Source organism: Glandiceps talaboti, chromosome 20 (assembly GCF_964340395.1).
Source record: "Glandiceps talaboti chromosome 20, keGlaTala1.1, whole genome shotgun sequence".
In the NCBI taxonomy this organism is placed as follows: domain Eukaryota; kingdom Metazoa; phylum Hemichordata; class Enteropneusta; family Spengelidae; genus Glandiceps; species Glandiceps talaboti.
The window spans coordinates 5,400,552-5,472,640 of NC_135568.1; the positions used below are offsets into that span (position 1 = coordinate 5,400,552).

Genomic DNA, 72,089 nt, shown 5'->3' on the forward strand with positions numbered 1-72,089 from the left:
GCCCCCTATGAACACATCGGAACCATACCCATTACCTCTAGGCTTATATCTTGCCCGTGGTGCGAACTGATTCCCGTAATTTTATGTTTCATCGCCTCATGAATAAAAAAAATCAGAATTCTTAAACCATTTAGAGAGCGATGCTTGAGGGCACCCTATTACGGCGTACCATACAGACCCAGGCCGGAATGGGTTGATTCTGGGATCACCTGTTGCTATTAGCAATACAAAGAAATGACATTTCTCACCTGTTAAGTGATAATTCGTTTTCACTGTGCCCATGGCCCAAGTATACGTATAAGAGAAGTTTTTAATGCAGAAACATAAAATTTAGGAGGGATTTTTGATAATTTAAGATAAATATGTATCTGCGATGGGAAATTATTCAATGAAATACAAATATGAATATAGAGTAGATGGCAGTATACATCATGAAAGCCCCGTTTCTTCACAGACGTAAAAAAAAATTGTCTTTACATATGGTTGGCCGTGATGAGGCGCCCTCATACATCGATCTCTTATCGCGTTGTGACAAGTCTGTTAAAGAATTCTGATTTTTTTTATTCATGAGGCGATGAAACAGAAAATTACGGGAATCAGTTGTCACCACAGGTAAGATAGAAGCCTAGAGGTAATGGGTATAGTTCCGATGTGTTCATAGGGGGCTTATAAGCACTGTAATCTTCTCTGGAAGTTTGCAAGGCTTTCTTTTGTTCTAACTTACGCCGAAAGTTACCGAGAAAACCGTGATTTGCTCTTCGGGAACTATCGGCCTTTGCTTTACACAGCGACGTCAAACAAAGAAGCAAAGACCGATGGTTCCCGAAGAGCAAATCACGGTTTTCTCGGTAACTTTCGGCGTATGTTTGAACAATAGAAACCTTTGCAAACTACCAGAGACGATTGCAGAGCTTATAAGCCCCCTATGAACACATCGGAACCATACCCATTACCTCTAGGCTTATATCTTGCCCGTGGTGCGAACTGATTCCCGTAATTTTATGTTTCATCGCCTCATGAATAAAAAAAATCAGAATTCTTAAACCATTTAAGAGAGCGATGCTTGAGGGCACCCTATTACGGCGTACCATACAGACCCAGGCCGGAATGGGTTGATTCTGGGATCACCTGTTGCTATTAGCAATACAAAGAAATGACATTTCTCACCTGTTAAGTGATAATTCGTTTTCACTGTGCCCATGGCCCAAGTATACGTATAAGAGAAGTTTTTAATGCAGAAACATAAAATTTAGGAGGGATTTTTGATAATTTAAGATAAATATGTATCTGCGATGGGAAATTATTCAATGAAATACAAATATGAATATAGAGTAGATGGCAGTATACATCATGAAAGCCCCGTTTCTTCACAGACGTAAAAAAAAAACTGTCTTGACATATGGTTGGCCGTGATGAGGCGCCCTCATACATCGATCTCTTATCGCGTTGTGACAAGTCTGTTAAAGAATTCTGATTTTTTTTATTCATGAGGCGATGAAACAGAAAATTACGGGAATCAGTTGTCACCACAGGTAAGATAGAAGCCTAGAGGTAATGGGTATAGTTCCGATGTGTTCATAGGGGGCTTATAAGCACTGTAATCGTCTCTGGAAGTTTGCAAGGCTTTCTTTTGTTCTAACTTACGCCGAAAGTTACCGAGAAAACCGTGATTTGCTCTTCGGGAACTATCGGCCTTTGCTTTATACAGCGACGTCAAACAAAGAAGCAAAGACCGATGGTTCCCGAAGAGCAAATCACGGTTTTCTCGGTAACTTTCGGCGTATGTTTGAACAATAGAAACCTTTGCAAACTACCAGAGACGATTGCAGAGCTTATAAGCCCCCTATGAACACATCGGAACCATACCCATTACCTCTAGGCTTATATCTTGCCCGTGGTGCGAACTGATTCCCGTAATTTTATGTTTCATCGCCTCATGAATAAAAAAAATCAGAATTCTTAAACCATTTAGAGAGCGATGCTTGAGGGCACCCTATTACGGCGTACCATACAGACCCAGGCCGGAATGGGTTGATTCTGGGATCACCTGTTGCTATTAGCAATACAAAGAAATGACATTTCTCACCTGTTAAGTGATAATTCGTTTTCACGGTGCCCATGGCCCAAGTATACGTATAAGAGAAGTTTTTAATGCAGAAACATAAAATTTAGGAGGGATTTTTGATAATTTAAGATAAATATGTATCTGCGATGGGAAATTATTCAATGAAATACAAATATGAATATAGAGTAGATGGCAGTATACATCATGAAAGCCCCGTTTCTTCACAGACGTAAAAAAAAATTGTCTTTACATATGGTTGGCCGTGATGAGGCGCCCTCATACATCGATCTCTTATCGCGTTGTGACAAGTCTGTTAAAGAATTCTGATTTTTTTTATTCATGAGGCGATGAAACAGAAAATTACGGGAATCAGTTATCACCACAGGTAAGATAGAAGCCTAGAGGTAATGGGTATAGTTCCGATGTGTTCATAGGGGGCTTATAAGCACTGTAATCGTCTCTGGAAGTTTGCAAGGCTTTCTTTTGTTCTAACTTACGCCGAAAGTTACCGAGAAAACCGTGATTTGCTCTTCGGGAACTATCGGCCTTTGCTTTATACAGCGACGTCAAACAAAGAAGCAAAGACCGATGGTTCCCGAAGAGCAAATCACGGTTTTCTCGGTAACTTTCGGCGTATGTTTGAACAATAGAAACCTTTGCAAACTACCAGAGACGATTGCAGAGCTTATAAGCCCCCTATGAACACATCGGAACCATACCCATTACCTCTAGGCTTATATCTTGCCCGTGGTGCGAACTGATTCCCGTAATTTTATGTTTCATCGCCTCATGAATAAAAAAAATCAGAATTCTTAAACCATTTAGAGAGCGATGCTTGAGGGCACCCTATTACGGCGTACCATACAGACCCAGGCCGGAATGGGTTGATTCTGGGATCACCTGTTGCTATTAGCAATACAAAGAAATGACATTTCTCACCTGTTAAGTGATAATTCGTTTTCACTGTGCCCATGGCCCAAGTATACGTATAAGAGAAGTTTTTAATGCAGAAACATAAAATTTAGGAGGGATTTTTGATAATTTAAGATAAATATGTATCTGCGATGGGAAATTATTCAATGAAATACAAATATGAATATAGAGTAGATGGCAGTATACATCATGAAAGCCCCGTTTCTTCACAGACGTAAAAAAAAATTGTCTTTACATATGGTTGGCCGTGATGAGGCGCCCTCATACATCGATCTCTTATCGCGTTGTGACAAGTCTGTTAAAGAATTCTGATTTTTTTTATTCATGAGGCGATGAAACAGAAAATTACGGGAATCAGTTATCACCACAGGTAAGATAGAAGCCTAGAGGTAATGGGTATAGTTCCGATGTGTTCATAGGGGGCTTATAAGCACTGTAATCGTCTCTGGAAGTTTGCAAGGCTTTCTTTTGTTCTAACTTACGCCGAAAGTTACCGAGAAAACCGTGATTTGCTCTTCGGGAACTATCGGCCTTTGCTTTATACAGCGACGTCAAACAAAGAAGCAAAGACCGATGGTTCCCGAAGAGCAAATCACGGTTTTCTCGGTAACTTTCGGCGTATGTTTGAACAATAGAAACCTTTGCAAACTACCAGAGACGATTGCAGAGCTTATAAGCCCCCTATGAACACATCGGAACCATACCCATTACCTCTAGGCTTATATCTTGCCCGTGGTGCGAACTGATTCCCGTAATTTTATGTTTCATCGCCTCATGAATAAAAAAAATCAGAATTCTTAAACCATTTAGAGAGCGATGCTTGAGGGCACCCTATTACGGCGTACCATACAGACCCAGGCCGGAATGGGTTGATTCTGGGATCACCTGTTGCTATTATTAGCAATACAAAGAAATGACATTTCTCACCTGTTAAGTGATAATTCGTTTTCACTGTGCCCATGGCCCAAGTATACGTATAAGAGAAGTTTTTAATGCAGAAACATAAAATTTAGGAGGGATTTTTGATAATTTAAGATAAATATGTATCTGCGATGGGAAATTATTCAATGAAATACAAATATGAATATAGAGTAGATGGCAGTATACATCATGAAAGCCCCGTTTCTTCACAGACGTAAAAAAAAATTGTCTTTACATATGGTTGGCCGTGATGAGGCGCCCTCATACATCGATCTCTTATCGCGTTGTGACAAGTCTGTTAAAGAATTCTGATTTTTTTTATTCATGAGGCGATGAAACAGAAAATTACGGGAATCAGTTATCACCACAGGTAAGATAGAAGCCTAGAGGTAATGGGTATAGTTCCGATGTGTTCATAGGGGGCTTATAAGCACTGTAATCGTCTCTGGAAGTTTGCAAGGCTTTCTTTTGTTCTAACTTACGCCGAAAGTTACCGAGAAAACCGTGATTTGCTCTTCGGGAACTATCGGCCTTTGCTTTATACAGCGACGTCAAACAAAGAAGCAAAGACCGATGGTTCCCGAAGAGCAAATCACGGTTTTCTCGGTAACTTTCGGCGTATGTTTGAACAATAGAAACCTTTGCAAACTACCAGAGACGATTGCAGAGCTTATAAGCCCCCTATGAACACATCGGAACCATACCCATTACCTCTAGGCTTATATCTTGCCCGTGGTGCGAACTGATTCCCGTAATTTTATGTTTCATCGCCTCATGAATAAAAAAAATCAGAATTCTTAAACCATTTAGAGAGCGATGCTTGAGGGCACCCTATTACGGCGTACCATACAGACCCAGGCCGGAATGGGTTGATTCTGGGATCACCTGTTGCTATTAGCAATACAAAGAAATGACATTTCTCACCTGTTAAGTGATAATTCGTTTTCACTGTGCCCATGGCCCAAGTATACGTATAAGAGAAGTTTTTAATGCAGAAACATAAAATTTAGGAGGGATTTTTGATAATTTAAGATAAATATGTATCTGCGATGGGAAATTATTCAATGAAATACAAATATGAATATAAAGTAGATGGCAGTATACATCATGAAAGCCCCGTTTCTTCACAGACGTAAAAAAAAAATTGTCTTTACATATGGTTGGCCGTGATGAGGCGCCCTCATACATCGATCTCTTATCGCGTTGTGAAAAGTCTGATAAAGAATTCTGATTTTTTTTATTCATGAGGCGATGAAACAGAAAATTACGGGAATCAGTTATCACCACAGGTAAGATAGAAGCCTAGAGGTAATGGGTATAGTTCCGATGTGTTCATAGGGGGCTTATAAGCACTGTAATCGTCTCTGGAAGTTTGCAAGGCTTTCTTTTGTTCTAACATACGCCGAAAGTTACCGAGAAAACCGTGATTTGCTCTTCGGGAACTATCGGCCTTTGCTTTACACAGCGACGTCAAACAAAGAAGCAAAGACCGATGGTTCCCGAAGAGCAAATCACGGTTTTCTCGGTAACTTTCGGCGTATGTTTGAACAATAGAAACCTTTGCAAACTACCAGAGACGATTGCAGAGCTTATAAGCCCCCTATGAACACACCGGAACCATACCCATTACCTCTAGGCTTATATCTTGCCCGTGGTGCGAACTGATTCCCGTAATTTTATGTTTCATCGCCTCATGAATAAAAAAAATCAGAATTCTTAAACCATTTAGAGAGCGATGCTTGAGGGCACCCTATTACGGCGTACCATACAGACCCAGGCCGGAATGGGTTGATTCTGGGATCACCTGTTGCTATTAGCAATACAAAGAAATGACATTTCTCACCTGTTAAGTGATAATTCGTTTTCACTGTGCCCATGGCCCAAGTATACGTATAAGAGAAGTTTTTAATGCAGAAACATAAAATTTAGGAGGGATTTTTGATAATTTAAGATAAATATGTATCTGCGATGGGAAATTATTCAATGAAATACAAATATGAATATAAAGTAGATGGCAGTATACATCATGAAAGCCCCGTTTCTTCACAGACGTAAAAAAAAAATTGTCTTTACATATGGTTGGCCGTGATGAGGCGCCCTCATACATCGATCTCTTATCGCGTTGTGACAAGTCTGATAAAGAATTCTGATTTTTTTTTATTCATGAGGCGATGAAACAGAAAATTACGGGAATCAGTTATCACCACAGGTAAGATAGAAGCCTAGAGATAATGGGTATAGTTCCGATGTGTTCATAGGGGGCTTATAAACACTGTAATCGTCTCTGGAAGTTTGCAAGGCTTTCTTTTGTTCTAACATACGCCGAAAGTTACCGAGAAAACCGTGATTTGCTCTTCGGGAACTATCGGCCTTTGCTTTACACAGCGACGCCAAACAAAGAAGCAAAGGCCGATGGTTCCCGAAGAGCAAATCACGGTTTTCTCGGTAACTTTCGACGTATGTTTGAACAATAGAAACCTTTGCAAACTACCAGAGACGATTGCAGAGCTTATAAGCCCCCTATGAACACATCGGAACCATACCCATTACCTCTAGGCTTATATCTTGCCCGTGGTGCGAACAGATTCCAGTAATTTTATGTTTCAAATCATTTAATCACTTCAGGGTTTCTGAAAAGTCAAACAAACACTGTTCACTAAGAAATATTGCTCAATTTGAAAATAAACTGTGTCATGGCCTCGTGTCAACTTGAACAAATTTCTCATCCTTTTATTCAACGTTTTAATGCATTCCCATTCTACTGATAACGTATGACACAATTCCAACTTGGAAATAATCTCCAAATGTTGGCAAAACGTATCATTTAATAAACAGAAACAACATTCGGAAAAGTGACATTTTCAAATTTTGGTCTTACCTGTTGATGTAACAGCAGTATGTGAGTTAAAGGTCAATTGTCCCGTTCCCTGGATTCACGGGTATGTGTTATGATAATAAATCTGTATGTTGTTCAACTGGTGGTTTGGTCGTTTATCATTTTATTTATTGGTGATTACATTCTTGAATGTCACATGTCAATGAGCTATAAAACTAATACATATCGAACACTAAAAAGTGACCTAGCACAAACCTAGAAAAAAATATTCTGTGTGAGCTATCCATTTCATGCCGTATATTACGCAAACTGTCTGTAAATATTGCTCCTGTGTAATCGGGAAAAAAACTTCTAACATCGAATTGCTCGTCTACTTTTTTCCCTTCTATGCTAAACTCAAACCTCTTCTCCCTCCTCCCAACCCTCCTTCTTCCCCTCTTTTCAACCTTCAGTCCAACGATATTGAAGATTATATGGGCGAGCCCCCGTCCTGGCTTGAACTATCCATATACCAAATATAGTGTTGAACACGACGCTGTTTCTGCGTTATTTCCAATCACTTCTCACATGGAATTACACTTACTAGTTTAGCTTAGAGGTATTCTCACTCACGAATCGATGCACATTAACTAACAGAATATTTGCTTGTAAATAAATTTATTTCACAGCCTAACCGTTACAGAAAGATCAGCTCAGACCTCAGCAGCGAGTATAGGGAGGTTGATAACATAAGATAAACTTTCGCAATTCAAGGTAGCCTTCATATACACTACCGAAATTTGACATATCTACTAAATATATGCAAATTTATTCATTCTACGCTTACAATTATTACATCTCTGACGTGGAACTTGTTAATATTAATATATCCTTCTATCGAGGTGCTGCATTAACCCTTATTTTGTTTTAAGTTTGTCAGCTCTTGAACTTGTATAGAGTTAATTACAAAGACGTAATTATACTACTGGAGATCACTCTTTCCTATTGTACTAAAACAAATTGTCTCAGGACATTTTCTGTTGTACCGTTTGTTACAGCTGGTACAGGTCAACTGAAACACTTCTGTGTTTCTGTAAGTCAGTTAGCTATCAGATCATAGTATGTAACAATAATCCATTCAATTTCTCAACACCAGCTTAAATGACCAAAACTCTACTGTCGTCCGTTAACAGTGACGATATCCTAAATCCTTAAACTGACATTATGACATAGTGTCAAACATGATATTTTGAAGAAGAAAAAACATCCATCATTTGAGGCCATAAATAAAGTTAGTGTACTGTAAACAATATAAACAGTGTAAACAACTGTAAACAATATATCAATTTCACGATAAGATTTCGACGTGTATACATTTGAATACCAAGCATAGTTTACTCAACCCCATATTTTTAGTCATGGCGGAGAGAAAGGACAGACGGAGACTCATTCTTCTCACGGGACTTGTCATTATTCTCGTTTTAACACTAATAATTGTCCTTAGTGTTACATTAACTCGTTCTCAAGGTATGTCTTTGATCGCACAATTCACAACTAGATATTAATTTATCGCTCGTTTACAAACTGCTGGAAAGTTCATTTATGATGTAGCAGTGACAACAAGACAACATGGCGTAACAATCTTACCTCAAATTTCTAATTTGCTGACTATTGAGAAATTATAGCATTTTAGGAAAAACTTGCACAAAGTTAATTTTGTCTAAATTTGCTCATCAAGTTTGTCTCGGACTGTAGTAATTTGCGCATCACAAAAGTTAACAGTTCACTGTATAAACTACTCTATTACTAGTAAAACTACTTTAAACTGTGAAGATTCCGAACAAAGTTTCAAAAGCAAACTTGTACACGAACTATTCAATATCGCATTGCAAAGTATTTACAGTCTTGAATCGAGTGACGAAAAAGAGGACAACTTTTCGAGTCTAAATGAAAACTTGCTGTCTATGTATGATCTGAAACTCATAACGTTGTCCTGGTTCGTGGCGATATAGGAACCAGCAGTATCAAATGGCCAATAAAGGGTAAACTTTAAAGTTCAAAAATTTTCCTTTTTTGAATTCGCATAATTATATGCCTATATTGATCGGGTGTAAACTTATCTGTGTAAATATGATTTTGGTGGATTTCTCCTTGACCCGTACCATTGAATTTTTATGTCAAGCATTTTGAGAGGTGAGGTACGGAGACATTTTAAAACGGTCATTCTGACGTTGTCCTGATCAAACTCGTTCAACTTTCAGAACGAGCTTTACCGTGTTCTAATTCTACAACAAGACAGCATTGTTCCCGGATGAAACGCTAAAATGTTCTGTCATCTAGTGGTCAAGTGTGTAATAGTTGTTTTCTTGCTTTCATGAGATGACTCCTAGCTGTAATTATTTCAGAGCGAGGTTAAACATCTAAATGTCTATTCTACTAGTTATACTCGTCCAATTTCTTTTAAGAAACGCCGGTTGAATTTGAGATTGTCAGTCGGGAAGATTGGGGAGCAAGGCCAGCCGCCAAGCATGACAACATGACTACGCCTGTACAGTATGTCATACTCCACCACACTGCCTGGGATAGGTGTTACACGAAGGACGATTGCTCCGCGGAGATGAGAAGAGTTCAGGTCAGCAGTATATCCATATTTTGTATTCAAATTGTATACATTCTCAATGACATCATGGGCCAGCAACTTTCGTCCATGACATAGGCGAGCAATGTACGTAACTAGTCCCAACTGCTTGTGGCTTTGAATCCGTCCGTCGATGTACCCGTGTTCTTTGTGGCTCGACTAAGAGTGAGAAAAACGATCCTAAAAAAGATAGAAAAAATAAACGTAAATAGCGTTAATGTTGGCATTATATATTACTAGGATTGTTCAGGAGAAAAGCATTCATACAATATGTTTGTGATTTTGTTCTGTGGTCAAATGTCACATGTACTGCATATTGTTTTGAGGAGCACCTGCCAGGTAAAATGTATACTGTGAATTTAAGTTGTATTCTGGTAGTTTTTGTGAATATCATGGCAATATGGATATATCAAATGTTGGGGTGTGGGACAAGTTGTAGCCCACGATCACGCATGACAGATTAGCAATATATTCAAATTTCCAGCATTTTCATATGGATGACTATGGTTGGTGGGATGGTGGATTCTCATTTTGTGTTGGTGACGATGGACGTGCATATGAAGGGCGTGGATGGGATACTGTGGGGGCGCACGCTCCTTGGTACAACTCACGATCATTAGGTAGGTGTGAATTTCATGAGATTGACACCAAGAATAATGACGGTCATGAAGGGCGCCTCAAGTAGCACAGATCTTTTGATCCTTTCGTTTATGGATGCACACCTTAGTGGGGGGGGGAGATAGGTTGGTCTATGACAGACACCTGTGACTTCAGAATTTTGGAAGAGTGAACGTAATGAGATATAAAATGTATCTGTCATGTACGTTCAAACTTAAGCTGGATGATATAAAAATGATTACAATGTCAATATGTTGAATATAAGTCAACAATAATACTAGTACGGTTCATTATATTTATACATGGTCACGTGACGTGAATGCATGAATAAACGTATCACCCTTTTCCAGCATTATGACCTTTGACCTTGCTTTTGGCAACGAATTGACCCATTGAAGGTCCTGAATTAATGTCGTTTTTCCTGAAATCTATAATAGTACATTTGAAGTTGCCACTGCGTTTGAAATGACGGGTAAATTACACATCCTATGTACGGAAAGAAAGTTTGTTTATAAAAAGTACTCAGGGCTATAGTCCGTGAGACTATTCTCCAAGTCAAGACATAATATTCCAGCTTATAAGGAGATATTGACCACCAAGCTATCAGCATACACAAACTAAGCCATAGATTGGTTCAAGGTAGTAAAATACCTGTCTGTCTCTCTCTCTGCTAAATATTAATATTGTATTTATTTTACAGGGATATGCATATTTGGCAATTTCATGAAGAATCTACCGACTGAAGGGGCAATAGTGGCTGTGGAAACATTGATATCGCGTGGTATTGAGAAGTAAGTTGATCAATCAATCAATCAATCAATCAATCAATCAATCAATCAATCAATCAATCAATCAATCAATCAATCAATCAATCAATCAATCAATCAGTAGTAACATATCACCAATTGTTTTCTCTTTGTACTGAATAAAATGGACGTTGTTCTCGACTAAGTGAATAAAAACGTTGCCTGGTGACACATTGTCTACGTCATTATGACATGTACGGGGATGTGGATGGTAGCCGGAACAACGAAAGTGCAAAAACTAAAAGATCTGATATGTAGGAACAATTGTGAATCTGTTCTCTAGAAGAGTTCCACATTTCTGCATATAATTATAAGTATCAACATGCAGTGCCTTATTATATGGACAAATTCCTATAACCGTCCTACTGTAATATTACCAGACACATGAACATGTGACCAACAACTTGCCTTATATGGTTATGTTCCTAATATTACCATTCCTACCGGATATGACCACAAACATAAACACGTGACCAACTTTACCTTATATGGTTATTTGCAGTAATATATTAATGCACAACTACACAATATACGCTCATCGACAAGTTCGAACTGATACGACTTGCCCTGGTGATAGACTGTTTGAATTTATGCAAAATTGGAGAGGCTGGGTGAGTTGAAATATTTTCGCCTATACTATTTCGATCCACATTCAATTTTAAAGTCTGAATTCTTACTGGTAAACATCGCAAGAATGAGATTTTTCATGTGCAATTGTGTGTGTGTGTGTGTGTGTGTGTGTGTGTGTGTGTGTGTGTGTGTGTGTGTGTGTGTGTGTGTGTGTGTGTGGTTGTGTGTGTCTGTGTGTTTGTGTATATGTGTGTCTACATGTATGTGTGTGTGTGTCTGTGTGTGTGAGTGTGTCTGTTTCCTTCTGACACATTCGGTTGCAAATAAGAGTGAGTTGTCATAGAACATTAATAAGGTGCACAATTAAGTAAAATTGAACAAGAAAAGTTAAAATCAACACAAAATGTTTGGCACTACTTTCAATCAATGAACTCAGTGCAATATGACACATTAATAGAAGTTTAGATCATGAACTGTGATGAACTACATTCCGCCCTCAAAGTTGCATAAACGGTAGGATCACATTCCCTCTTTCAAAATACACATTGTTGTTGTTGTTGTTGTTGTTGTTGTTGTTGTTGTTGTTGTTTTTGTGGTGGTGGTGGTGGTGGTGGTGGTGGTGGTGGTGGTGGTGGTGGTGGTGGTGGTGATAAATGTTTTAAAACAATAGGGTTCTTTGCGGCATTCTTTGTTCACTATGGTCATTGTATTATTATACCTTTTTACGGCATCGTAGTTGCGTCAGAACTACACCCGAGCCTGCGAGAATGATGTCGACAAAATGCTATTACTTACAATATGCTTTATTTGAAGATGAAAATTTTCACCCGATAAAAATTAATAAATGAAACAATTAGATGACCGCTTTTTATTCCAAAACTGTATATTTTAAGTATATGTATTCTAATTCTATATGTTCATTTGCACCAACAGAAACCTGGACAACACTATCCACCAACTTAGTTTCAACAACGCGAAATAGCGCCATCTATTGGTCAACTTGGCGTATGTATGCGAAAACTTTACAAGGTGGCGGACACAGCAAAACGGCCAATAACTACATCTGACTTGAGGGTGTGGTTCCTTTAAGTTGTATGAACGATTTTGTTATCCTGTACTGTAACAATATATAGAGAAAGTACATGTTTTAGCACTCCAGTTTCCTTTCTATCGGTGTAGAAAATGATAAGACTATATTATATGTGGATTTACCATCAATCTGAATTCTACTAGACTAGAGCAAATGACAAGAATGAATTTCATTACATGGTACCCTTGCATAACTGTGTACAATCAATACTGAAACACCATCTTTTGATGGTAGTCATGTTTTGCTTTTTGCTTTTTTTCTCTACCTCTTGTCCCCTTTTAATTGCTGTTGCGGTTGCTGTGTATGGTTGAAGTGTATTTCTTTTGAGGCTACACAATCAATAAAACATCTTAAAATAAAAACTTCTCAAAAAAGTCTCATCACTGAAAAAGTTGGATTGATTTTAAGATGCCATCGAGAAAGAGTTGCTGGTAGATACGGTACTGAAAGCAATTGAAATTACACTACTACCTAATCATATCGCATGTATGTATGTATGTATGTATGTATGTATGTATGTATGTATGTATGTATGTATGTATGTATGTATGTATGTATGTATGCATGCATGCGTGTGTGTGTGTGTGTGTGTGTGTGTGAAAGTGTGTGTGTGTGTGTGTGCGTGCGTGCGTGCGTGCGTGCGTGCGTGCATGCATGCATGCGTGCATGCATGCATGCATGCATGTATGCATGTATGCATGTATGTATGTATGTATGTATGTATGTATGTATGTATGTATGTATGTATGTATGTATGTCCCTGTAAACACCTAGCTTAGACTAGTCTTGCTGCTAGACGTTCGGGCTTTCTTTCGATACTATAAGCGAACGAAGTTCGCAGTGAGGGCTTGCCATCCTCGATAGCGATGTTCGGCGGTCGTGTGTCGTATTCTATCGGAAGAACATCCGAGGTCTAGCACTAGTAGCAGATAGACTAAGCTTAGACCTGCCTGATAGATATCGTCTATGTCCTCTCCACGTACACACACTTCGACATTTGGATCCTCAATATTTTAATTTAACGAACGTCGGCCAGAAAACTAGCGCAAATCTAACCGGCTTCTAAATCTACCGGTTGTGTTAGATGTTGTGTCAGATGACGTCACAGGCCTGCCCACGTGATCTGTGAGGTGAGAGGAGCTGCAGCTGTGCGACTTGAACATGCGCCGGTATCACATCTGTGTCAGTAGACAGACTCAGCCATACACAGATCGTGACATGATTTAGATGCATGTTTAATTTGGTTGATTAATTCCTATGTGAAATCGGACAAGGTTTAGCCGTCCTGCCTGTCACTCGTTGTCATAGGGACCAATTTCACCTTCACCTTTACTTTTCTGTAAATGTGCTCTCTGGCAGATTGCCATAGGACATTATTTGGTATCAGAGATGTCACTATTTTATATACATGGTCATACTCCACTCTGACTCATCCTCATTGTTTTAACATTATAGTGCTCTCAATTTCATTTAACGGACACTATTTCTATAAATGAATCTGTCCGCATTTCTTGTTAGCCCATTTCCATAGCACTGTCCTCACCTTGTCAACTGACACTGTTACACTGACACCAACATGAGCTGCTCTGCCTAAGACCGTGAACACTTGTACTACCATGCCTAATTCTGCACCTGTTATTTTGTAAAGTGTCGCTCTTACCTTGGCCAGGTCTCTAACACAGTACCGCTACTTCTGTACACATTCTGTTCTGTAAATGCCGACGTTCTCGGAGGATAGAAACAGAAAAAACTGCTCCAGTTGGGACTTATAGAACGAGTCCTTGCCAGGTTAATGGATTTCACACTGAACTTTTGTGGAAAACATCAGATTATTTGGCCGAGATTTGCGGGATGGAATTTCTATAGTGAATTTTGTCATTAACATGATAATGGGCAAGACTGCTCGATTACGTAACAGTACTATAGGTTCCACCAAAACGTGACACATAACTCATACGACAGATTTCAAGTGAACGTGGCAGTTTTATTCAGTATCGTAAAATAGTATATATACACAGATTACAAAACTCAGGCCTGTGTTCTCTTTTCCATGCACAAAATAACTTTAAACATTTGGAAATATTGGCAAGATATTCTATTAAAAGTTACACAGTGGTATTCTCCACAAAATGGAATACCATAACGTACTTGTGAATGACTCAGCCCGATTTCCATTTGTACACTACGACATAGGGCCCGGAACTAGTGGGATGTGGTACTGTTAGAAATGTGTCTTGTCATATTATACACCAGAATACACGAATTACATCTCAAAATGTATTACCCTGAACACTTACAATGGAATTAATTTTGCACCATCAGCAATGTTAAAGGGTAAACTGGTTTTGTTGATTGTTCGAATTGACTACCTATCTGTAAAACATATACAGAAAGTGCATTTGAATTAACTTTCAAAGTGGTTTGTTTTTCCACTTTCCTGTTGCATGACGTCATTGTATTATTCTCCATATTCAATAACGACCGTGACAACCCCGGCATTGGTTCAATGTTCTCATGTAAGATGGATTCGATGGTGTTATTATTTACTTAAAATAATCACGTCACTGAATCACGTGTACTGACAAAGTATTCTATGACATCATCTAACAATACGTCATCAAAACATGTAAAGACTGAAGATAATTAATTGGAAGGTACGTATGGTTATACTCCAAATGAAATTAATTATGCATATATAATAAAACGATATTAATATTAGCATATTTAATATATATTTTTATATAAATATAATGTGACTAACGAGGTAGTTCATTTAGATTATTAAATATTGGATGACTATCTGGTTTACTGGAGGGTACCATCTGTGGTAACCAGTGAAAATCACTCTTTACAAAAGAGCTGGGTGTCAGAACGATTTGAGATAGTCATCATAAATATATCAATACCGATAAAAAAATATGCTTAGGTCAAATAAAAAAATGTACGTTTCCGATAACATGACATCAGAAAATAAGGTAGGTAGGTCTGTATTTTGTTTTCTTTTTTCTTTTAAATTTTTAAAAATTACTTCAAGATACTCATCGGTCACACATCGTCGCAAACCACGGCCTGTTTTACGGCAACGTTCTTATGAGCCTCCCACTTATTTCGAAATGTAGTGGTAGAAATAATAACTCTGGTTTGCGAGAATGCGGTCACAATACTTCATTGAGACTTTGATGGGATGCAAAGACAGAAAATGAAGACAATTATAGTTGAGTAGACGAACACGTTATGCAGACTGCACTGTTAGTCTAAAAAGATCAGGCTTCTCTCTGGAATACGATTTTTTTAAATTAACCACAGATGAGGCAAAGGCATGAAGATGTACACGGAAATAGAAGTAAACTGTTGCCATTTTACCCTTTTTCATGAAAACAAAATATGTTAGGGGTTGAGGGCTTAAACTAGGACCAGCTGTGTTATCGGAAACACACTATGTTTTATTTGGCCTTATTGAAATTGTTAAAGCTAAAATGAATATTCTAAGTGCAATTTCTACTTAGCCCACATTATTCAATTACCAATTCGTTTTCTAATTTGTCCTTAAATAACCTACAGCCTGTCAAAAAACGCAGGCACCTATTTCACACTATTGTACAACATTAAACACTTTATCTTGATCAGAAAAAATTGCATTGTTATGAAAATGGTATGAATGGAAAGACCATACCATTTGTTTATTAAAAATGAATTGCTTGTTATACACATAAGCTGCAAAAGTCCACTGTTTATGCAAATATCAACACTTACTATGCAAATAAGCTGCAACACAAACAGGTTCTTTGAAATCAAGTACACACGTTATGCAAAATGTGCTGGAATTCCAACTTGTTATGCATTATTACGCTAAAATTCAATTTCGCAAATAAGTTATTTAACATGTCTGAAATCATATTTCCATATATTATATATGTCTAAAACGTTAAGGTGCAAAACATATATTTCAAAGATCTAACTTTACACTTTTGGTATTAGTGATGGATTATGAATAATCATATAAATTAGTCTTGGGAAAAATAACCAGTTATAAGTAATAAAATATTAAAAATAAACTTGTTAAATTGATTTATAAATTCTACCACTGGAGAAAGATTATTAATATTTTATTGATATCTGGAAATATAAAATAAGTCTTAAAACTCGGATATATAAGAATAATATGTACAAAGGTGTATGAAAGGAAATCTCAATTTGCATATCTAAAGAGCCTGTGTAAATTTCAGCTGCATGTTAATGTTCGAATGCCACCATATTGTACTGAGGTAATATTTAGTATAATAGTTTTGTTTTTAAATATCACTTTTTATCTCGTCATCTTATATATGCCTGAAAAGAAAAGAAAAAGATGAGAATTGTTACTTTTTGTTGTTATACACAGAAGAATGCACTACTGGGACTAATTTGCTAGAAAATAAGAAAGGGCTTAAATCACTCAACACTACCATCAGAAAGCTTATTCCTGGCCCTGGGGTTCACCATCTTATTTTTCAACTACAATTTCCTTTTTCAGATCGAGTGAACACAAACTTTGGCGGCCATTTCAGATCCTGTATTTGTTCAATATTTGTATCGATATCATTTTGACCTCTAAATCATAAATTTCCATGGTGATCCCTGATTATTTTCTTGGTTTGATTGGGAATAAAAAAGTTGCACAAAGTATATAAAACAATCTTGAGGCACATACAACCAATTTCTAAAATATGTACATTGAACAATCATCACACAAAACCTAACTGGTTTAATTTTTTGGGCTTTGTTAATCTAAAATTCAAAAGTTCTTTATAATATGCTCTAATTCCATTTTTATAACTAGATAAATTGTACATTTACTTGTGGCAGTTATATGATGTTATTCGTTTGCACTTTCAAGGGTATCTGTGGTGCGATGATGATTTAAAGAATGGACTATCTACTGGCATGATTAGTGACTCTTCATTGTCGTTTTAGCATAAACGCCTGTAGTAGTTAACTATTTCGTAAAACCCAAACAACATACAGTAAAAGAGAAACTGATTGGTTGAAATGAAATGGTGCTATATGACGTAAGATTACCTTATTGGTTGAAATGAAATGAGATTACATTAAGTCATAATATTTGAAAATACCAACTTAGGATGTGAATACTCTACATAAGCAAGGAAGTATGGTCATTTAAATGATAGCATATGAGAATAAACAGCTTTGTGAGATGTTGTCAAAGCAGTGGAATTTTCGAAATAGCCCTACAAACGTTGTGCTATAACTGGTATCAATGAAGGAAAACAGTTAGCAAGGAATATGGACATCTTACATGTTGAAATCTATCTATTCTGCCAGTGGACTTACTGATCTTTTATCACATATAGGCCCCGAGTGTCCTTGCCTACAGAGACAGGTGTTCGGTCTGATGCATCTCCCACCATACATGCACCTCTGTTTGCAAATTGCTGTAGGGGAAACGAGATAGTGGTATTTAGTTATAATCAGGGGCTAGTGAATGTTGACGAACTTGACAACACACTCAATATGGCCAAAGGAGTGTATAGGGGAGTATTGTAACACACGAATCATTTTTCTTTTTGTGTATCAACAAAGTTCCAAAATTCACAAAACAAAACAAACTGCGCAGTGAACGTATTTGCCAAAGAATACAATAACGGTTTTACATACACTTTCTTTTAATTGCATTTTGTACGTTGCTGCAATGCTGCTGGTGATGTCGTTTAGTGCAGCCACAACTGAAAGTATACATATCTTTTTGCTGCAGTTTGTGTACATTGTTAATATACAATACAAATATTCACTATGATATATATATATATATATATATATATATATATATATATATATATATATATATATATATATATATATATATATATATATATATATATATATATATATATATATATTTACAACCAAGAAAGAGTTCCAGTACTACCAAAACTATTACGCTCTGCCACTGCGGTATAGAGCACTGTCTTAGCAGATTGATACTCACCGAGTTATATATATATATATATCATACTAACCCCTTTTCGTGTATACATCAGATTTCAAATAAGAATGCAATGGCAATACCACTGACAACACAATGTATGCAATTCGAATAATAATTGAGGGTAATTACTAGACCTATAATATCTAGATTTGGCCTACAAGTTCTTCAACATTCGGTACAATCGGCGAATTGAACACCTCAAAGGTAAATATGTGACGTACGTGTTTGACAGTTGAAACCACCATATCCCTCTGGACATTCACAAACATTTGGTTGGATACAAACTCCTCCATTTCGACACCCAGACACACAAATCGCTGAAAGATATAATTATTATATAAATTATGTCTCCTGTTGAATCAGATAAACTTATAGGACAATGAAAAGCTTCGACGAATTATGTTTATTCAGAAAATATTAATTGCTATTTTAGCAAAATGTTACTGTATGATTATTACATTCCGAAGAGTAAGCTTTTATGTAATTTAGTTCCAAGAGTGATTGGAAAGAAAAAGTCTTTAGGAGAAACATAGTAGTATGTGATAGTCATGTAAAAATATCCATGTACCCTGAAAGCACATTAAAGTGCTCATATGGATGAGGATTGGGTATTTAGTTCAGATTTTTAGTTTATAAAACAATTTTATCATGGCTTCCTACTTCAAAAATCAATGTGAAACAACATATGTCAAGTCCTTGTTTGCCACTCAATAAATGGCATAAAATCAATAAATGTGTAAAATGTTTGTTATTGTACGTACAATAAAAAACATTTTACATATTTGTTAGCTTTATGCAATGTATTGAGTTACAAACACATAGTTTGTTAATGTTGTTTCACAATGATTTTTCAAATAGGCAGCCATAATAAAGTTATTTTATATTTATAAATTATAAATTAAAAATAAATACCAAATCCTCATCCATGTGGCTACATCAAAGCGTAATGCTGAGAACGTTATTGTACTTGTATAACATATTCTAGTTAAAAACATGCAAATCTCCCAATTTGCCATTATTCCCTTGAAATATTTTCTCAAAATAAGTCTTTGTGTCTTACCCCTATGACACTTAGATCCTCTGTAACCAGATGGGCAGGAACATAGATTAGGCTGGACGCATCGACCACCATTCTGACACATAGGTTCGCATCGTACTATGAAAGATAACATTGAAATAGTGATATAAACTTGTACAAGTTGAGTCGATTTTACATTGAGATATTATTCTCTTACAGTTTGTTATTCACTAGCCTGAGGTAAACACCTGTCAAATATGGCCCTTGAAAGACAAACGTGTTTGTCGTGAGTATGTTGTATTTTCCAGACAAATGAAGAAAACATAATTGGGAATAATGTAATTATCCATAATTTGAGTAAAAATAAAATAATTGCCAATACGACTACTTTGACCACTACAAGCACAATACAACAGAACTAATGACGTAGACACGCGTTGTAGTGACGTAGAACTGTCGGTTTAATACCTATGCAACTACGTCATCTATGTGTTCCCAAGTAGTTATTTGTCCTACTTGATATCTACAACAGGTTACCATTTGGCGTACCTCTTTCACAATGTCTCCCATAGTAACCATCTGGACAGGTACACATATTCAGCCTTGAGCATGTTCCACCATTTTGACAGGGAGGTGAACATATACCTATACATAGTAAATATCAGATTAATTCAAAATGTAAATGTTTGTCATATACATCACATTTTTCCTTTGTATGAACAATAAGATGGACAGGGGCGTCGAAGTACAATAAGCAAATGCAGAAAAATCGGTCCAATAGTAAGTGGTCCAGCATAAACACTGGTAACTGCAGAGTACTTTTATATTCAGTGTGTTTTTAGGATCTGTATTTTCTTAATAAACATGTCAACTTATCATTTAAATTAGCCAAAAAAAAACATACAAAAACGCAATACCAAAGAAACTTGACAATTGTTTTGAAAATCACGGTTTTGGACACGGAAAATCATGTTTAGTGTTGATTCTTACCCTTTTCACATCTTTGTCCGAAAAAGCCATGAAAACACATACACTCATTTGGTCGAATACACAGGCCACCATTTTGACAATACGGTGCACATATTGCTGATAAAAAAGGTAAAATAATGAGTTATAATTAAGTATGGAAAAAATTGTGTTCTATTAAATAGTCATTTGAGAAATTATAAACTCATATGCCCACACTTCCTATTCCATTGCCCACTAACGTTGTAGAATAATTAACTATACTTACCCGTAGAGCAAGTTGGTCCAGACCAGCCGGGCTGGCATCGGCATACGTCAGGTGAAGAACAGACGCCACCATTTTCGCAATATTTATTACAGGTCACTAAAACGACAAAAACAGTGACTCAGAGAATTTGTCATAAACTATTCAGTTCGTAAACGTACTTATTTAGTTATGTCTTCGTGTAAGTATACTATGAAACTCAAGACATCTTGTCCCATACAATGATCATATGTTGATGGTGCAACTTTGACAGACAGACAGACAGACAGACAGACAGACATACGGACGGACGGACGGACAGACAGACAGACAGACAGACAGACAGACAGACAGACAAACAAACAAACAAACAAACAGAGACATAACATGTACATACGCTGCTTAAAATGGAAGATATGATGAAATCTTCACATAATATCCATAAATACAGCATTAAACTACTGAGTACTCACTTGTCTCGCATCTTGGGCCAAGATAACCATATTTACAAGCACATGTGTTCCTCGCATAACATTCGCCGCTATTTTGACATGGTGGGTCACAGAGAGCTGCCGAAGAAAATAACAATTTTAATAACTTATAAAGATGACTGATATCGCCCAGTCACAAGTATATTTGTCCACTGAACAACTTTGTCATACATAGGGAAAATGTACCTATAAATTGTATCTCACCAGTTACAAAGCCATTAACGTTTAGTCTAAAATTCATTTTATACTCAGTCCTGATAACAAATGCATTGTGCAGTGCGCACTGACAGACATACCAAGTATTTTTCAATGGATAGGACAACATTTGTGTAGTTGCCTCTTGTGAGCACCATCTGGAAATATGTTACAGGCCTGCCAAAGGTAAACTACTGTCCAGATGAGAAGCAAATGGTTGCAAGTTTCTAATGAATTACTGAAATATAATGTTGGCATAAATTAGTTGGTAAATGTATTGGATTTCATACCTTTTGGTTTTGGTCAAAATCCTCTGACACCTGATCATTTGATATATGATTAGGTATTATTCCTCAAAGGTTTTCTTCGTTTTAGCCCAGAAAAATATGAGTGACATATGGGGCATTGCCACTACTAGTCGCTAGATGAGTAGTGACAAACCCAATTAGGTCACGAATATTTTCCGACTGAATGAGGAAAAATATTGGGGAACAATACGTATACCTCCTAAAGCGTTTATGGAAAGTCAGGAAAAATAGTGCCGATTTGGAACGTTTTGGCTCATATTTTGAGCACCGCAGAAGCGGTGACGTAGACAAAGGTTGTCGTGATGTACAGGATATGATTCGTTTGAGACAAGAAAAGGGGTATGTCATGGTGAATAAGATTATACCTGTCTCGCAGTGTTCCCCACTGTATCCATCCGCGCATCGGCAAATATTTGGTTCGATACAACGACCACCATTCTGACAATCTGGACGACATAAAGCTGAAAGTAGGGAAACAGCAACAGTTACACCGACATACACAAAATGATTATTCATCATTTGGAAAGTGAAATTTGAGTCATTAAATTTACCAAAGTTCAATATTTCTAGTTCGAATGTGTTCGGAAAATTTCTATTTCTGGGTATGGTATGATATTTAAATTAAAGAGTCTGACTTTGATTACATTTGATTATATATGCTGTTTTTATTTCCTAGTAGAATGTGTTTGTATTGTGTTTACTAACATTACTTTATGTTCCTAAGTGATGCTATCTCGAAGAAAGCACCATAGTATGTGTATTTCAAGAAAGCGAATCTTACCAATATGGCAGCCAAAGCCAACATAACCGGGACTACATTTACATACATCCGGTTCTGCGCAATAGGAATGACGTGGACATGGTCTGTGACACATTTCTAGGGAATAAATAGAAATATCAGATAATTGTCACACAAAAACAACAACAATTACATGACACAGAAGACTCGGCGCTTCTTGGGTAAAATCTTGCAACAAAGAGCATTTCTATTGGGAGGTCAACATCTCCAGACCAAACAATTCTGGTGGCCTGAGCTCATAGATAGAGATCTTCTAAAGGAGAAATACGTTATTAATTTCGAATTTTATAAATTGGCTTGGCAGTGAAATTATGGGATGGCAGTTTAAAACAAAACACACTTGTAATTTGATGAATACAATGACTCACTCACTGTTGATAACTTGTTTGTAGGGTGCTTTAAGAAGCTAAGTCATACACCGGAACGCCATAGTTTTGGAAAGTCGTCAATTTGCATAATTTATGCATGATGAATGCATATATAATCTCTCAGATTTATACAACCTTAGATATACAAAATCTCGTTGATGACACATAAACTACTCTGTGACCAAAATGCACATTTTGATGTAAATTCCTCTTGAAATAATTTCTGCGTAAAAAACAAGGTTCTAAATTTGAAAAATGAAGATCGTGAAAAAATATCTATTAACACACCTGTGCAGACGATACCATCACCCATCATGCCTTGTGGACACGAATCACAAGAAACAACGCCCTCATTTATTGAACACTCTACGCCAGAGTAGCAGGGATTCGGATCACATGTTGCTAGCAATGGAGTCTCACAAAATTGACCTAAAAAAATAGAATTAATACTAAGAAGTTAGGTAACAATATCTGTCTACCTAAAAACAGGACTTAATACAACACCCCTGAGAGCCAATGTGTGATTTGAGTGAATCATAATATGGATAACAGTATCGCAGTGGTAAAACGTGGAGGTTGTTACTCCTCACGCTATACCATGGACAATCCATGCGATAATTAATGGGTGTATTAGTGAGGAACATCCATGATGCGACCAATCAGTAGAGTTATGATCTTCAGATCAAAAGTTCTCACCAATAGCCAGACCTCAGAAATAACCGAAGCGCATTCTCCCATAATTATCAGTAGACATTTAGATATGACTTACAGTCTCACTGAACATTATTGTGAAAGTGTAAGAGATGTCTTACCTGTATGAGTAGACGGACACTCGCACTCAAAGGTGTCGAACAGATTTCTGCAGTCGCCATGGATACAAGGATAAGGATCTGACGCACAGCTATTCATGAATATCTCACACTTGTTACCAATGTAGTCCTGAGGACAGGCACAGTAACTATCACCGCTGCCTATTTCTGACAACTCATCTAAAATCGCACAGGTACCACCATTCTCACAATCACAGACTTCTACTGTTACCTACAAATTGACCAGTGGACAAAATAATTGACATACAAGGTTCAGAGTGCAGTATTGAAGTCTGACGTCATATATTCTGATTAGCCGCATCTCAGGTCACTAAACAACTGACTAGCATCGCGGCTTTTCTTGCTGCATGATGTTTGGGGTCCTAAGATTGCACTGGGTTTTAGAAATGCCTGTAAATGTATGATATAATACAGTGTGGACATCCTGACCCCCAACATGTGTAATTATGACAAACTACAAATTCTAGCTGAGCGTACTTCTAACAAAGATGATTTTGAAAATTCTATTGAATCAATTCCATAGAATTTATAGAGTTGACGAAAACAAAACTAGGATATGACTGTCAGGAAATGAGTGGCCCTCTACGGTCACAGACAACATTTTCTGATCAAACGGGGGCCTGGTAAACCTAGTGTAGATAAACAGAAACGTCAATGTGTTCTGTGACGAGCATAAACATTGGCCAATCTTGTTAACTTCAATTCATTTGACAAATTCAGTACTACTAGGACAGAGAGCTCCATCGGCAACATTATGAATTTGGGTAACCTAGACTACATTTGGGTTTCTTTCCACTGTGGTATTTATAGTTGACACCTTGAATTTAGAGCTGGGAAATGTAACCATCTAGTCAATGTTTTTATGAGAAAGAACTTACCAAGAGACTCATTTCGACAGAACTTCCACATTCATCAGTTACTTCAACCACGATGTTCTTCTCTCCAGTTGTTTCTGGTGTCCATATCAGTAGACCTGATGACGTCATAGCCATGCCGGGATTACTGTCTACCAGACTGAAAGTCAAGTATGATCCCTCTGGATCTAGAGCAGCGAACTGGTGACTAATTTCCGTACCAACGAATGTCGTCATAAGTTGACTGGGACCCAGACTTTCGTAAAGAGGCGGCAAATTATCTGAAAAGAGTAAGACATTTTGTTGCTGAAGTTCACTTTACTGCATGGTTTGCTCAATTTTCTCGGGTTGACTGCAAAACGAAGATATGAATCCTGTATCTTTTTACAATATTGACTAGCGATATCGAATGTGAATGTTCTTAATTTTGTATGTATGTATGTATGTATGTATGTATGTATGTATGTATGTATGTATGTATGTATGTATGTATGTATGCCTGTATGTATGTATGTATGTATGTATGTATGTATGTATGTATGTATGTATGTATGTATGTATGTATGCCTGTATGTATGTATGTATGTATGTATGTATGTATGTATGTATGTATGTATGTATGTATGTATGTATGTATGTATGTATGCCTGTATGTATGTATGTATGTATGTATGTATGTATGTATGTATGTATGTATGTATGTATGTATGTATGTATGTATGTATGTGTATGTATGTATGTATGTATGTATGTATGTATGTATGTATGTATGTATGTATGTATGTATGTATGTATGTATGTATGTATGTATGTATGTATGTGTGTGTAAGTATGTATGTATGTATGTATGTATGTATGTATGTATGTATGTATGTATGTATGTATGTATGTATGTATGTATAGGGTGGGTGGATGGATATATGTATGTGTGTGTGTGTGTGTGTGTGTGTGTGTGTGTGTGTGTGTGTGTGTGTGCGTTAGCGCGTACGTCACGCGCACGCACGCATGTATATACATGCATCTAGTCGGTCTGTTTGTACATGTGTTTGTACACGTCTTAGTTTGTTTGTTTGTTGTTTGACATCTCGCCAGAAGAGCACATCGGTGGTACTAATGTACAGTGATATGGAATAAACTTACCAACCTTTGTTGATGGACCAGGCTAGACGATTAATCCCGGGATTACACTCACGACAGAGTGGATTCATCAAATCGCGTTCACCACTTGCGAAACACTTCCCTTTAATAAAGCATGTATTCTCCTGAGACAAAAAAGTAAACAAATGCCATATAAACAATTCTCTCAAACATAAACTTTGTTGTACAAATTAAACATTGTATCGATTGTTGTAAAATGTCATCTTTATTGTCATCTTAGACACACAAGTCTCGCCCTACCAAATTATAGTAACGCCACTGTAAAGTCATATTTTATTGCAAAAATCACGTTTATATATAAACATATATGCCTCGTCCAATACAATTTGTGGTTACTTTAAAATATAACATTCCCTAATAAACGTCCAATAAAATGCACATTCATTTTACGACTCACGTGCCCATGCCAATCAAATTTATACTCACTTTAAACTCACATAAACCCGTCCAGTCACACTTTTGACACAGCGAATCAAAGACCGTAAGGACGACTGTATTACTGGGTTCAAAACCATCAAAGGATACCTAAAGAAAATAAACCATATTCGTGAACCTTTAATGTATAATTGTACAAGTAAGACAGACCAAATTATTATGCTTTGAAACAGTAGTACGGTATTAGTTTGTCACATTTGTGGTTCAGTGCTATATTCCCTCACAAATCCAAACGTAGACAAATTGTATCTCTACAGTCTACAAACGCAAAGACACCACAGTTACTTCAGTGATTATTGCTGATTGATAAAATCATTTTAAAATCATGTCTTTGATATTAACTATACATGTACAGTATCTGACATTTAAACTTTCAATTAATGTGATCACAAAATTGGCTGTGACATGTGCAATGGGGTACTCCCGACATATGTAGCCATTTCTAGGTAGTCATATCCGTATCCATTTCGTCATTACGTTAACCAGTGCGCATGCGTTGGTTTTTTTTTTATCTTTCTTATAATGATTTGCCGTATGTGCAGCAATTTGGAGCATTTAAAAAAAAAAAACTTTTGGAAATAAATTAACTTTCGAAAAGTGCGCCATCTATGTTAAACCAATGTTAACAATTATTGAAGACGTATCATTTTATATGAATCTTATTGTTCAGACAATCCGATTATTTATTTTGTAGCATATACCGTTTACAAATGAAAGCTATCTCTCTCTTTATGGTTCAGTATTGTCAGCATTTTATCAAACTGTGGTAAAATACGAAAATGACCAGACATTGTTTTCGTGACTGCGCCTCTTCACGAACTTCACTTAATACTATAATCGTTTACTAAGTAATGAATTTAAATTACGTACCTGGATTTGCCATTTAAACAATCCATCTTCTGGGTTCCTATCTTCGCCTGACAAGCTACTAGGAATCGCTGGTAGTTCACAGAGAACAGTTCTTTTGTTGATGAAAACTGCAGATTTTAATGTAGGTGGGGCTGTTGTTTCAGTAAGTTCGTTAGACAACTGTGAACGAACAATATCAAATTTCAATTTAGAGCTTAAAGAATATAAATAGGGGTATACCTAACATTTTCTTGAGAAATGGATTAGTAATATGAATTTGCAATACAGCACTTGTAATGTTCTTACATGCAGAACCTTCTGTGCATTTGCACGCCAGACTGTAATTTCAAGTTCACGCCCTCAACGTTAATACATGGGGTGTTGTTTACTTACAGAAAGTGGAGTTATGATACACATAAAGTTATCACGATCCTTGAATCGACGGCCAGAGACACGAATCTTGCTGCAATTTTGAAAGCGAGTGTCGCATACCCCATTGTTTTCTAAATTCACAATCTTTGGCGCCTGTGCTACAGACAAATAGAAAGGGAAAAACTGATTCATTTACAAGCGACAGACAATTATAACGTAACGTTAGTTTCCCCCCAGTTTCTTCAGTTCTGTTATGTAGAAAAGGGGCATGTTATGATCTTGTGTATAAAAAAGTTCTCATCTCACTCCTATGTGTTTATTACCTTTAGGTGATTATGAATGAATATTCATGAATCATGAATAATGAATATTCATGATCATGAATATTCAGTGTGCAACTACTAAATATGTATGTCTGCTAAGTCCCATCATGCAACGGTGGTCTAGTGTGAGAGCAACAGAAGTGAAATAGAGTTTCAAGTTGGTGTATCTCGGTATTCGCGCCAAAATTTACGTGATGTGAAATCAAGAAATGACTCTCCAGAACCCAAAAAGTTTATGAAAACACAGTTTTTCCTCTTTAAAATTAGTCTGCATTGCGTTCAAGATTTGCATCCATGTATTGACTACTCTTGGAACAAAAGAAACATTATCGGTTACATATTGAGAGGTTACTTATAAGTTACGCACATTTGAATTTCAGTTTACAGTCAGGTAATTTGAACCCAGAAGAACAAAAACATCCGGTTGGAGTGCAGATTCCATTGGAACTACAGTCGTTGGGACAAATCAGACTATCAACAATATTCTTAGCTTTTGTTCTTCCTTCGTCATCTTGTTCCCATAGCGACGCATCCTGGACAATAGCAGCCTCACACTGGTTCTCAATTAAGGCTTCCGATGGCTCTAACCAGAAGAAATCGTCAGTGAGCTGGAGGTCTGTGACGCACATTTCAATCGCATCATCGAGTTTAGCACCAAGCAGTGAACGACACACTAAAGCAGATGTAGTGTTCAATAACTTTCCCTCGCAAATTTCCCTCGCTTGTTTTTCCGTTATTCCGCTTGGTGTTGGCCACTTTCTTACCAGTGGTGAAAAGTCAACGACAGGGTGTGGGTAATGGTACACATAATCAGTTCTGTCAACATAATTTCCACTGTCGATACTGAACACTGGGGCCGGTAATAACTCAAACCTTTCCCGAGTCTCCACAACAGGCTGGATGTTTTTGAAATACTTCGCCCTCTCTCTAAACCTAATGTCTCTGACGTTTCTCCTCTTCCTCCCGCCGAAAATATTATTTGCATAAAGTGACGTCATATCCCTTGAAGGTAATACTTTGGGTCTTCTAATGTTGCTAAACTTATTACATTGTTGATGCAAATTAAATCGATCAAGTGTCCTTAATGTGGTCTTCTGTTTAACCTTTGAACTTGCTCCACAATTACATAGTGGCACCGTTGGTCTGTACACTTTGACTACTGGGTCGTTACTAAAAAGCCCGCCATCTGGCAACCTGTTGAAAAATGTAAATCATGCAACAATAATGTAATGCTGTATTTCATATTTTGAAACTTGGTTACCAGAGTGGGTGTATGGATCGACGGATGGCGGAGGGGGGTTAGGTCGGCAGGTAGATAGATATGTGACAGGTAGGTAGACAGATGGATGGATAGATGAACAGACGGACGGTCGTACAGACAGTCCGACAGACCGACAGACCGACAGACAGACAGACAGACAGACAGACAGACAGACAGACAGACAGACATACAGTATGGCTATGGCTAGGTAGATGGAGAGAGAGAGAGAGAGAGAGAGAGAGAGAGAGAGAGAGAGAGAGAGAGAGAGAGAGAGAGAGAGACGGAAAGCATATGTGTGCGTATGTGAGAGAGAAACGGAAAGCATGAGGAGAGAGAGAGAGAGAGAGAGAGAGAGAGAGAGAGAGAGAGAGAGAGAGAGAGACGGAAAGCATATGTGTGCGTGTGTGTGAGAGAAACGGAAAGCATATGAGAGAGAGAGAGAGAGAGAGAGAGAGAGAGAGAGAGAGAGAGAGAGAGAGAGAGTGAGAGAGAGAGAGAGAGAGAGAGAGAGAGAGAGAGAGAGAGAGAGAGAGAGAGAGAGAATATATGTGTGCAAAAGGCACCATTTGAGTTCATATAATTTACCTCCACTGTTCGGCGAATTCGTTGGCCTGTCCTTGTTTCAATGGAATAGTGAGAATGTTACCATCTCTGTCAAGGAAGTCATTATCAGGGTCACCATCAAATGACCCACACAGTCCAATTGTACGATTGAAGTCGACAGAGGGCGCTTGTATGGTGATACTCATTCCCCAGTCTGCAATGTCTGCTCGAACGAATGTCCCCGATGGAAATTCGATCTGAAACATGAAATGTCCACTATTAGGACCGATGTCGTGGCTTACTTGGTTAAAGCCCCTTTGTTATGTACTTTCTCTACATAAACATTTTTTGCAACCAGAATTGTCAACTCCTTTTCCCACAAGGCAAGCCATTGGGCCTGTCTTTTAATAAAAGAAAAAAAAGCGCCTGTCAGGTAAATAGGAGATCCTGCGTTCGAGTCCCAGCGGTGCCCGAGAGGAAACTCATACTATTTTGGATCAAGTATAGAATCGCAGTGTATAACTTGGCTGTGATGCCAGACCCATCATATAATTCTTTATGCCGACAAAGAGAGTTTATGATAATTCTTTGTCATTTATTTTTCATTTCACTTACTGTTATTTTGTCACCTTCTCTGTTCTCATTTATTTTAACTCCCTCTACCAATGGAAACATGCCCAGAACTTTCACCTCAGGGGAAGTCTCCAGAAAATTTCCATTACACATATCCACGGAAATGACGTTGTTGTTTTCCCTAACAGCGAATCCGCAGTTGCATGAAACCGGATATGACGTACCACCACACGGCCAGAGCTTGTTGTGAACCTGAAATGTGTTGGATAGAATTATGGGTTGTTATAACTGGTTTGGGGGAATACGGTAGAAATTGTAAATTAGGAAATTTATGAATAGTTACCTCGAAATCTCGAATAGTGCTCTTATAAAGTAGAAATGTGCCTGTTTTGTAGTAGTCGTATTTCCTGCACAGATAGAGAAAGAAAATACGTGATAGATTGAACGAAATTTGAAGTGTTGGGAACGTACAATCTTATCACCATGGTCAATGTTTATTAAACAGAACTAGCTAGCATTGCTGAATCTGGCTTATTCTCATGATAAGAACCTAGTGTCGTCAACTCTTCACCAGCCACTGGTTCAAGGCAAACATAAATTCAATCTTGAAGTTCAAGGTATCTATATCCAACTTAATTGTTCATAGAACGAGGAACATCTAAGTCAACACTTTGGTACTGAAATGTTATTACCTATTCGTAAAGATAACGCGTTCCATCTTTGAGTTGTGAAGCTATATAGTTAGTGCACTGAAGTGGTTTTATACGGATTTGTTTAGGTCTCAATGATAGGTGATATGTCTGTTCCTATGCAGGCATGCATACTTACAAGGAAAATACTACATGCTAACACGCAGCTCATTAGAAAGCGTTATGCTAGAGCCCTTGAGAATAAACTATAACAACCCCTCATCGGAAATACTGCACATATATCAGAAGTAATGTGTCGTTTGCCCCGACCTTGAACCAAATCGGTTCGTGCACTGCGACACAACAGTGTGTGCAAGACCGAATTTATTGCCAAAGAGCTTGGGCGTCACCCGTCAGAACTAATCACGTATAGCAGGGAAGAAACTGGACAGATTACCGCAAACTAGATGACCCCAATTTGCATATAAGTTGTTCAGCGCATTAAAGGTCCATACACACGACTCGAGTGGTGTACGCTTTCAAGGGTTCCTAATGCAGTTTCTTGCCAAAAAGTCTCTTCGGACATCTATAGATTCAACCTCTAAAAGATTTTTTACATGCAATTTTGTCGACAAATTACCTAAATCACGTCAAAGTAAATTTACTGCTCTGTCGTATAGTATAACAGTTAAAAACTGAAAACAAATGTTGGGGTACTGTACCTGCCGTCAAAGGTGATAAAATGTGGATCAGTGAATGAGTAGCACTGTGCTGTTGGTATATCTTTCACCGTTACCTACACAAGGAAACATAAATGTCATGAGTACAAACGTCTGTATTTCTCTCCCCGGTGGTTCTTTAAAAATGACATGTACGAGATGAATTTTTGACATAATCTCGCTCTGAAAAAAACCCTCGTGTTTTAACTACTAGCAATCGACACTAGAAATTTAGATCTGAGCCGAAATTCTTTGAACTACGTTGATGAACGATTGGTCATTGAAAGCATGTTAAAAGTTGAAGAATTTAATGCACACTTACTTTTCAGTCACCAATATTTTCATTTAGCTATGCTTTGGAGATTTAGTAAGACCAAAAGGCCATATAAATTTAAATAGAAATTTAAAAAACACCATACCGCAATGTCTGAAGGGTCGTATCCATCCCATAACTTATTATCATCTTCAATTTCATCTGTTACTATGGTAATCTTCCTATCGCCATCATTTGTAAAATCTGTCACTGCTGTCACCAAAATCGTTTCAATCCCACATTGCCCTGCGTTGCATGGCTTGGGGATGAACGTTATCAAACACTTTGAGAGTACGATATCGTCACCTCGATGGATACCATCTGCAATGCAGAACGAAAGACACAATATGTGAGAAAACGAGAATAATTTTTCATAAAAATGTTGGTATATTTTGAACCTTCGGAATAGCAGTACTGGTATGTATTCACAAGTATAACATTAAGTTACGTTTTACTAAACTCATCTTGATATGATATATACAATACAAGCTTATGTTTGTGAAAATAAACTTCCACCTCGGTATGCCATACATGTTAGTTGATAAGAATGCAATTCAACTTTTGGACATGGATATATCAAATGCCCTTACTCTAGTTCTAGGTAGCCGATTACAGAAAGTGAATCTGTGCATACAGAATAAGGCGAGAACCCAAAGCCAAAAGTAAGATTCACACTGGTTGTGGGTTGACTATAAAAACACAATGGGAAATACATCAATTGTTCGTATTGTTAATCATCATGTAATAATACAGTCGACACAATTGCATATGCGCAGACCATGTAGTAGATGGCTTCACATCAACCTATATTGATTATGGTCACATATGGTTGCGGTGACCGATTTTCAGCTGTCACATTTTCGAATTTATGAGAAGTATTTTGGAAGTAAACTTACCAGCGTCAATTGTTTTCAAGTTCACGTTAACTGTACAAAAGTCTTGTGTAGAGTTTTGGCAAATTATTGGTATCGTTGTCTTCAAAGTCACTATGTGAAAAGGGCCACCTTCGGCGAGGTTGAGAGTTGACGGAACAACCTGAATGAAAATATTGCGACAACATATGGTCATGTGAATATGGTTTCACTCAGACTGTCATGCACTGATACATAAAACATGTGGAATATTGTCAAAAGATGGTCATGATTTAACATACCGTACTATGTTACTAAGATAACATGACAAAAGGGAACATAACAGAAATTTAAAACACGACACGACACGACACGACACGACACAACACAACACTACACTACACAACACAACACAACACAACACAACACAACACAACACAACACAATAATGTAACACAACTTTTGCCTTATACCTTTTGCAAACTCTCTATTGCCTATGTATCATTTTATTTATTTGTTGACGTAATAAATGTCATATAAAGTGCATATTTAAAATCAAGATGTAACGTCACAAAAAAGGTTTGCATATATTATTGGAAAGTGTACTTTAAATAATTTCAATTTTAGTACTCACCTTTATTCCAACGAAGAAAGGCCTCGATTTGACACCTCGATCTTTCAGATGTTTGCTCTCCTTGTAGTAAGACTGCACCTGACAACTAACCTGACAAAAGTAGAAAGGAATAAAAACTCTGTGAAGCAAATACTTTTGCATTTTGTCAGTGCCCTGTGGCACATGCATTTAACGTTCTCTTTGTCTTGCGCCTGATCACCTGATGTTCATTGAAGTCTTTGGGTGAAAATGAGATTTTGTCCCTTTATTCATGTATTATAGCGGAGCAGATGATGTACGAGCGCCACCAACGACCACAGTCTCTTTATGTCGAAGTTGGAAATCGTCTGATGCGATGTCACCTGGACGCTAGATAGAAGACTGGGTATTGGGATTTAAATGTGACCACACATTTTAAGCTTGATATAAAAACAACTCTGGTTGTCTACTACTGTTTCAAGTTTTTCGAATGAAAATTCATCTGTGTTATGTTGAGTTTGCACCAAACGTAAATTTGAAAATAATACGTGACATTGTTGCCTGCATGCATTTTGCAGTCTTTTTCAACAGAGTGACCCGTTTAAAATCTTTATTACGTTACCAACGTTACCAAGGTCTACTATAAGGTGAAACCTGGCCGGCTATTATGAACATAGTCCCTCTTAGGGTGGGGAAGAATGCATAGCAAATTTCGCTTGAAGCCTTGACCGCTGGCATATTCGTGACATTGATAGCAGTGAATACAAATAAATATAAGCACTGTTCGCATTGATAGAAACCACTAAACGCCAAAATAATATTATTCTTACCCATTTGCCCATTACGATTTTATCTTTAATCTCCATCCGGGCGACAGTTTTCGTTGTATCCACGGAGAACAGCTCTGTTTTATCATGTCGGTCTTCGTGCTGTATTTGAAGAAGACAATTTCTAAGTTAATAGTTAGGCCTAAGAGATATATTGTGTGCATGGTTATGTCGGAATTACGATTGAATGGAAGGTCGTTTAGGGGCGAGATTAACAGTTCAGTGTAGTAGAATAAACTAAATTCTTTTAGTTAGACCTCAGACACCCCACCCACCCCCTTAAAATTGAAAATTGTTTCAAACAGCACAATTAATTTCTGATCAGTATATGGTAGTATGTAGTGCTATGAATACAAAGCCAGTATGCAGGGGAAAAGGAACTCTTTTATTGGCATTTTAATGTATTTTAGGGCCATACATTTCATAAAGCGAAAACTGTTCCATTTCTTGATTTGACATTTTTCAAAGAAATATTTGTATTTGGAAGTACAACACAGATTCTGTTAAAAGTAAAATTGATTTTGTAGGATGTTCAAACACCCCCACCCCACCCAAACCTAAAATAATTTACATTATCAATTGAATTATCAACTGATAAAGCATTCAATATAATATCATTCCGCATCACAACAAAGAAGTACCGATGGCTAGATTGACGCAGGCAGAACATTCTCGCCGTAAAAGAGGCTAGCTGTTTTACGCCGTAAAAGAGGCTGTTTCACGACGATGCAGGCAGAAGTACTGTAAAAGAGGCCATGGTTTACGACCATGCAGGCAAACTACAAACTTGTATTGCCTGCGTTTTCAAATTTGACGCTCTTTGTTTTTCGACGATTTTGTTTCTGCCTAACTATGTATCATAATATAATTCTAGATAAACAAAAACTGTGAACAATTGCTGAAGTGAAATGCTTGCATCAAGTTTGGAATATCAAAAATGTAGCAGACTCCCTATAACGAACACTGTAAGAGTGACGCACATTCTGTAATAGTAAACAGGAAATTCCCAAGATAATGATGTGTTGTAAATTTCATTCTTTTTAACAAATGTACCAATAAAAACAACCGTATATGACCAATCCATGTATGTATGTATGTATGTATGTATGTATGTATGTATGTATGTATGTATGTATGTATGTATGTATGTATGTATGTATGTATGTATGTATGTATGTATGTATGTATGTGTGTGTGTGTGTGTCTGTCTGTCTGTACGTCTGTACGTCTGTACGTACGTACGTATGTATGTATGTATGTATGTATGTATGTATGTATGTATGTATGTATGTATGTATGTGTGTGTGTATGCATGCATGTATGTATGTATGTATGTATGTATGTATGTATGTATGTATGTATGTATGTATGTATGTATGTATGTATGTATGTGCCTGTGCTGTGCTATACATTCCTGCAACAGAGATTACATGTGTAAAATGTATAGTTAGTTATCTGATAATATTGGACCGTACGGTACCTTATACCATGTAACAGTATAGCCAAGTTCCAAAGTCGAATTGGAAGTAGGAGGCAAGAACGCACATTCAAGGTACGGTTTATGATCCACAACGTTTGGATAAAGGACAACATCGTAAACTGGACTTGGATATGCATCTGTTCAGAGAAAGAAGGAGGGATGAATTGCCAGGGATAATTGTAACTTGACAATCGGGTGCTTGGGTCAACAACGTTGATACAATGTGTATTAACTGGACATTAATATTTTATTATAACATAAAGTAGGACTCGATGACATATGCACCATCATATCAATAAAGATGCAATCTCCTGCGTGGCACCTTTTGAAGATGTCAAAATGACTTCCAATATGACCTTACAGGGCAAAGGTCAAGGCCATCAAAAGTACGCTCTAGCGAGACATGCCTAACCATCTAGGCAAGGCTCCTTTAAAATATAACGCTGTTATAATAGGAAAATAGGCATATTTTGAAATGAAACAAAACAAACCACTGGTTTAAAAGAAAAACTTCAAAATCTCCCGTCATCACTGCATATTTGTTCATCAAAGGTAAGTGGTTGCAACGATCAACTTTAGATTAAATTGACAAATTCATGCACCAAGACTCAAGTCATTACAGAGAGGAGACTTGCTAATGATGCATCACCACCCCTCCCCATATCTACAGACTGAGTTTTCCACCGCCATCCCGTTATCCCCAATACCCTGAAATTTTGTAATACTTAGAAACAGAAAAGACACAAGCAAGAAAGTCAAGTCCATAACAGTATCATTACGTTTCTTTCTGAGGATCAAAACAAATTGTTTGTTACATACCTCGACATGGTTGAAATCCATCTACGGAGTACTCTTCTGGTCCACATGGCACCCGAGACTCTAAGTTTGAAATTAGAACACATCAACTGTCAATGGACATATAATGAAATAAAGCACATTTTTCTCACACCATGTCTTTAATTTACAAGAATGTGTTTCCTAGGGAATGCAATATTTAAAGTGAATGGTCGAGAATTGTGTCAGTGGTCTTACGAAAAAAAGATCCTAGGAATGGAACGTAAATTACCGGGGAGGGGTGATTCCAAGGTGTCGCTATGAAAAAGCGACCCCCCCCCCCAATATATGGTTAAAACATTTAAGACTCTCCCGTGAGACCTGGCCCAAAATTCTGTGACTCCCGCACCAACAATAATCATTTTCAAGGTCACCTTCTCATATATCAGCACTGTTTAGTCTCCACATAGCCATGCTATTGAATAAAGATGTTATCCATGGGATGGATGATTGTCAACGGTCATACTTATTTTTGTAAGACTTTTTCTATAGTTTTCATATTTTTAATATTTGCTTATGCCGTGTAACAGGGGTGTATTTAACTTCTAAGTTACAGAGTGGCTGGTAATATAAAAGAAAACATGCGGTGATAGGTAAGAGTGAGTGGAGCGATCGAGTGGATGTTGGGTGTGGGAGAAGGTTTTCCCCTTCCTGCCACTGCACGGGACTAGTTTTGGGAAATTCAGGGACTAAAAATGTGCTTTCTGTTGCTATTACTATCTCTGATCAAATCAAATCTGAATTTAGAAAAATAACATAGAGAAAAATATTCTCACTGTATACTTTCGTATGCCATACCATTCCGAAATACCTATTACTAACTAGTATTAACAGATACTGGATTCAAGAGGTAAGTCAGATCAGTAAGCTCTTTTGTCACCACCACTACTACAAAAACGTTCACCATTTTGTAAAGACTCGTTTATCATCAGAATCATCCTCCTTATAAATCAAGTACTTTTTCTATTTGTCTCCCTTTATCTCCTCATTGACAAGTACTTCACAATCACACTATACTCCATTCTCACGTGACTGATCCCGTCATCGTCATAATAATCCAGTTTCGACTGTTCATTTAATTTGACCACCCAAATTTGGTGTACGAATACATGGCTCAAAGAATATTGACCCTCCCCAAAACACAGGCATGAACAATTATGACCTCCCCCCCCCCATTCTTTCATCTTGGTGATTTACGTCTTGTCCCCTACAATTAACTTTGGTGATAGCACTGTAACCCAAATTTTGGTGTACGAATACATGGCCCAAAGAATATTGACCCTTCCTCAAAACACAGGCATGAACAATTATGACAACCCCCCCCCCCCCCATTCCTTCCTCTTGGTGATTTGCGTCCTGTCCCCTTGAATTAACTTTGGTCATAGCACTGTAACCCCACTAGAGCTACAAGACATCATGGCCCCTTTGGCGAATGAAATGGTTTGTATACACTCCAAAGAGTTCGGAAGTGTGAAGGCCCATTGCACTATAAAAATTATAGTTTCGTGCCAGAATTAAAACGCATGCACTTTGAGCAAAGTGTGGGAAAGCGCTATATTACACCTCAGTATTAGTTCATTGAAGCTCATTAAATTGGCTTAACATTAACGATTGGGCATTATCTGAATTGAGGAGTTTATTTCGTAAAACTCAAAATATGTGTTAGAATAACATTACAAATGGTCTCTACTGTTCCCAATGTTTTATCTTTGGCTTGAAGAGACACTGTAATTCTTATGAACATCATTAGGCGTGACGAACTGAGAAAATAGGGCACGTGGTCACATTGCGATGTATATGTGACCGGGAGTTATTCTCCATAAAGTTTACTAAGTCAACATTTGGACTGATGGTTTAATAATTTCTTAAAATATTACCTTCTGCACAATACGCCATATGACAGACTTGTGGAGGTCGGAGAAAGTAGACAAGATAGTCTCCGCAATTCTTAACACGAATGCCCAACTTCAGTATACAACAAGTAGTTGGTGTTTTCGGATGAGAATTTCTCTGAAGTGCAGCACACGCTGTTACTCGTTTCGTCTCCCCGACAACTGGCAGTTCTGTCCCTTCTAAATTTAACCATATAGGCGCTTGAGTGGTACAGTGTTCAGTCTGAAAAACAACAGAACGTTTGTCACTTTAAGGATATAGTAGTGATATATTTACATTTTTTCCATCGTTATTTCAGTTTCGATTTCGTGAGAAAAGTATCCTGTAAGCACATTACTAAGCACGTTTAATAATTACAAGTTAACGGTATTTATACCCCACGCAAGCCAAGATAAACGCCTTCGAACGTTGAAATATGTGACGGTGTAATTTATACCCAGGTCGCACTGCGTCACGAAAACGCGCGTTTGCATAATTGGTTCTGTCTTGCTAATTATGAGCCCAAACATCAAAATCATCATATTTTTCACGATTTATGCTTGCGGAAGTATGATTATATTATTCCTCAATATTTTTCATTGTTCGGCTGGTGGTTTTGTCATTACTCGTCTTTCGACTCGGGGTGACAAGACCCTTAGGTCACTTGATTTTCCGTGGCTGAACGAAAAATGCATACTATTATTTAAATGTTAGTATTCCGACATGTTTTTCTTCGCTCTAACAAGGAAATACGAAGGACTTAAGGGGTCTTGTCGCTACTAATCGCGCGCACGTGCGTGCGTGCGTGTCATTACAGGAATGTCTTAGTGCGCGTGTGCTTACGCTCTGTGTTAGTATAGTACGTTTGTGCACAATCATGTAAATCTTTTGGCGGCTTTTTTGTAACATTATTTTCCAACCACATGCCTTGTTCAGTTTAATACAAACTTTATGGTCATTGTGAAATATCGGAAGAATTGTGATGTAAAAATAACGAGAACTAATCAGTTACATGTTATTTCTTGTTCGTCGTAATCTTCATTAATACATTGTGTAAACATTAATACAAGCAGGTTGAACTGTTCGAACAAATATATGGGTTTATACCCTGGTTATGTGTCACAAGTCGCGCCTACATGGTTGGTACTGTAGTGTTCGAACATTAAAACGTTAATAATCGCTATTTTTTGCGCATTTTCGTATGCTTGATGAGGTATGATATGTTTCCGAGTAGTCATTTAAGCGGAAAATAGTCGTGTCGTGCAGTCTCTCCTTTTCACGCGCATATAAATATGTCATTAATAAAAAAATGTACAAACACACAGGGCTCGAAATTCAAACACACACAATCCAAAATATCGCAATAATGAATACCGTGTCACGTCTTGAGTAAGAACTGAACATATGCTGAAATAAAAATGAACTGATAAATAAAGATCTCTAAAATGCCGCCCAGAGTAGTGAAAGTTTGTTCACCTTAGTGTTAATGAACTCATATACTCGTCCGAGCCATCATTACTTTTTCGTTATTGATGCGTAAAGTGACGGTTACTGCATTTTATTCTCTCCCAAAAGGCCCTAAATTTTGAGGATCGTGACTTCTTGGCGACTGTTATAAACGAACATAATACTGATTTCAAGCCATTAGAATGATCCTGTACATGGAAGTTACATTACAAACATTTTAAAGGATGATCTCTTGACCAGGCGAGCGGAAATGACGTGGAGGGGTCAAAAGTCGCAAAATTTATATCCAACTTCGTACAGTAATTTACAATAATTATGATAGACAGAAGCCTGACTGTCTGCCTGACTTTAGCGGCTGGAATTAGAAACTGGTATTTACTGTTTTATCAAATGTATACGTTTCCCGCCATCTACTTGCAGAAAGTAGGCCAGGACGCCGACAGCGAAGACTCTAAAGTTACACTACGAATATCAACATTCGTCTACGATTTTGACATGTGAAAAAAATGTATACAATCGGGACCATGACCTGATGGTCTACTTCGATGTTTTTATTTTGTTAAAAGGGCCAGAGGTAGGACAAAAAAAAATACCCAAAGCCGTAATTATTAATTATCAATTACTAACAAAGAATAATATTATCTAAACTTCAGCGCAACTTTCCAAATTTAATCCGTTCATTTGGTTCGTTTAACAATGTTTTCATTATGACTCTGTGAAGAGTTGTATTTTGCCAATTCACAGTTTAAGTGCAGCCCTGCTGTTAATTTAATACAAAATGTGTTGCATAGACTTATTTCATCAAAAAAAAAGGTTGATAAGATTTCGTGGGTTATTTTCTCAGCGGTTGTCTTTTAGCAATATAGATTACACCGACCTGCCCAAAGACACAGAAAAGTTAAAGTTCATTTCTATTAATCTACCTTCTACGTGAGAATACAGTCTGTATTCGATATAGCTAATTCTGATTTTACTTTTTAATTCTTAAAAGTTCATATCATAACTTATTTGGAAATAGTTTGAAACTGATCGGCTCAATAAAATGTGTAACTTTCAAAACATATTTAAAAAAATAATTTTCATATTAAATATCAATGCTAACTTTTAACACAATCATGTCTCCATATTTCATTTTCATTTCCTGCTATTAAAAAACAAGCAAATCAAAATGAGAAAGTTGGCCTCGTTTTCTTCTGATTTCCGAACATGTCGACCAAAAAAGTACGACAGCTGATAGTATGGGCTTTTACTCTACTCTGTGAAAACAAAACGCTGTTGTATTTAACACAGAAAGAAAATATTTGGAATAGACTCAAGTGGTGGTAAAAACAAATCGTACTCTTGTCCAATTATCACAGTTTTACCCACATTCAAGATGACTGTTGTCTGTCCTCGTGCCAGGAGGACAAAACTACAACCTGGTACAGGATAGTCTGTATCAACCCCGGAGAGTAAACGAACAAGACCTTACCACTGCCCTGTCCACGTTCCTACACCGTAATGTAAACACAATATGTCACTACATAGTTTATTAACCCCAGTCTGTAGTATACGAACAAGAACTTCTACTTACCTCTTGACACTCCGTAGGTATTACAGCCGGTTTACCAAAGATTTTGAACCTGTACCACCCACGGTTTAAGTCAATGTCACAAATATAATCGTCCTTTGTTCTTGCCTTTGACGTCACTCTTCTGAAAGCGTTGTCAATAACTTGATGCCCTTCATCTGTACATGGATCTAAACGAAAAATATGAGGCAAACCGTTGACATACAATATGATTTGATCAAATCACAATTTTGCAAGTATTGAAAATGACAGGATATTTACGGATATTGGACAAATTTAATCGTTTACGAACAATCAACAAAACCGAATTCCGTTTGAGCGCGGGGGACACTGGCAGACGATAAAACACAATGCTCTTTTAGTATACTATTACTAGTACGAGTATCGAAGGTTGAACTCAGTTTGAGTGCACATTGGCAGACAATATTAAACCAAATGCGAATCTAATATTATTAGTACCACAGAAGAACTGTAATAAAGTTCGAAAATGTTTTGGCGCGAAGATGTTAGCAGACGATCTATGCACGTGCACTTGTGCGTTGATGATATTGACACCGAAAAATTATGATGATATTTGGGCGGGAGTATTTTCAATGTGATAGGCTTACAAGTACACGATTTCAATTTGAACCTGTCAATGATTGATTTGACATCTCTTGGCTTCTTCTGGTTTGATCTCAAATATGGCCTAGATGTCTATGTAGCCAGCGTTACCAAGGCTAACGATGACGTTGGTCATTCTTCAAAGTATGTTGCATTCTTTTACAGGGTTCATTATACCACACACGAAATGTCGTCTCGTGGGATGCCCGATATTTCTTGCAATGTTGATGTTTAAGTTATCATCAGAATTCTCTAAAGAACTACTGACAGATAGCTGATGAGGTTATAACCACCGATACCGTCTCGAGTAGGAGACAACAAAAGTGACAAGTTAGTCAACGATTTCTTGGCCTCTAGCCCTCATATTTACCACACTTTCCTATTCAAAATTATTTGTTAAATCTATTCTTGGAAGCTGTTTATTAAAGCGTATGTATGTATGTATGTATGTATGTATGTATGTATGTATGTATGTATGTATGTATGTATGTATGGGCACATGTGTGTGGGTGGAGGTGAGGTGCATCAAATGAATATTATCTTCCGTCTTTGAATAAATCATCTTTGCACTGATGAAAGAAGGAAATAATAGGCAATAGTGTGTTCAACTGAGATATTATAACTTTTCCGACAGGCACATACACTTCAATTTGAAAATTTGAATCTGATTATGATCTTTACATCAAACATCTAAAGCTCTAAAAGCAACACGTTTCTTTATGGTCATAGCGAACGAAATAGTACATGTATAATAGCAAAGTTATTTATATTTTCAGATGTTTAAAGGGCAGCAGTCGGCCAATTCAAGCGCACGCCTCGGGGTCCCACACTACTAAAATATAGCCAGTAACTATAGGGATGACCGAACAAATCTTTGTTTTGAGCAGATGATTTCCTTTTCCCACGTGAAATCTGGCACCTGCAAATAAACCAAATTCAATAGGTTGGTCGGGACCATTTACCCATTAGAAATGGGTATTGAGCTTTCATATATGTGATCCCGAGGAGACACATCCAATAGCACCATATATCTGGAAAAGCGCGAGTATCGAACAACCACTGAACTTTTATTGCATTGAGCAAAGAGTGATGAAAGACGGTGAATGTATGTTAAGTACATGCATTTACATAATTATGCACGACCAAACAAAATTCAAACATCATAACTGATTAAGGTCTCCCAGATAGTTTATGTTATTTCAGCGTACCCTAATGGGTCAGGGACAATATAGTACAAGTGAATAATGTTTTTTGTGTCTTCCTATACAATATGTCAAATCTTGATGTGAAGTACTATGTACATCGAGTATCGTCCGAAAGTGTATTCTATACACACGGCCGGGTATGTCTCACAATATTGAAAGGCTGCGTTTGTTATTTATGTAACTGATGTTATGTAGTTAGTTACTTTATGCAATATAACATCTCAACTATTCCATGTGATGGATTTATGAAATAAGTTACAGAATCCACCTCAGTCATGAAATCATATTTTAAAATTACTAATCTTTGCCACATGGAAGCTTGCTTCTGGTTCGTTTGAAATAGTGAAAGAAATTTGGGGTCCACCGTCCTGTTTTAAAAGAAAATGATGATTTTGTATCTGCCTATATCTGACGGCCATATTGGATTCTAAAATAGCTTAATTTTTATAACATTATTACCTAGTTTTCAAAACTTTGTATGGGGAGTATAACTAAGAAGGGATTGAGGTTTCCTTTACAAAGTATCGGCAAACCTTTTATGAGTTTATCTCCCGAGTCGCATTTCACTTTTAATGCAGAGACAAATAGATACAGCTGACAGGAATATCAAGTAAGTCTTAAACCATTTTGCAAGATCTGACAACTACAACTATTTTGCAATTACGTTTCCTGAAATAACATTTTGAATTTTAGTATTCTGACTAATGTACGATTGTTTATTTAATACATATTTGACTAGAGTCCAAAAAGAAATGTTCATAATTTATCATCAGTTGGACAGGATGCAGATGTTTAGAATGTACATGTTATGTATAGTGATATACTATATAATAAGTGATATTATTTATTAAAGAGGCAGTTATTATATAAATAACTTTGTGTATTATTTTTGTTACATATTAATGAAGAATTTGTTGGCTATGACATAGATAAAATATTTTAATCACCACGTTCTGGGAGATCTGTCTCATCAAATTTGTTAGAAGAACCTTTGGCTCAATAATTTATCGAGTTTAAATAAAGTCATACAAACAAACAAACAAATTTAAAGTAACTGAATGACTGATTCGATGACATCATTTGTGGACGCACCATGAAACGGTCACCAGAAATGATTTGGTGTCTGATGGGATTCAAGAGGTGATCTGCTCGTTGGTATATCCTCAGAACCTTCCGGTATATCAACAAAAAGAACCCTGAGCGTGTTTTATCAAAACCAAATATAATATGCTAAACTTTGAAAAAATACGACAAAAGGTGAAATCGCAAACTATAGTACGCCTGCTATGTCAGAGGCAGGCAGTATTGCGTCATTTGGTCACTTCCATTACAAAAATTAATCATACGTATTTTCTGTTCGAGGCATTTGTGTTTGATTCATTAAACAAGTGTGATTTGTACAAGAAAATAACATTTCATTTAGATAGAAAAACGGCGCCTCAAGTTGGCCCATACGTATTCAAAAATGTACATGCAACAGCTAGCATGTTTAGGCAATGTAAGTATGAATTAGAGTGTTTAATATATTCATGGATAGGTGTATCTGACGAATGATATAAACGATGGATGAGCCAGTCAATTTATTCAATTTCAGGAAACACAAACAAATCATACATATTCTAATTATTAACACATATAACCTGTAGCATACAAATGAAATATAACTGACAGAACTGACAGATGCCAAACACAAACCGGAAAAATAATCACGGGGAAGGAATTTTCCTCTAAATAGTGGAAAAAACTCTACTTAACCCCTTTTACGTTTCGTAATTCAACTGTCCAAACTGCACGTAAGCAAGTTTCGATAGTTTATCATTGTGTGTATGTATGTATGTATGTATGTATGTATGTATGTATGTATGTATGTATGTATGTATGTATGTATGTGTCTGTCTGTCGCTGTCTGTTTAGTTGTCCGTCAGTCCGTCTGTGCGTGCGTGCGTGTGTATGTAGATAGACAGATACGTACATTGTATGTAGCTAGCTAGCTAGCTAGCTAGACAGATAGATAGATAGATAGATAGATAGATGTGTTTGTGGCATACGCATTTGCATGCTTGTGTGTGAGGCATGTATTGTTTTTGTTTCATATTCTCATGTTATTTTCAAGTTTAAAGATTGTATTGTCATTGCACACAAGGCAAGTATAATGTGCACACAGGTGTTATGTTTGATATAAAAAAAATAAATTTAGATGCCAACTATGCGTCTGCCTTTACGAGCGATAATATGATACCCTAGTCACATACTGTTGTGTCCCTTGAGGCAGGAGTATTAGAACTACGGAAGAGTGTAAATACCGGGATTTTATTCGCCTTAGTTTCTATGATTAGATTGGCTAATTGCATCATAATTAGTTTCATTTCAATCAACTAGAAGTCGGAATTTCACACATTGCAATGATCCCCCGTCTCTGGAATGATAACAAGCTTTGTCCATTTGCCAGGCTTCCTTTGGTCCGGCACTTTCAAGTTGTGTCGTTTTCCGTCCAAATCTGAAAAACATCCCAAGGCGTTTCCTCTACTGCATAAGAAACAACATATTGTGTATGCATTGCAGTACTTTTAAAGCTCAGTAGTTGTTTGATGCGCATGTCTGGATGAAAATATTTTGTTTGTTTGTTAGTAGATAAACACGAATGCGTCGCATCGCGATCAAAATATAAGCAATTTATCCTTAAAAAATCTGAGCACACTTTGAATTTAGCTACTGATTTCTTTTAAAGTCAAGTTATTTATGATGCGAATGTCGCTTCGGGATTAACGTGAGAGCTATTACTCATTAAATATACGACTAGCATATTGAATTCACCTAATTTACATGATGTTAGAGTTACAAGTCTTCCGTAAATCTTCTAAATTTCAAAGTTTTCCTGTCCGTCCTTAGATGTTGGTTAGGTTATCGTCTGAATGATGGGACCCCGATGTATGTTTGAAATTTAGTGGGAGACTATTTTTTTTCAATTTACTTCAAATTGAAACTATTTGCATAATATGTACTTCGATGACTTTGAAATTAAACAGGTATAGATTAGTACCGTTTGTAATAATTCCATTGGATGAAATTGTAAACGGAATCGCTATTTGTCTAGCTTAATTGAAAGATAAACACTTTTTCTTAGAAAATGTTGTCTTAAAATTACCTGGTTGATACCGTGACAACAACAGAGGAAAAGTCTACAAGTAGACATACTGTTATGTAACTGACTCTGAACCTGAACTGGCGAGGTTTCGTCGCCACTGGTAGTTGTACAATCATAGCATTATCATCGCGGCAACTGAGTTTTCTTCAACACATGGTAATGGATTCTATGAATGTGGTTATTTGAATTACTCGAACGGATAATGAAGTTACAATGAAGAAAAATAGTATTAATAACGGAAGCAACGTGAATAAATAATGATTAAGGAATGGGTTTCCAACACTTTCAATTAGTTGGACAATCAGTAACAAGGAGAATTTACGAAAATCATTTCAACGTTATTTCTTTCCTAACCTTAATGGCAAAACCATTTTTACTGAGTCTACTTCTGTCATTATTTCCGTTCAAGCAAAACCGTCTCGTCACTTGTAGGCATCTAAAACACATGTATTTTTACTCTTTAAATGCCAGACGTTAGTTTAAGGTCGTTGAACTTTTTATTCCACTCGTCTGAATTGTACATGTGTTTTGATTCAATGTCCTTCCCCGAAGCGTTACGAACAGACTGTTTGCTTGGCTACAAATGTAGCCGGCTTCTTGCGAACATGGCCGCCAAACAAATAAATCTATATTCTTTATTGTGGTGGGTAAAAATGCACTGATTCAAGTTTTAAACGCAAATATATACGTAAGTGTAAAAGCACAGCAGATCCTTTCAAGATGCGTTAATGATATTAAAGTTAAAGCTCTGGCTACTACGCAGGAAAAAGGCAGAGTTTTGGTGAATTTAGAGAACTTATATTCATATAGCATTGAAATGCATAATTAACCTGTGGGGTGGGGGTTGGAAACACATTTCTGGATCTTGGTTTCGCCAACAACATTTCATACTCAAAATGTGATGTGGAGTCTGCTGGGCTTCCTGGCTTACGCCTAGCTCATGCAAGTGATACTGTATATTCAGAGTTTATCATTCAATGTTATTACACAGATTTATACGGCTTTGTGTTATAAGGCAAGATTATCCATATATTGAACAGATGTTTTGCACGCCAAGACCGATCGCCAGAGGCAACGTATGTATGCAACAGTTTCTTTCACAGAAAGCTTGGAATGGAACCAAATCTTGTAGTATTTTGGCATGTGTAATAAGATTTACTGCATACGTGAACCCTTTATGGCTTCACCAAGGGAGGACATACCTCACGAGGTGGCTTCGTCTCACACTGATGGATCTAGATCATTGATATACCTGATGTATGTTGGTTGCAATAGTATAATTGCAAACAGTAAATGAAATAACACCATTTCTATACGGAAATACTTGTTTTCTGCCAGAACGGGTTATTGTCTATGATAAGTACGCTGCATAAAGGCGAACAACCCTAACTCAAATCGTTTATTAAATTTAAATTAAATTTATTACACATCACTGTATATCAGTTCCAATACAAATGATATATATATATATATATATATATATATATATATATATATATATATATATATATATATATATATATATATATATATATATATATATATATATATATATATATATATATATATATATATAAGTATATATAACCGATTACTTCTGGAACATGGTAAAACATAAAGGTACAGCAGTTTTTGTACTTTTATATTTAGAACGAAAACTTGTAATTTTCTATGTTAACTTCTCCGCGTGGATAACAGCTTAGCAGTAGTAGTACGCGTTCGAAAAAAAATATTTAGCGATGCCCCGAGCAGTCTACCTTTCTCGTCTACGATAAAATTAATATATTCTGATGAATCAAATGATAAACTGCACGGCACACAAAGGCAAGGTAAGTAAATTAAAGTATGCAATAGTTGTAAAAATAAAAGACACCAACTCTTTACTCGACAGGTTACATTCCACTCAACTGTCTGGTTTCACAGACGGTGATAACGCTTAGTATATGTGAAAGTCTTCTTTCGCCTTGCCCTATTTTTGCTAACCCTGGTCATGTGAAGCATAACTCACATACTTCAAGTGATCAAATGAAGTCCAACAGTGAGCACAGACAAAGTCATCACGCACTTGATCCATCTTAATTAAGCCATGTCATCATAAAATAGGTGCGAACACGTTTTGAAGTAAAATAGTGTATTGGCCCGCTCCCCCATAGTTTAACAATGTGTTTCTAGTCTTAAATGTCTGTATATGGACCCAATTAACTCTTCTGTCATTGACTTTCATCCAAACGTGATCTTTGAAAGAGTGCATGATGAAGTGAAAAAACACCCCGAGGAAAAACTTCGTAGAAAATCTTTACCAGCTTGTGACAGTACGTAACATATTATACTGCGTGCACTCCACCTAGTTTTTGCGATTTGAGTTTGTAACTATATGTTATGTACATTATAACTTGCACCTTTTTTTCCCCACGAGAGCAATATATTCTTGACAGGGTCAACAATGCATGACATTATTTCTAAAACAAATGATTAATTAAAAAACAAACAACAAACAACAACAACAACAACAACAACAACAACAAAACATAAAAATACACGGTGAAAACAGAATATGTGTAAGGGTGAAACAGGTGGTAATGGAAACCAGTGGGCTAGAGGCGTGTTGAAAGACTGAAATTGTTAGTTGGTAAAGAGTGCGTTCAAAACTCGTTTGCAGTGGTTAATATGTCAGGAGTGGGTTAAACCCTCTTGTCAATTGTTAGTGGGTAAAAAGAGGGTCCAAACATGAACCGTATGTACAGTGTGTGCAGTGGTAAGTAGGCTGGGAGTTGGTTCATACCCTGTGAGCAGTGGTAAGTGGGCTTGGAATGGGTTCAAATCCTGTGTGCCATGGTAAATGGGCTAGGAGTGGGCATTCAGCCCTGTGTGCAGTGGTAAGTGGACTTGGAATGGGTTCCAATCCTGTGTGCCATGGTAAATGGGCTAGGAGTGGGTATTCAACCCTGCGTGTAGTGGTAAGTGGGTTAGAAGTGCGTTAAGTGGTAAGTAGTGAAGGTTGTATGATACATAGGTCCTGAAAGAATTGAAAATAGCTGGAATTCCCTGTCTGGCCTTCAAAATTAAGGTCAAGGCAGGGGGAGGGGTGTGTGAGTAAAATTAGTCTTCAAATTGTACTATCTATCCTATGGATATAAGATGAAAACATTCCACAATGGTATTCTCCTTTTGACGTCCTTATCAAGTACGTGATTTTCAATGTTGGTAATAGAGAAAATAAAGACACAGTGACATAAATATTTGGACATTTAAATTGCCGGTTTGTGTCGTATATTCCTGATATTTAGAAAAGGCTTAACGTGTGCATTTGAGAAGAACGAAGTACAAACCAATATACCACAATATATATATTCATACAAACACCACAGTGTGCTTAAACATTGAACGTGTCCCATCCATCCATCCAACCGTTCACGTCTGGGAATAGTGAATTTTGTCATCTAAGCCATGACCGCAAAGGTCAATGTCAACCTACCCTTAGAACGTGCACGATGAGTGGTGGACACTTGACCCACATTTCATGTTGTTTAACCAATGCTTTTCATACTTACTTCTAGGAGCGCAGTAATGGGAGAGAATTGTTGAAACATCCTAGACATAATTTTTAGACTAACTCTTAACCTGTCACCCACTAAAACGTCTGAGAAGGGACCTTTACTCACTCAAGATAATCTGTAATATGTCTCCTCAATCCGTGTGTTTAGTCTGACTAACTTCACACATAGTTTCTTAATGTAAAACTTTACATCATGAATTCAGACTGGCATTCATGCAAAATATCTGCCAAATTTACCATATCTTAGCTATGTATATGAAATATTTTGATCTATCAACATATTCCTTTTTCTTTGGACAGACTTTGATATACTGTTTATTTATAATAATATTCATGGCATGTATATTTACATAATATGCGCAAGGCTTGCATATACACCTCACATACATCAATATATACGTAAGCATGGAGACGCTCTATATGCAGTCACTAATACGAACGTAACTTGAAATCAAATCTACCTCATTACAATTTTGATCTAGAACTCAGGAAATTTGTACAGAATCTGATCAAACTCCAGTTAATATTGCGTTGCGTCTAACATGTGGTTCAGTTTTCGTGAATGGGGACAGTGATTAACAATGCTGCTACCATTTTGTCATTAGAATAACCTTATATATGGACTTGACCATTGCGGCGTAATATGGACGATTGGTGCACTCGCTTTCATATTGAGTCTTCGTGGGGTCATTCTCACTAAAACACTATATCACAATACACAACAAACTCGCTATAAATTTAGCTTATTATACAGAAAAAAAGCAGCTGTAGGCGAAGTTGCCAAGACTCTCATAGATCTATAAATGTGATGTCGTTTGGGCACGTACTGCATGACAAATGGTCATCCTGCCCATATGAATTTATCCATTCCACTCAATGACAGATCTGCTCTGCATCGGGGAGGCTACATAACTATTTCAATGTTTAATGCAGAAGAGAGTGAATTCTAAATAGACATAAATCATCTAGCTACATGTCATAAAAGCTGTAAAACACCATGTATTATTGTCTTCCGCTCTCGCATAAATCATGCATCATAGTTACTTTGTTTACTTGACTTATTAAGGTCCAGGGACTTGCGTCAGTTCACTAACCGTCCTGTGTGAGTTGTGGTAGATATTCTGATCAACAAAGTGAAGAACTATTTTCTGTTTTGTACGTTTTGGTATCTTAAAGGGAACAAATCGGTCTTATCTTAGCTACATTTTTATGCTTACAGGGACCAGCAAAGCCATTTTCACAAACCCTGCATTGCTCTAAGACATAGAAGAGATATACTGTACAGTGGGGCAAGACATTATAGGAAATACACAAAGTTAGGAGGTTCACATCTCTTTAAACTATATTCTCGGTATCATTTGGGCAAATGCTCAAGTAAATTGAAGTTCCTAAGTAAATGTATGTTTGCTTTCCACAATGCCTGGGCCCACAGTACCACTTGCTTCTTTTATATCAGATTTGCCAGTGTTCCTAGCTCTATTTCAGAGAGGCTGTGTGATGCACAATTGGTTGAAATAACTTTTCTGTGTTTCCAAAGCATAACAAATGTAGTTGAAATGCAATAATCTTGACTGCTGTTCCCCTTTAACAGTCTCCTAGTGAATAAAGGTCGTCACCACAAAAAGCACAATAGTTCAACTAGGACACACTTTACTTGAGTTGGAATGTGACATACATAATATGCTTGTTTCAAGTGGTGCGAATGATTTTATTCTTTGATTTTGGTGCAATGGTCTTTAAGGACTATACACATCAAAATGAACTGTAAACAAATACAATACGTAAACAAGCAGATATGACAAAAATGCAAATACATATAATTGTATATGTAGTGACTTGCACCAGGACTAAAATCAGATTCAGTCATTGAAATTCGACTAATGTTCTTTTATACTACTCAGATAAACTTTGATGATCTGCAACCTAACACTATCAGACTGGCCGAGGGGTAATATTTAGCCCGTTATCGCTTAAAGGCATACTCTGGACCCTATATAAATTGACCCTAGCTATTCAAGGCTAGACAGTATATGATATGAGCGATAACGAACTGGTTCACAGAGTCCACAGATGTTCAAAGTACTATGGCCACAGACAACAACGTATGCTACCATAGTAGCTACAGACTACACCACCAAAACAATACAAAAACAGAAACAATTATAGTGCCAACGTCAACTCTACTGTGACAAAGGCAACAACGGTTATGGCTTTATTTTTACGATGACACGAGCAGCACTGAGAGTACAATACAATACAATACAATACAACACAACACAACACAACACAACACAACACAACACAACACAACGCAATACAATACAATACAATACAATACAATACAATACAATGCGATGCGATGCGATGCGATGCAATGCAATGCAATACAATACAATACAATACAATACAATACAATACAATACAATACAATACAATAACAGTACATCAACATTAACAGTACTACTTGCACCAGGACTAAATGTAGACGCCAACCTCCGTGACAGCTAGAAAGGCTGTGATAAACAGCAACATTAGAAACAGAACAACAGCAACAGTAAAAACAAAACAACAGCAACAATAACAGAACTATCTGTATTACGACACCAGAGCGATAGTGACAGCAACAACTATGCTTCAACATTAATAGTACCAACTACAAAACAGCAACAACAGAAACACCTCTGTCTGCTCAATAAAATAACAACAGCAAACTATAGTGTGTCCTATTATTGGAATACAACACCAGCCGTAGTGACACCACCAATTGTGCCATGACAACTGCAGCAACACTATTAAACTGTACAAGACAATCACAACTATAGTTGCAGTATTATTACAACTTTATATAACTGCAGCAAGTTACAACAGTAAATGTAGTACCATAGATGTCTTGTACTACGACAATACAACGCCATAACTTTCATAACTAGTTGTTAACTTCAAGGTATTACTAAACTAGCTCTATATGCAAAAGCATCGCGTTGATAAATCATCTGATTTGTCGATTCTTCCGCCCCCTTTCAGAAGCAAAACGGTATGATAAATTGGAAGTCATTACTTCGACAGAACTGTCCAGTGGCTAACACTACTCCGAGCGATACAACAACTTATGCTGGTGGGGTGGGCTGGGGTCGATATCTGGTGAGAAATGCCGCGTTTCAAATTCTGCCAATTTATGTTATTACCATGAATAAGAATAAAGAACGTCCCTTATTGGAATCTGTCACCCTATGTTGACTTGCGATAGTGATTCATGGTGTTTTTTTAACTTCCGTACACTTTCTCTTGTAAAAGTACTATATTGGCGATGTATAAAGTGTGAAAATACACATACATCATTTATTTTCGCCAACCCTGCTTGATCGTTATGTTGTTTACTTTCTATGTCTCTTTCTTGTTTTCTGTGAAACAGTGGTATATGCAGGGGCTGGCATTGGCGATAGGAAATGCTCCTGGTGATTTATCCTGCAAATCACATATATCAACGTCTCAGTTAAAATAAACATATCTGTCTGACTAGTTCTACCCTCCCTCTTTTCACATACGTACATTAGGAGACACCGCAATTGTAGTAGGCTTTGCCTGGGCGTGGGAGATTTATAGGTGGGGTGTGATTGTGTTAGTGTGATGTATACCACAAGTGAAATGATACAGATGGCCCAGCGTGTGGGGTGTATATTTTTGCACAACGAACTTCCAAGCATAGTTTATCTAGACTCGTGCTTTCCTTATTAATATTAGCTTCATCATTCAACAGCTTGTCAAATCATGTTAATGGCAATTTGTGCTCATCTCTTAATACTTGGCACATCCCAAAATTACTTCAGATTGGATCAAACCAATGTAATCAACTTTTACCAGTTTGAAATTTGCATAAAAATGACCATTGTTACGAGATGCATGCCCATACGTGTATCTATCTATCTATCTATCTATCTATCTATCTATCTATCTATCTATCTATCTATCTATCTATCTAGCTATCTATCTGTCTGTCTGTCTGTCTGTCTGTCTGTCTGTCTATCTATCTATCTATCTACCTACCTACCTGTCTATCTGTCTATCTATCCGATCTATCTATCTATCTATCTATCTATCTATCTATCTATCTATCTATATATCTATCTGTCTGTCTGTCTGTCTGTCTGTCTGTCTGTCTGTCTGTCTGTCTGTCTGTCGTTTCGTCAGTCCATCCGTCCACCTCTTTGCCATATATTCAATCTCTATCTCTCAACTCATACCTCGTTGACATTAAACCAGATTAATGCGGACGTTGACGCATCAAGAATCTAACTTATGAACATTAACAGACAATCGTCACTCTTTTCTCAGTGCAAGTGTGATTAATTTCATCTCTAGTGGGCCACATCCATTTACCATGGATGAAAGTACTTTTGGCGCCAAACAAGCCCTTCTATAAGTTTATTATGACGATGAAGACTTATTAAAATATTTCCTCTCCCAAATGGTTTATTTCTTTATTTTTGCGCACGATAAGCGAGGACAGACGAGTTCGAACAGTTGCAATGGGACAGTGCTCTTGAGTTGTTTTCCTTCAGTGGTTGTATCGCTACATTTGTCGTACGTAATGGAGCATTGAAAATGGTATGACATGAAGTGGAAAATTCCAGATTGTGAACTCGTCGTTATTTTCTCTTAATGTCCAACAGGTGACAAAATCCCCCTCATCAATAATTGTTAAGTTGTTTCAAGCAATTGGGGAATAAAATTTGAACTGTTAGAAGAACGTCCTTGGTGGCATTCACGTCTCTGCCTCGTCACCACTTTGCTGTAATTTGGTTCTATATTAAGAACGTTTATGTAAGTATATACGGTTAATCTATATTTATTTTCTATTTCCCAACGATTCTCTATGGACTGTGCAACGTGTTGAAATCTTGGTTGTTTTTGCCAAGAAAATAACTTTGTTTTCAGAATACCTTTTCTCTCGGATTAATGCCATGATTGTTCCTGAACTTTTGTGTATTTTCAAAATGTAGTAACAGTCTTTGAAAACGCACACCAGAAGAATTTATAAAGAACGAAGTGTGCATAGCAGGTCCTTTATGTTACAACAGATTGCTTGTAATAAGCCTAAACTAACATCTGTGTAACTTCCCTGACCCTTACTGTTGTCTGACGGAAAAAATTACTGAAATCTCGCAAACTTACATGAATATCAAAGAATAAAAAACAAGATAAGAAGTATAATTTAGTCGAAGCTCATTTCCAAAAGTGATTTGCCGTTGAAGTAATCGAAGTCTTTTATTTCTCGGGGTTTCCGCTATTTGCTGAGATGCTCCGTGTACTGTTTGGCGTAGTGCCAGTATTTATTACCACTGAGCTGTGATTACGGTTATGAAGATGCCAACCCACCGTACTTCAGATGGAAGTTATCTATCCAAAACACACAGGACAACACAGTACAACTGAGTTTATGGGTATCTCTGTCTCTGTCTCTCTGTCCGTCTGCCCGTCCGTCTGCCTGTCTGTCTGTCTGTCTGTCTGTCTCTCAGAAAACAGAAAAGATCTGTTTCTTATCAAATTGGAAGAATTCTCCATGGTATGACTAGCATGCCTGTGGATTTAAGCTAAGGCAAGACAAGATAGAATACGATGAGACAAGATAACATTTATAAAGATGATCCATTTTGCACAGTTTTACAGAAAGGAATGACAAAACATCGTCCATCGTCCGGGAAAGAACGGTCTGATTTCTCGAGTATATCATGATGCCAAATGACAGATTTATTCTATGTGCGTCATTGTATAGATTTGCCCCCTTATGATACTAACGATGTACAGTACAAAGTATGGGAACAATTTACAAATTCTGATCACATAGTCATCCGACCGCCGTTGTTGTTATGACAGCGACGCATACAGATTCCGGTATTTGGTGTCATGTGCAGAGCGCGTGATTTGCGTTTCATATTTCAAACACTTCCATCATGGAAAAAAATTTGCAAACGTTTTAGCGTGAAAAGTTTTCATAATATTAGATGTAGTGGGATCGATCTTGATAATATGATATTCATTCCTACTCATCGAGGATATAACTGTCAACAGAAAGTAATAGAGATAGTTCTAACATAAAACCAAATCAATGATGATGAAGGCCGAAAAGAGAGAAAATATAAAACACATTTTGGGTAACATGATAATTTTCAAACTGTGTTTTATTCCCCGTTGCGACTTCTGTTCGACGCTCTGGTCATTACAAGAATCGCGCTGTGAAAGAGCATGAAAAACAACAGTAAAATTATAAAATATATTATTTTCAGATGTGAAAATATCAGGTAGTACTACGTAACTATATTTTACAATGGTGATTAGGATATCATTTGGTGTGCAATATTTGTCACTTAGGCCTAACAAAAATTTGTGTGGTGCCGATTATGCTCAATTTTAGAATATGTGGGTAGGTAGATTTTTTATTTCATATATATTTTTTTCATGTGCGAGTGTCTAGTTAGTTCGGGTAGTTATGTTTTCCGTTGTTTTCTATATGGTATCTGTGTTATTGGTTTCTTCCCATCAGATGTACAGCCATTACAGATTGGAAGAACAGTTTTATATTGTCTTTTTAAGTTGATGTTAGTTTTCGCATCAACTATTTCTTGAGAGATTTAACAATTTTCGCAATTTTATTATTTTTTTCTCGGATACGCAAAAAAAAAGTTTAGAGTCGGCGTGAAAAACTAGGCAGGTCGGGTAACCGGGACCAAATAATTTTTTTTGGGCCTTACTATTAGCTATATTTCCGTAACGGGATCAGGAAGCGTTTGTTTAAGTTTTGGGTTTCTACAATTGAAATCAGTTAACCTGACAAAAAATCGTCTGGTTTGACTCAAAAAGTACTATCATTACAGCTACGTTTTTTTTCTTGCGCCACAAAAATCTTAACATCACAAGTACAATTGTTACATTATAATATTACATAGAGGTAGCTGACACAAAGAAGTATATCAACATTGTCGTGCCAAAGGATAGAATGTATCAATTTAATTTGCATTTGCCGAGCCATGACAAACTGTTGCAACTTGAATACGATTTTTGTCTCGTCAGATGACGTTCTGTGCCAGTTCCTCTCTTTCCTATTGTACTTTTTATTTCAAATTCGCTTCATAGAACGTAGGTAGTTTACATTTTGAGCTACAGAGTCTTATACATAATTTTGCAGTTTGAAAATTCGCAAACGATTTCTGGAGTGTTCACAATGCTTACATTGCTGTCTATTCAAGATCTTTAAGAAAACATTAAATCGTATTGGAATAGCAATGAATTTGTCGTTCACATAAGTTAGATGATGCCACGTATACTGAAAACAATTTACAATTACAACTGTTACCTTCGGCAAATCAAATAAAGATAAAATTTCCTTTTGTGTCTTCGTTTCCTTTTCTTTCTTTTTTCAAAATTCCAGGTGGGCTGATGGCCAATTTCCGCCAAATAACCACTATACATTATATATATTACATGTTTCGCTTAAATTTGATCTGCGTATATTTTCCTATACAATGTCCTAGTTATGAATTGCTACCATTTGTCTACCCAGCGAGCATATTTACCGAAAGAAATATTTAAATATGCTTGATATTTTCATGTTTCCGGCACTGAAGGGGTTAAAGGTCATAGCAATATATACATTGATTCTTTCGTCACAAAATGAACAAAGAAAGGCTTCAAAACTTCCATAAAAGTTTGGTATATACAGCGAAAACAGTACCTAGACCTCAGGAACACGAGAGCTTCGGTAAACACAGCCTAACTAACATCACAATAAATAGATAATAGTAAAGATGCTAAAAATATCTTCGGGAATAATAGAGAAACGTTTGTAAACTAGAACCGATTAGAGTCAATTCCGTTAAATATCTACGTAATCCGCTTGCTGAATTTTGTATCTTTTGCGACTTTAAGCAAGCACCTCAGACATCTTTTATCTACGTCTGGATCGATAACGAATCTATTGCCGACCATTATAAACTCTAAATAGTCGCTATTGTAACGTCCTCTGGTTAGTTTATTGTTTCAAATCATCTTAAATACCCTATGATAGTTAATCAAAACATACAGTGTGTTCTTCTGCTTACTGCTATCTCTTTACTAGATTGACCAGTGAAGCAATGTCAAACAAAGACCCCGGATGACATTTTGATTAGAACATACAATTACAAATGCAAAAAGAAATCTCTGGGGGAAACGCTGACAAGAATTCCCACGCACAAATTAGCATGGATGGAACTCCATGCTAAACCCCCTCCCCCCAAAATGTGGGTAATCGTGTTAACGCTGGTAATCCTGGTTTAATGGGTATTTTTGAACTAATAAACAAACGTAAATACCGTGATCGCACACTGTGTTGTGGTTAAACTAATTGTAATATCAATGCTATAGGCTTCGTCAATTTAAACCGACTCATTACAATACGAATAACATACACGTTTCATGAGCCGCTGACGAAGAAAATATCTCAATTTAGGCGATCTTGGGACCGGCTAGACAACAACAGATGGAACACGTCAATCATAGCCAAAATACTAAACATGTACAATTTTATACGGAATTCATCAATTTAAGGAAACATTGAAAAAATTGATATTTGATAAAAAATCCCACACGTCTTGACTCTAAACTATGCAGTGATTGTTTTGGGTACAACTACAAAGTGTATGCCGTTTACGGGACTCGATTCTGACCGTTGGACCTCCACGTACCAAGTCTGCCTACGGTTCCTTCATTCTCCGACTTGGGATAAAGGGGACACCAAGTTACTTTGTCTGCAAGCATGATGACTACCGGTTCTTTAGTTCATGAAAATGACACAAATCCTTAGGAAATTGATTATAATTACACACATTACAATGGCGAAAAGCTATTAGGAAGAACTGGAGTGAATTAGTAGGTATCAACTGTCGTAGTCAACGAGTAACTAATATGTCACAGGGGGATGATAAAAACCTACTAATTACATACACAAACGGGCTAATTAGTTGATCAGAGACGTTGACATTCATAGGTGCCATTAAAAAAGCATCCCCTATCGAACTGAAACATTGTTCTTGACAATGGTAGACAACGTAGTTGTGTTGCCATTATGGCTGAAACAAAGTAGAATACATCATATTACGTTGAATACGAATTTCATGAGGTACACCAGGTAAGATAAAGTCAAACTACAGCATATCACATCACATTACATTTTATCAGCACAGCACGGCACGTCATTTCGCATCACATCGCAGCACACCACTTAACATTGCATCACAGCACATCACGTCACAGCACGTACATTATACCACATTGCAACACAACCCAACCCAACACAACACAACACAACACAACACAACACAACAAAACACAACACAACACAACACAACACAACACAACACAACACAACACAACATAGCACATCACTATCACAGCACAACACTAATTAGGGCACATCGATTTTAGTCAGAAGCTCAGACCCATCTAGTAGGCCAGATATTAAGTCGAAACTCATAGCAAACGCAACATAAATATCGACTTGGACTAACCCAAATTAGCATATCCTTACAAAACTCTATCAGCACTTACCAACCTTGAAGGCACACCACATAACAAAGCAAAGCATCACAGCACAGCACAACACAGCACAGCACAGCACAACACAACACAACACAACACAACACAACACAACACAACACAACACAACACAACACAACACAACGAAACGCAACACGTTTTAACACAACCAGAAACAAACAAAATGCAGATCAATTCAAATCAAATCAAATCTAATCAATTCCATTCCCCCATCCATTCCAAATACGAGTTAGAAGTAATCAAATAACATCGAATCAAACAAACTGAATAAGCTATTATCAGATCAAATCGTATCAAACCAGGCTAAATCTGACCAAATTAAATTAATTCTTATCAGATCATACGATATAAATAACAACAAAGATACTCAAATATGAATCATCAAATCAGATGAAAAGTCAATTGGATCAGATAAATATATGAAATTAAATCATATACGTTTAAATGCGGAGTTAAAACCAAATTCATGTTACATCCACTGCATGAATATTAATTAATTACTGCGTGTCTCTCTTTTGCTTATCTTTCGACTTCCCTCCATTCACAACAGAATCTCGTTCACTTTTCTTTATACCTTTGAAGCTCACCGCTTATTGCAAATCGTGTTTAGTTGTGTTCATCAATGCTGATTTAAAAGTGTAAAATTGAAATCCCAAGCACTCATTACACGTTTATTGACCCGTGCATAATCCGATCTAGTAGACGACGTATTATTTGAGTGTGTATGTAAATTATAACAACTGGTTAAGACTGATTGGGCACACAATTATTCGTCTCCGACTAAGTCTGTCGCTTACAGAGGATGTTGAAAGGTTTTGCGAACTCTGTTTATCAACACATTATTTACACCTTTAGAAACATCTCAATAATGTTCTAATTTAAAAAAAAAAGGACAACTCAATCAGTTGATTTCTCCGGTTACGTATCAAATTGATCGCAAACACGAATTCTGTCATCGGGTTGATCCGTAGCAGAAGATAAATGATTCACTATAGAGTTTTGATTTGTACACTTCTCAAGCTGTAAGCTTGGACATTGTGTGGGGTAGGAAGGTTTTTTTTTAAACAGCTGGCTGTGGTTATTCCTGTCGTCTTCCGTTTTTTCTTCCAAAATAACCATGTGGATATTACTGTTTAGCACACCTACACTGGTGTGGAAATTCACTCATCGACCTTCAAGACAACTTGAGGGTTTCCGACTCTCTAGATCTCGCTGACTTGATTCAGACGATTTGGGGTCTTAACAAAGCCATGCACAAAAGATCTAATATTAGAAGTTTTCATTTGCATTTCTAATCTGTTACATATTCATTGAAAAGTAATAAAAACCTTTCTAAAACACTGTTTCTCTTTTAATAGGGGTTTGGGTTCTCCGACTGCAACAAGAACACGACTTCAATATTGTTACATTGATGACTGCTGGAATGGAGACAGCGGGATGCGTTTGAGACAAGGCTGTATTTTAACAGACCTAACCTGTTAATTTAACTCTGAAATAGAACAATAACACTTGATGCCGACAAAAGAGTTCATCATTACACCAATTGTCTTCCTAATCACACTGACACACTGTCACCGTCTGAAAAGGGGCGAGAAATCGATAATAACCTTGAACGTCAACAGGTCAAAGGTAAAGTCTCTAGAATATCGATGCATTTCATCTCGCTTTTCGGGGTAGAGATGTCGCGACTTCGGTGTACTCAGAATTCCTCGGCTAATGAGGCAACATTTTTCAAGTTTTCTTCAGTCAGCGTGACTAAAACTATCCTAATATCAATAATACTCGGAACGCTTGGAATAACTTTCCTAGTTAGCGCGATACTTTTAATTTTTTTACAACTTGTCAGCGTTTTCGGTCGTTTTCTTTCGTCAGCTGGTTTTTGTCTGTCAACGATCCAAGCTTTATTTGTAAAGATGAAGAAAATTGCGTGCAGCAATCTTAAATAACATTATACATATTTCATTGATTTGGAACAGTTTAAAACTTCATGAAATACATTTTTTTTATAAACATGCCGTTGTCTGTCAAACATATTTTCGGCATCTAAAATGAAATTTTGAAAGTGGAAACAAAACGTACTATTATAGCCAAAACATTTAAATAATGTTCGAAAACATCAAATTACCGGCAGTCGAACGGTTTGTGCTAATCATGTGTCTACATATTATCCATACTTGAAATTGGGTTGTATAGCAGTTATGGAAGTGTTTTGTCTGGCTATACGGCAACAGAAATTCCAATATTTATGGAAGGTTTATGTTTCCATACTGTAATGATTTACTGCATTTGTCACATTGATTCTGCAACACACCATGTTGTACATATATTCCAATGTTGATTTACGATGAAGTCAGACATACTCTAGGCCTTACTGTTCTTGTCAACAATTACATTCGTATCACGCCATACATTTATTCTGGGCTCAAAGAAATCGCTTTCTTTTATTTAAAACAGGATAAAACCTCCTGACAGAAAAGGAATTAATGTTCGGCTCCATTCAACTTCGTTTTTGCAATATAACGAAGGACATGAGATTAAGTCTAAAAATACAACATCATGATATAAGGTGTAGAAAATGAAAGCTCTTGTTGATACTTTTTGACGATTTTGGTTAACAAAATGTATTATGAGACGACTAAAGGAAAACGTATGTATGTATGTATGTATGTATGTATGTATGTATGTATGTATGTATGTATGTATGTATGTATGTGTGTGTGTGTCTGTGTGTGTGTGTATGTATGTATGTATGTATGTATGTATGTATGTATGTATGTATGTATGTATGTATGTATGTATGTATATGTTTGTGTGTTTGTGAATATGTCCTATAGATGCACATATACATGTATGTTGACCAGCGGGTAGCGGAAAGGGCATGCTGCTGCGTCAGTATTTTATCACTAGCAGGAAAGGCCGTGATCTATGTTATCATACACAGACGTCGGTAACGCACTAAGTAAGCAAGGAATTAGTGGATCTTAACAGATAAACAACTGATAGACGGTTCCCTGTCCACGTATTGCATAATAGGACAGAAAGTTCCATATTACCAACCATCGTCGTTTCGCACGTACAAAGCAACATCACACCATGGGAAAAAAGCAAAAAACAATGATGAAATACATTTTGTCGTAAAAAGTCCATTATCCTGGATATTTTTTGAAAGAAGTCACAACGAATGAGAGGAACCCTAATGAAGTGGCACTGACCTCTCGTTTAATACAGTGTATAGCTACTAGTACTAGTGTATTACTATTAGAACTGAGTGTCTGGGTCGAATCAGGGACCACGAATACTTGAACCACGAAAACAATATTTGTCATCTGGGTTGAATCAGGAACCACGAATACTTGAACTACCAGAAAACGTGAGTTCACAGTAATGTCACGTTAGCGCATTCATGTTTTACATTAAAATGCGAGTCTGGACGTAGAAAATATGATCTGGGTCTCTACACCTGACAGTGCTAGGAGACACTCGTAAACCCCCATTTGCAGTTCATGGGAACGGTGTCAATGAAAAACACAAGCACCCACACATCGCACTAACTTTCCCCTAGAATAATAAAAGGACGTTTAATGTATACTATTGAAAATAAACTACCAGTATCCGGATGTTGCGGATATTTCGATAAAGTTTATATTTCTCACCAACAAAATAACAACTAGGAATGGACACCTTGACGCAGTCTGTATTCGCGGAGTGTAAACTTTTGAAATAATATTCACCAAAAACAACAAATTGTATTCACGAAGTGTAAACTTTTGAAATTATATTCATCAAAACCAATAACTTGGAGTAATTGAGGGTTCCAAAAATTCAGACACTTTGATTGTCGACTAAGAGATGGGACTAGTCTTTGGAATGTTTGCTATAATATGCGATGTTCAAACAAAGTCGACTCGCTTGTCAAACTTAATATAAACTTCTTACAGTAGGTTTAATGGGGCAAGCCATACGGTTAAAGGATGAACCGAGTTGTATAAAGGGGACTATGTATAACTGTCAACGTTAATTTTTCGTCACCGTTTCTCCTGCTGTTGTCTGGAAGTTCACATTTTAAAAGGCGCGGAAATTTCTGACGACAGGTACATTTCAACGCAAAGTGATGCCACTGTGCGAGCACGCAGCTAAAAGTTTCAAGGTTATGTTCTCCGAGTTGTTATCATCGATCTTTAACATACACAGACTAATAATAACATCAACAATGTTGAGTATTTGCTTTTCAACAAATAAAACACCTTTTTTGAAAAAAAAAAAAAACTAACTTTGGAAATTTTAGAATGGTTGAAAATTTAAGCCTATAGTGATAAAGTCATTGAGAGATTAGGGGTATGACCAGATGTAAAACAACAGCTTTAGCAGCCCTATAAGTGGCAACAATTGGACTAGAAATCTGAGAGAAGAAAAATCTGTCAGCGAGCATTTAAATAAACAAAATAAACCATTGTCTGATTAAAGTCGACCTTTACATTGTATCAAACGGTCCACAAGTGAATTATCATATATGCACTTACCTATCTGGGCCAAGGCGGTGAAAAATAAACAGAACATGACCGAAAAACATAGAGTTCCTGAAAGATCTCTTCCCCTTACTCTCCCTGAAGAAAACATGTTGGAAGTAATAGTTCGAATCCAAGCGTAATAGTATATGTTACACAGAGAACATAACACAGGTCTGGTAACTCTGAGGCGAACACTCGTCTTCCGATCTCTGTGTGCTGTTCTAGTTTGGATGCTGGTGTACAGTAGTTGAGATGACAACGACAGAATGCTAATACGTCCAATGTCAATGAAAACTAACAGTCGCTGCAGTTCTGTTGATCCCGGTAACGGAGTAAACAACGGGGGTGGAAAATCGTCTTAGCGGCCCGTAATCGCTTGTTTCGCGATAGCGGCAATACAATTGAGGCGGTCAAGCTCTTTGTTGCCAAACCACGACTCTCTCATCCACTGCTTCGTGTGTACATATACAAGCTGCAGCTACCACTTCCGAAAGAACACAGCTCAAACTGACCAATGAGTCCACAGACACAGAAGGTGTAACTTGGCGAGAGCTGTCTGACGCTGCACTCTGGATGTTACACCGAGGTTTAATGGCGCACATGTGTTTAACCGTGAAGGAAAACCGATAAACTTTGCCCGTAACGTGCCCCGTGTTATGATACGTTGATATCCACCCCACGTGATGTCCCGTATTCACGTTGGGAATCAAGTTTGGGTATGTTTCTGCTTGAGTGCGTCTTACTATACAGAGTTTGCGTAACAGAGTGCAGGATACGTTTACCAATTTGGGCACGTACACGCCATATAAGGCAACTTTAAATGGGCCATAAATGCCGTGATACAAATTGTAATCTCCCTATGCACCATAGGTTAATGAATAAAAATTTAGAATACATTCATTATCAGCTACTTGAGGCGATATTTGGTAAATGCTTCATATTTGCGAATGAACTTTAATACCTAATTTGTAGGACTCAATTTACCTTTTGTTTTCTCATTGTACCCTACATTAGCGTGGTGAACTTCAAAGTCATTGTGGTTTTTTGGCACAAAGCGCTCTTTTAAAATGTGAAAGAGTTAAGGCCGAGTGTACCATTGATACAATTCACAAGTTGAATCACGGCGCTTTGTATTCATTTATTCAATACGATTACACAATTTCGTCGTTTCGACGAATGTTACACAAAAAGTTGCTTCCGCAAATAACAAGTAAACACTTCTGGCAATCAAATAATACAATGTCGTCCGCACGTTCAATGCTACCCTGAAAAATCTTAGTGGGGGTAAGGCGTTGTGTTTAACCTTCAATTCTACCTGTGCATAACACGTATCGGTGAGTCAGGTTTATTGGTAAGATTCGCGACTAAAATGCTAAACTTTAAAATGTTTATTAATCGAAATATTACAATAAATCGTTATCGCAATGAAATCGCAATAACATTACTAACCTGTTGTTGTTTTGGTTTAGTAACACTTTAGCACCCTTTTCAGTTTGTGTTCTGTTAGATAATTTCTTTTGAATCGGTTGGAAGTTGGAATGACTCCATTCTGCCTGACAGAAACATCATCAGCACGACCCACACTGAGATGTTGTTGGACTGCCACCAAGTACCCTGCTGATCGTAGTAAACAGACATCGACAGACGATACATCTGTATCTCCTAGCATCTGCTCCAAAGTAAAAACATTTGTAGTTCAGAAGTTGACAACAACTCAACGTATGTTACAACCCATCTCAATAGCATCTTTCAAAAGCGTTATGTTGGTGAAAGTGTTACAATAGTAAGAAATTGGTTTATACCAACACTGTGTTGAAAGACATTCTACTTGATAACGTTTAACCATCAAAAGCGCGCTAGATTGGGAACAGAATTCGGCTGACCGCGCGCGCTGTATCAGATATGGCAAGCGTAAATCAAGACGAAAAGGTATACATTTTAAATATATGTTATTCGCAGAAGTCGATTTAAGCAACAATAACATAGAATGATACAACTAAACGTCCCACATAAGATATTCTTAAGATTGGTTACTACTTGTAAATGTTTAATGGAAAATATTTTTGACCTAAATATCAAAAAGTGTTGTCATGTTATGAGGTAAGTGAATACGCTGAGTTGACGGCGCGCGGCGGTAAAACCCACGGTGATTGACTACATAGATTCCAGGTAACAACGGGGGTAATCCAGACTCGAGAATGAAATGCTGTTATAGGCTTAATTCGTCCGTGCACGGAGTTGTAACTATACAGTAAGAAAATTTTTAGTAGTCCCCTTTGCCTAAACGTTTTCCCCATTAAAGGCACCAAAACGTATACATCTAACTTCTCTAAAACTTTAAGAAACCAACTTGGTCTAGGCAAAAGAATCACATCTACATGAAGACACGTTTTGAGGGCGCATACATTATATGTGACAAGACGACCACAGCGTCTACAATACTCTCTTCTAACATTTACGCCACACACGTCAAAACAGAACTACTCTCACTAAAAAAGACCGATCATGCCGAAGGGCGTCGGCAAATATTTTGACAGTGTTCCTAAACGCTTGAAGGAGAGTAAAGCCCCGTGTACTGTTACGGGATTAATATAAACAATACTTAATTCTACGGGAAGTGCATGAAGTGTGGAGCTAGCAATTCAATTGCTGTCGTACAGCGAGAGATTAGCGCATGCTTGGCTTACAACCAATCGTTTTACATCTTTTGTATGCATGTTTTCCCGCCAAAAGTATCGAAACAAATTGTCATCTGCTCCTAAATTTTCGGCGCCTAAATTTTCGGCACATATCCAATTTCTTTGGGACATGAATTATAAAAAAAATTGAATACTGTTGACGTCACAATTACCTTTCTGTTAAAAATTATCAAAATATACAATGTGTGTCTTCATCTACACTTCGTTCTTACAAATTAAAAAGTGACGATTTAATTTTAAAAATTGCAATTTTATCAAACACTGGGCGTCCATATAGCGACATTGTCAAGTTCTTATGCATTTAAATGTGTCGATTTCATCTAATTAATATAATTCAATTAGTACTGGATGTTCCACACACATAGTTTAATTAAAATGTCAATTTGATTAAACTACTAGGGTTATCTATTCACGATATGTCCTTATAATTGAATTAAAAAGGTGTCAATTTCATGAAAACATCATATAATTAAACAATTGCCAATTCATTAAGTATTTATATTCAATAATTTTGCAGCACTTTCCATTTTATCATAGCTTCATTAATATCTTTAAAAAAATGTAATCAGCTGGTCTATGAAATAGTTTCGCAGTTTCATTGTAAATTATTCATCAAGAAAATATTGTTACCTTCGGTAGGAGAAATTACGGTGACGATACAAAAAAGTAAAACGTACATAGTAACAATGAGAAGATTACAGATTGTACAGAATTGCTGCTGATGTAACTGGTTTATGTGATTCATCTATTTGGTTTAAGATTCCCATGGAGGTAGTAGATAGCTAAGTTCAAAAATTACCTTGGTTCTAACTTTTCTAAATTTTATCATACCAAATAATTTCGGAGCACTTTAGGGAGCCTGTGTAATGTCTGTACTCTAACCTCAGACAACTAACGTAGTCTGAGCTGTAACGGAGTATTGGAGGCCTAGTACAGATCGTACCATTACAGGGAAGTACCAAAACAGTTTTAAAATTTAGAGAATGATCAATGTGTTAGATTAGGAAACTCTATATGACGTAGTTGGAAGGAGAACCTTACCCTATAAATACACGAAACGACATGGAAAGGTGTGTTTTGTGGCTTAGGAAACAAGAAATTGGGTGGCCTTTACTGATCTTATGGTTGAAACGACCAGCAAAGGCTTAACACTAAGCTGATTTATTAGTCACATAGTTACAAATAAATCAACTGATCAAGGTTTATTGAAATCGTTTTGTGAATTCAACGGAAACACTTCATATGCTAAATGTATTAAGGATGTGATCTTGCATGCCTAATTACGCATGGGAATTCTCCTTGGTTGGCATAAACCGGCGCAAGTACTGTTGTGTTTTTGAAGATAAACATGTCTCATGTACTACCACAGATGATCTGAGAACAATTTCCTCACATTTATTTAATGTTAACCTGCATGATAATGACATTTTCCAACTTAATTGGGCTCGAAACATTCGGTAGCTCCGCAAACCTATCTATTCTGAAATGTTAACACTTTAAGATGAAAATGATATTTATTTTGAAATTCTTTTGAGTTCCTTGATTCTGACGTGAGCGCGCCAAAACGTTCGTCAAAATCTCACTGTATATAAATTATCGTTCATAATGTCCAACAATTTATATATGTAGGAAGAACCCGGGTACGTGGGTAAAGTGATATTGGAATGATCGGAATCACATCTCGGTGGTGATAGTCTCATAGAGTTATCTATATAAAGTCCATCTCTGTGGTTATATAGCTCTCTATTCTAGAGTCTATGCCCTTAAAAAACCTTAAAAACAGGTATGCTGTTTCAATTTTCCCCAAAGTTGGGTATATCCTCAACAGTCTGGGTATTGTCCCTCAAGAATGTTCATACATGTGCAGAGGTCATACAGCTTAGGGATAGACTTCAGTCCTTCGTATTTTTAAATATTCATGAATTTTGGTTGAAATATGTCAGTGGGAAAAATGTTCAAGATGCACATTTCCCGAGGGAGTAATAAAGATATACCTCTGTTCTTGAACGTGGAAAGGGGATATTTTCATTATCATCTAAATATTTTGAGGTCATTTCCTTGACGTTTTGAGTTTTGGAAACATAAAACATTGCTTGCAGACTAGACGGAGTGATCACGAGACTAGATTTATGACTGTTCCTCCTTCTTTCTCCATCATATGAAAACTTACACAGAAAGTGGGCAAACTCTATAGAGTGTATAGAAAGATAATTGTGGCGAACACAAGAAATAAAATACACGCAGATAAATGTGAAATTTAGCTACTGCCACCTCGGGAGTAATATTAGCGACTTTGATTATAATCGTGATACTGGTAGTAGCAAACCTATATATTCTAAAATGATGAAACTTTAAGATGAAAATGACAGAGTATATAAAAGTCAACGCAAGCAAATTTTTTGATTTTGGCGTGAGTGTGCTCAAATGTTCGTCAAAATTTCATCTTATCTAAGTCATCGTTTATGACCAGCGCTTTATATATGTAGGTAGAACCCTGGGCACCTGGGTATAGTGATATGTGAATGTTCGATTTAATGAACATGACATTTTTATGATATCAATATGACTAGACTATTAGCTAGGATGATATTTTTCGTAAGTGATGAAGGCTTCTAGATTAGTTACACGTACATCTACCAAAGTTTAGTTAAAAGTACAGCTACCAAAATTCTGAAGCTAAGGAGAGGTATTCCTCGTAGAGCACGAAAAAACATTTCGGACATTAAACCAGGATAACTGATAACTGTATGAATCACAGCAGATAACGGTGCAGCCGGTATACGCCTATAAGATAACACGGAACCACACAAATATGTGAATCGTAAATCATTTTACGACAGCTCTTCTTACAGATCTTACGGTTGAAATAGTATATGAAGAGTACATAGAATACGTTGGTACAAGTACCGTTATGAAAATCAATGACTTCAAATTGGCAAGTAACTGAAATAACCGGATTAATCAAGATGTTGGAGCACTATTCAATTACGTCAAAGCATCATTTTCCCGCCAATATTTTACCTATTTTCCCGCCAAATTTATCATGACAAACACCCTTTTGCTTATCCATGAATTTTATCAAGCAAATAAGTTTTTTTAAATACTGCAGTTATTATATAAAGAGTCAAGAGGAAATTGATATAAGGAAATTATTTGAATATACACTAACCTTAAATTTGATGAGATATTTTGACGCTTTTATAAGTATTTGGCAGACAGCTATATGAAGTTACTGCTACTTTCGGTATATAATGTTACATAAAGCTAATTTATTTAAGTAAAACGAGTGTGGTTTGTTACATGTCTATTTTTACATAACATTCTGACTGGATTAGACATGTCGCTATTCCGTTCTGAAATAATGCTATTCTGCTGTAATCAATCATAATTCTGCTATATTAATCCTATTAATAATCCCAGTTATGTCAGTTTGGGTTATGTGACGGACACTGACTGGTGATAATTGGTGCCTTAGCTTGGCATATATGGCATTATTAATACGTGAGTGAATACATATAGATACCGAATCAGTCCTAAATAAATGACAAAATAAAAGAATTGGTCACTGCGTGATGACTGAATGAAAGTTGTATGTACACGGTTACTTATATATATATATATATATATATATATATATATATATATATATATATATATATATATATATATATATATATATATATATATATATATATATACATATATATAAAGGATAAAGGGTAAAAGGTAAAGGAATGAGTAAATAAATACATACATACATACATACATACGTACGCACGCACACACACATATATATACATACATACATACATACATACATACATACATACATACATACATACATACATACATACATACATACATACATACATACATACATACATAATTGTATTTATAAAAAAATTAAAAATGAGAAGACATTTTCCAAATTTTGCACCATATATGCGTGCTGTGTAAACGCATATTAGTTATTTCGTTTAAGGGGGTATTGGCCTTTCTGCTGTGTCAAGTTATTACGTCATTTGCAGGGTTGAAATATTTGGAATGCACTGAGAAGGACTCCTATAAACGTCAGTGCCTGCTAATCTAGACAATGTTTCCGCCATCTGCCATAAATATTCTGATAATTCCTAGCAGAGATCAAGAAGCCAATGAGTAGAATTCGTGTATTTTCATTCCTCAATTTCCGATGTACCAACTGGTACCACAGTGATCGACGAGGACCACATTTGTCAAAATGACAACTTGACAACCCCAAAGGATCACATTATATGCAACGTTTTAAACCTTTGGATGATAAAAAAAAAATATATATATATAGACGGGAGAAAAGAATCGCTTAAAACCAATCAATACTACCTATACAATGGTGTGAACTGAGAATGAAAGTGAAAACTAAAAAAACAAACAAATTATTCTAAAAGTATGTTCTATCCCTCTTTAATAAGTCAAATATTTTACCTATCGTATGAACGTTAACCTAGAACATAAAATCTTGGCAATCTGTTGTTATATTTTAATTTCATTGAATTTCGAGTGTACTGTACTCCAAATTTTCACAGGTGTAGTTAGATGTACATAACTGACAAGTACTTTCACACCTGAATTTACATATATTGAAGCTAATATTTCACTCAACACCTCCAGCAAATTTGGATCATTCTGTTAGATCTAGTTAGACACTGAAGATGGACAAGTGATTTGTTTGAAAGATGTCTGTTTCTTAATCAAAAGTTGAAGAAGAGAACTTATGTGAACTACATTTATATCAAGAATGTCGTGTTTGATAATGATTTGTCCAATTTAAGGCATACAAACTTAAAGGAGTACATGATGATTTTATAAGTTTATTTGCGATTATTTTTGTTGCATACTAAAGATAATCATGCAGTATTCTATTTACTGAAATATAGTTAACCATCACTTCATATTGTTAGAGCTCAAACCTGGTATCATATAGACATACTGTGTAAACGAATCGATGGTATGATATATTTAGTGTATGTATATGTATGCTGAATTTGTCTAAGGAAACCAAATAACTCAGATGACTATATAAATGCAATCGAAGCATGAACCAACACTGAGATTATACCAGGATAGTTTAATATAGGTGTTACGCCAGTGAAAGTACTGTTAAGAGCAAAAAAATAATATAAACTCAGTATGTACCACTTTAACGTGCGGTGTAGTCCATAAAGTCACTCAATAAACCCTTTCACCTCGCCCCATGTCAAGTTTATTAACGCCTTAGAACTACCCCATAGATGTCAACTTTCTCTACGCATGCGATCTTAATTTTAATCTTGTTGATTTCCAAGTTATTTTCAGACAAAATTCTTCCAGATGAAGTTATTTCCAGGATGGAAAATTCAAAAACCCGCTTTTAAGTGTTTCCGTATTAGGTATGAAATGTTGTATGTTTCAGCTATCTGAAATTTATCACAGAGTACTTCCGCATTGTATAGATAATACATTTTATTAGTTCCAAGTGGTCAAATACTCCCTTAAGATCATTCATCGATTCCATTGAGGGGGTTACTAACTGAATGACAGAGTGGGGATACAGTATAACCACAAAGGAAGTACTATCTTGCCG

At 36.8% G+C, this 72,089-nt stretch overlaps 2 protein-coding genes across 2 annotated transcripts; one reads left to right on the plus strand and one right to left on the minus strand.

Annotated features, from left to right (window-relative positions):
* The first annotated feature begins 8,152 nt into the window (after positions 1 to 8,152).
* On the plus strand, positions 8,153 to 12,329 carry LOC144451000 (peptidoglycan-recognition protein SC2-like). Its single transcript, XM_078141759.1, has 6 exons — positions 8,153 to 8,261; positions 9,200 to 9,366; positions 9,857 to 9,992; positions 10,691 to 10,781; positions 11,299 to 11,407; positions 12,300 to 12,329. The coding sequence occupies exons 1-6, from the start codon at positions 8,153 to 8,155 to the stop codon at positions 12,327 to 12,329; spliced, it is 642 nt and encodes a 213-aa protein (XP_077997885.1).
* Positions 12,330 to 14,438: 2,109 nt separating this feature from the next.
* LOC144451001 (von Willebrand factor D and EGF domain-containing protein-like) lies at positions 14,439 to 41,357 on the minus strand (the record flags this gene model as incomplete). The annotated part of the gene is made up of 30 exons (XM_078141760.1): positions 14,439 to 16,785; positions 17,788 to 17,888; positions 18,664 to 18,759; positions 19,503 to 19,598; positions 20,010 to 20,105; positions 20,451 to 20,546; positions 20,695 to 20,790; positions 21,144 to 21,239; positions 22,030 to 22,125; positions 22,446 to 22,541; positions 23,120 to 23,260; positions 23,644 to 23,872; positions 24,540 to 24,796; positions 25,660 to 25,777; positions 26,100 to 26,198; positions 26,979 to 27,137; positions 27,351 to 27,487; positions 28,020 to 28,846; positions 29,499 to 29,713; positions 30,072 to 30,281; positions 30,373 to 30,436; positions 31,381 to 31,454; positions 31,797 to 32,011; positions 32,587 to 32,725; positions 33,176 to 33,265; positions 33,964 to 34,062; positions 35,441 to 35,577; positions 36,260 to 36,319; positions 38,152 to 38,389; positions 41,187 to 41,357. Coding segments are annotated over 30 exons (4,563 nt in total), but the record flags the coding sequence as incomplete, so codon positions are not given.
* Positions 41,358 to 72,089: the final 30,732 nt, after the last annotated feature.

Bases quoted from the DNA above. Each gene is read 5' to 3' on its own strand.
- LOC144451000 (XM_078141759.1), top strand. From the start codon at position 8,153: ATGGCGGAGAGAAAGGACAGACGGAGACTCATTCTTCTCACGGGACTT. The intron at 9,367-9,856 runs GTCAGCAGTATA...TCAAATTTCCAG, and splicing joins CGGAGATGAGAAGAGTTCAG to CATTTTCATATGGATGACTA. The intron at 9,993-10,690 runs GTAGGTGTGAAT...TTTATTTTACAG, and splicing joins GTACAACTCACGATCATTAG to GGATATGCATATTTGGCAAT.